Source organism: Rhopalosiphum padi, chromosome 3, assembly GCF_020882245.1.
Source record: "Rhopalosiphum padi isolate XX-2018 chromosome 3, ASM2088224v1, whole genome shotgun sequence".
NCBI lineage: Eukaryota > Metazoa > Arthropoda > Insecta > Hemiptera > Aphididae > Rhopalosiphum > Rhopalosiphum padi.
This window is the reverse complement of record NC_083599.1, coordinates 40906802-40977941: the sequence shown is the minus strand read 5'-3', so window position 1 is coordinate 40977941 and position 71140 is coordinate 40906802. Positions and strand designations below refer to the sequence as shown.

General features: G+C 26.8%; 2 protein-coding genes and 3 non-coding genes across 10 annotated transcripts; 1 reads left to right on the top strand and 4 right to left on the bottom strand.

Moving 5' to 3' along the window:
- Positions 1-4888: 4888 nt before the first annotated feature.
- Positions 4889-12355, bottom strand: LOC132927666 (cytochrome P450 4C1-like). Of its 2 annotated transcripts, none has more exons than XM_060992248.1 (13): positions 12141-12355; positions 10824-11022; positions 10617-10726; positions 10403-10493; positions 9938-10126; positions 9759-9825; positions 9551-9674; positions 8721-8805; positions 8528-8637; positions 8074-8142; positions 7837-8005; positions 6564-6743; positions 4889-5227 (listed from the first exon to the last, which is right to left on the bottom strand). In XM_060992248.1, the coding sequence occupies exons 1-13, from the start codon at positions 12162-12164 to the stop codon at positions 5043-5045; spliced, it is 1602 nt and encodes a 533-aa protein (XP_060848231.1). In that variant the 5' UTR covers positions 12165-12355; the 3' UTR covers positions 4889-5042. The 2 variants fall into 2 exon arrangements, with proteins under 2 accessions (XP_060848231.1, XP_060848230.1); XM_060992247.1 differs by having other exon boundaries at positions 8718-8805; positions 12141-12354.
- Positions 12356-23921: 11566 nt separating this feature from the next.
- Positions 23922-23994, bottom strand: Trnak-uuu (transfer RNA lysine (anticodon UUU)). Its single transcript has one exon. It is a non-coding gene; the product is annotated as a tRNA-Lys (tRNA).
- Positions 23995-29784: 5790 nt separating this feature from the next.
- On the bottom strand, positions 29785-29857 carry Trnak-uuu (transfer RNA lysine (anticodon UUU)). Its single transcript has one exon. It is a non-coding gene; the product is annotated as a tRNA-Lys (tRNA).
- Positions 29858-39923: 10066 nt separating this feature from the next.
- Positions 39924-39996, top strand: Trnak-uuu (transfer RNA lysine (anticodon UUU)). The gene has a single exon. It is a non-coding gene; the product is annotated as a tRNA-Lys (tRNA).
- Positions 39997-42266: 2270 nt separating this feature from the next.
- On the bottom strand, positions 42267-69595 carry LOC132923861 (patronin). Of its 5 annotated transcripts, none has more exons than XM_060987837.1 (26): positions 68535-69465; positions 56350-56445; positions 56045-56251; positions 55644-55853; positions 55325-55572; positions 55145-55254; positions 53937-54047; positions 52687-52768; positions 52430-52622; positions 52146-52329; positions 51868-52086; positions 51616-51788; positions 51431-51550; positions 51251-51360; positions 50537-51163; positions 50260-50471; positions 49917-50191; positions 49614-49844; positions 49302-49538; positions 49004-49202; positions 48762-48854; positions 48592-48663; positions 47973-48062; positions 46058-46238; positions 45166-45441; positions 42267-44540 (listed from the first exon to the last, which is right to left on the bottom strand). In XM_060987837.1, the coding sequence occupies exons 1-26, from the start codon at positions 68589-68591 to the stop codon at positions 44396-44398; spliced, it is 4758 nt and encodes a 1585-aa protein (XP_060843820.1). In that variant the 5' UTR covers positions 68592-69465; the 3' UTR covers positions 42267-44395. The 5 variants fall into 5 exon arrangements, with proteins under 5 accessions (XP_060843820.1, XP_060843821.1, XP_060843822.1 ...); XM_060987838.1 differs by lacking the exon at positions 68535-69465 and adding an exon at positions 68126-68258; XM_060987839.1 differs by lacking the exon at positions 47973-48062 and having other exon boundaries at positions 68535-69463.
- Between the last annotated feature and the right edge of the window lie 1545 nt (positions 69596-71140).

Genomic DNA, 71140 nt, shown 5'->3' with positions numbered 1-71140 from the left:
GAATAAAAATTATAAAACTTTTCGGAAAAATGTGTATTTGACCTTATAGAACAATATGTTACTCCGTATTATGTATATGTATTATGTATGATCTTATAATAATATTATCATCTCCCACGCCTACAAATAACCTCTAATCGGAATATATTAATGATACAGATTAAATTATGTGAACATTCGTAGGAAACATCACGACGACAAATATATCGTATTATTATTATATTATGTAATATGTTAGGTAGCTGTAATAATTGTTATATTTTGTTTGAATTCCGAGTAAAACCTGTCTAATGGATTTTGGTTAGCTGGTCCACTGTTTTTATTTTTAAGTCTGTGTGGAAATTCGGAAATTAGTTGGTTACGTACCAGAAGGCTCTGAGGCTGTTTGGCGAAGAGTGATGGACTGAAAGGCTTGGATTATGCGGGTTTGAGTAGGTTTGGTGGGTCCCCAAATTTGCATACCATAAGCCCAAATGGGTCTCAGCAGAGATTTGTATAGTGTGAATTCTGTGGGAATTGATAATATTTTAATTTAAATATAGCCATACAGGACAAAGCAGACGGAAGTGGTTATTAAGCATTTTTTTGTTTGGACTTTAGGTAAGAACCTCAAATTAATCGTTTGTCCTGTATAATTCCCAAATATTTAATCTGAGTCAGTTAATTGTTGTAGTTATAATTATAATGTTGAGATCGGCGACACGCCTACGTATTTACGTCTTGGAAAAAGAGCATTTGGCCTTACCGCCTTTTTTATATATATATACTATACATTCAATTCTGTTTGTTTAAGTTTTATGTAAGATGGAGAGCACAATTTTTATGAGATCAAACTATCGTTTAATAATAATGTCGTATACGATAGAAAATCGTTCATTATGAAATCATGTAAGTACTATAATATTATTTCTGCGTGGGGCACATTTGCTAATGTACTTTGGATTTGGCTATTAATCATACTCATTAAACCTAAACCGCAGCTTGTGACGAACGATTACAATAAATAATCAACCGTATTTATTTATATTTTAGTACTCACATTTATTTCAATTCGGTACCTACTTATTATTGTTATCACAAGCGTAAATAATAACCGTAATTTTGGAATGAGTGGAAATCTCCCATCATATTGTCAACAGGGTGACAAACGGATCATGCCATCCACCCCACAATATACCGCAAATTCTAAGTAAAATTTGCTAAAACAAAGTCTCCCAGAAATACAAGAATAATAGAACATATTAATTATAATCAAAATATTCATAATGATACTATTAAAAACCTAGTTGAATCGATTAACTTGATGAGTGAAAATGTAATCAACTGCGAGAACTAATTACTACAATTAAAAATATCAAGTATAAAAATAAAAGTTTGAAAAAAGAATGTTGCAAACTAAAAAATGAAATTTCTTCATTGAATAAACGTATAAATGTTTTCGAACAAAAAGCGATCGAGAATGTGAGTTGTGGGTTTCCAGAAACCGAAAAAAAAGACTGTGTAAAAACAGTTAAATCAATTTCTGCATCTGTATAAGTAAATATTTCCGTTGTAAAAGCATTCCGCTTCAATCAAAAATTGTTAACAGACCTAAAAAAAAAATAGTGACTGATTGCTGTCACTTCAAATCGAGTGATCCATGATTAAAAAGTGTTAAAAAATCAAATTTGACCGGTAAAACTGTAAATTTAAATTAAAGTGGTAAAAAATTGTATATCAACGATCATCTAACTCATTTTAATAAAAATATATTTCTCAAAACTAAAGCTTATGCTCGTGGTTCACGATACGAACATATATGGTTTAAGGGCTCTAAAATGTTTATATTTAAAAAAAATGAAAATACTAAAGCAATAAAATACAAAGCATTTATTAATTATTAATAATGAGTACGCTTTATCTAAGTTAAAATTATTTATTTACCTATCTTTAAATATTTTTATGTGTATTTATTCCTATATATTATAAACGGAAAATTGTTTTACCTAAGTATTACTGGATTTCAGATTTCTTAGCTATAAAAAAAATTACTAGGCATCTTTTTGATCAATTTTAAAAGCAATTTTTTAATGCATTTTTAAAAAAAAAATCTGTTATGAGTAGATTTTTTTGTTTTTTTAAAGCATTTAAATCCGTTCTCTAGATATTAGTAACTCAATCAATACTTTAAGTAAAGTTACACAGGAAAATAAAATACATTATAACTATATACTGTTCAGTGTTCTTATTGGAGACATAAACATAAACATAATTTGGGACATTAAGTAATAATTATTTAGATTTATTATTGGAAGTTCATTAATTATTAATTTTTACTATATATCTCTAACACAACCTTTTAGCTTAAAATATATATAATATAAACATGTTAACTAGAATATTGTAATTTTGTATTTAGTAATTTTATGGCGATTTCATAAAAAAAAAAAAAAAACATTAGTCTATGTACTTAATTGAAATTTGGCTGAATTAAGTCCTCAACGCCTTCCTCTGCCATACCCATATTTTCTTTCACCAATGATTGCTATCAGTTAGGTACTAGTTATTTAATAGGGCGTAACAGAAATAGCTGACAAATTTAATTAACTTAATATGCAATTACTTTTGTTTTAACAATATTTAGTGTTTAATTTTGGTAGGTATATATCGTATAATATCAAAATTTAAAATGATTAGAATGAAAGTTATACATAAGTAGTTCGTTTATTATGTTAGCTGTTTTTGTTACACTCTGTATTACGTTTGAGCATAATGTTTTAAATCGCAAACAAACCGTAGTCTTATCGGCATTTGCACACTATAATAGAGTCATCTAGATCGATACGTATCATTATGTGGTGATACTATAACGCGACGTTATAATATAAATATATAACTATTGAAACGTGATGTAAGTATACGATACGCTGTGAAATTGTTTAGTATAATAATAATTTCAACTTTAAATCAATCAAATATTTTATATCTAATAAGCCATATAATAATAATAATGACCACAGATCGTTGTTAAAAAAATAAAATATTATCATATAAGTTAATACTAGAATATATATCGTAAAACGAGATCAGTTTATTTACAACTATTATAACGTCGTATTATATTATTATTACATCAGTAGCCCTTAATAAATACGCACGTCGCACACAACGTTTATCGAATATACCGAATAATCCATTTAACGTAAGACACTCGTTATTTCAAAAACAATTAACGTTTTTTGAAAAATATTTATTTTACATCACTTTTTTCCAGTCGAATTTTACGATAATTGTTGACAGTCAGTTTATGAATTATAAAACATACGTATTTAAAGTTTAGATAAGCAAAGTGAAGTGGTATGGGGATATGAAGGATACCCCGCAAAATGTTGATCCATTACTCTGCTCGTCTATAATTTAAATAGTTAGGTATAGACAATAAACTATTTGTTAAATTTTTATTTTATTTTTATAGATTGAAATACTCCAAAACAGAATATCTCCGGAATATGAAATTAAAAATGTTTAATACTTAAAATAAAATAATAACTATAAGAAACATTGTTTTTTTATAAAAGAAACGTTTTTCAAAACGTTAGTGTTTTCCGAAATAATGTATGTCTTATGTTAAATGGATCACCCCATATGTTCTTAATACTGTGATTTATTGTACAAAAAGTTCCAAGTTTCGATATAAAAGTATATTATCTGAAAATCAAATTATTTTAAACAACTCGAATAGTTTTTTTCGCGGTAACCTGCAATAGTTATTTAAGATTCACTGATTTTATATTCTAAACAGAGCAATGAATGTATTGATTTTACAATGTTGTGTTTTGTGTGTGTGTGTGTGTGTGTGTGTGTATGTTTTGACTAAATTAGTTGTTTTATCTTTTTTTAATTCAAAAACTAATAACTACAGAAACTTGATCCATTTCCACTAAGTCCTTATATTATCATTTTCCGTAAATGAAATAATGGTTTAATTGTTATAAATTGAATATATACCTATAATATAAAGACAATTATTTTTCATAAATATTCTAAGTTTAAATTTGAACGAAATTGCTTATGTAAACAATAAATAACAATGATAATTATTTTGTTTAAATGTAAAAACATTCAATGGAACTTAAAACTTTTACGTATATTATATATGAATTTTACTATACGCAATGATATTTTTGATTTATTTTAAGATAATATGTATTTACACTGTTTTGCGGTATTTATAAAAAGCTTTTATTAAATTTTAATTTATATAAGTTGATGTGGTGTGGTATAAATACGAGTACATATTATTATGTAATAATTAAATACTAATAAAATAATAAATGCAATTTTTTCGGAAAAAATATATCAATAAATGTACTTAGTAGATATATTGATAGACCTTCTCCGCTTAGAACTGTTTTTCATATACAGTGATATATCATTAAATTCAAATTTAACACACTCATAATAGTGACCCACTCAGCACTCGACACCTAATACACAGCAAAGCGATATCCACTTATTGTCCACCTTTTTTTTATATAGACATAATACATGAAAAACTTTATAAACAAATGTATTTTGTTGACGACGTGTTTACAGATTAGGACACTATAATGCCCTTAACATGAAATATCTTAATTTATTAGAATTTGGACTTACAGAGTTGCATTTTTCTTTTGGACTAACTCGGTGTGCGTTGAGGTGCCTTCATTTATTTTTCAGTGTCTCGTTATCATGATAATATGCTCGATGTGATGGTAGAAAAAAAACTATTGGAAACCCGTTGACAATTAAACGTGCTGAATAATATATTTTCAACTCAAACGACCACACGAAGGCGCTTCAAAACGAGGAGAAATTAATTATATTCTATCAACTCTAATAATAATTTTGATCGTACACTCAGACACAATGCCATACAAATGTTGTAATTACATATTACAAGAAACGATAATAATTAATAGGTAATACAAATTGACGTGTTTTTTTCTTGATTTTTTTTCTTTATATTTTTTTTTAGTGAAAACTATAATAGTAATATTACATTTGTATGGTGGTTTTTTTTTTCAATCAATAGTCCGGTCTTGCGTTCTCTCTCTAGGCCGGATTGTGATCGGGTAGCCATTGGCTTTTTTCGCCAGCAAATCGATCTGCATTTCGATCTCCGACATTTTACACTCCGTGTGTACGCTGTAACGGCGCAAGACCGCCACCATCATTAACTTCATGGAGATCATAGCGTACTTGACACCTGCGGGGAGAGCGATCGACAATTATAAAACCCGTACTTGCGCAATATAACAGAATAAAATATCATACGGGTCGATAAACGTCTTGCCGTCGGACACATAACTTTTTTTCCTAATTCGGTTTCCACTTTAATAATATGTTTACCTATCTATTATGATGGACATGGCAGCAGTTGTTCACTTTTTATTATTTTATTTAATCTCCCGCAACAAACCGTAATTTATCTCAGCTGTGCTAGAAATTTGGTCCTGTCCGTCTGTGATCAATTTGTAATAATTCATTCATGAATATATTATTGATTAATGTAAATGGATTTAAATTTCACTATGAAGCCACTTTTTGGAAGATCTTAAATGTATAGTACTAATTTAATGCCGGTATATATTTTAAGATTCGAAATTTTAAAAAAATGTCTATAAATATTTTGAGAAAATTAGATTTAAAAATAAAAACAGACCCAAAAATGTTGATTTGTTTTTTACAATTAATTATTCATGAATCTGAAGTTTGTTAAAAATATAATATTTAGTAAAACTGGTCGAAATTAGCTATTTTATGGAGACAGACGCAACAAGATAAATAATTGTTTCTGATTATTGAAATACTCTTTCAAGGCTTGGCACCCCAATCGTTTTTATTTTATTTTAAACAACTAAATAAAATATTTCAAGAAACGTTTCGGTACTCGTATAACTGTTACTAAATTAGGGTTAATACGAGCGTTGAGTAGTTCAAAATGAAACTTGATTTAAAAACTACCTTGCCCTAACATTTTTTTAATTACTTAAAGGATACTTATTAGAATATTGTCTTGTAAAATATTATTGATAGACGATACTTCTGAATGAATGAACACCACTAAGACGTGTAATGCAAAAATATTAAAATTATTGACAGCTAATACCAATTAATTGTAAGACTATTGACTAGCTAAATACAGAACCAAACTAACCTCGAAAAATACTTACAAAATAACATAATATTATAACATGAAATTTGTAAAATAAAAAATTATTCGGTTTGGGATAACCGGGATAATTTGTATTCTGGGTTCGGTGTTACTTCGGTTGTTTTGAAAAAAATAATCATTCGATTTTCATATGGTTTTGGGTATTGAAGTTTTTTTTTACGGTTTTAGGGATGATATGGGTTCCAAGTGTTCCAACCCGAATAGGGTGTAAGCTCCTACAAAGGTTTATTAAATAATATATTATATTGTATTTATTGTCGTCGGAATGCGCGACGTTTGTTTTTAAGATAGGCCTTTGGAGTGAATGGGGGATACCAACAACGAACGCGCCGACAATTCGATTAATACTCATTTGGCACAACTTTACCTAGACAACCCCTAGGACCGCCGCTGAACGCCAAAAAACTGAACTTGTGCCGATTCGCTTCGTTCTCGGGACTGAAGTTTTCCGGATTGAACGTGTCGGGATCGGGATACAGCTGTGGGCAACGGTGTGTGACGTACGGTGACACGAACACATTGGAGCCCTTCGGCAGTTCGAAGTTCGCTGTTAAAAAAAGAAATGAATTAAAATCAACAAAAAAAATACATTTACGGCATTCGCACTATTACGTAAACATCGTTTTATCGCTCGTGTTTTATATTACACAGTAACAACAATGCGATAAAACTTTTATCGACTTTATCTAAAAAAAAACTAACACGGAATTCGTAATGAAATCCTATTAGACTTAAAGCGGAGCGATGAATGTATTGATTTTATATTGATTTGTTTTTATTTTTGGCTGTCAACTTTTAAAGTAGTTTTACCTACTTCAATTTGAAACTTTTTGGTAAATTTGAAACTTTTTTATAAGTTGAAATTTTGGGGGAGACAAAAAGAAAAAATACTTTTCTTAATAATCGAAAAAAATAAAATAAAGGAAAACGAAAATTTTTAATAAATATTAGATATTCGTTAAGTCTAAATTCTTAAAAATACATTCAAGATCCCACATAAATTGTTCTTATATATATGTATAAAATAATTAAAATACGTAAATAAAATTTCAATTTTTTATATACATTTGAAATTTAAATTTTTACAAAATTCGTAAAAATTATAAAAATTTTCAAATTACCTATTTATGTATATATATATTTTGTGAAAAAAAAATTATAATCTTCAATTTGTATGTCTAAGGCTTATACAATATTATTTAGAAGTAGTTAATATGAGAACTAAAAAAATATATAAGCATAATTATTTTTTTTAGACATTTGAAATTAAAATTTGGATCAAATTATACATATTTAAATGACGAATAACGCTTTTCATAATTGTATTATAATTTAAAACATTATTAGTGGAAACTTACAACTTCTACAAATATTATAAATTTTCTTTTAGCAATAGCATTTTAAAAATATTATGTAAATTAATTTTAACTTTTAAGCTATTAAATACCTATATTTATCAACGAAACTATCCACACTATAATATCGTATAAATTATATACTTAATAGATCGTTAAACTTTTAAATTACAATTTATCTAAATTACGATTATAATAATACGCGTCGAATTTTTTTATCATATAAATGATTTTACGTTTCAAGTAGGTAAATAATTAGGTATACTTTTAATTAATAACACTTACTGAGCTTTACGTTCTCGTTAATTTTTCTAGAAAAAATTGCTCCGGGAGGAAACAGCCTGAGGCTTTCTTTTAATACCATTTCCAAATATTTAAATCTAAATATATCTTCAGGAACAACTTCGCGATCACTGTCTCCTACGACACTGTAAATCTCGTCGTAAACTTTATCCTGTGAAAATATTTTACATGCGTAAGGGTAATAAAAAAAAAATCGAAATATTGATAAAAAATGTGTACCTGGATATCTTGATGCATAGCTAGTAACAGAATGCAAAAGCATTCACTGATGGCACTGGTATCGCTGCCCTAAAATTATAAAATATTAAAAAATCTAGATACCTATTACGTTAATCTCTTATAAATGTTCGTCAAGCATAATATACACACCGCGATTTTTATCGTAATATCAATGTAAAATTTATTTTCCGCAAATTACAAATATCATTAATAGATTTCTTATTTTTACATCTCTTAAACAATGCTGTTTAAAAATACTGTGAAAATATTTGATTTTAAGATATTTATATGGAAAACAATTTTTCTTGGATTTAGCAAGTAGAAAATCATGTATTTATTATTATTATTATTATTTTTTTATTAAATTTTTACTCATTCTTTAGAATGTTAATGCTAAATTAAATGACTCGCTATGGCCTTTTATAAGCATAACGCGTATAATTGTGTCTCTTACCGCGACTGTCATTGTTATAACCTCATCCTTGAGATCTTCGTCTGTAAAATCAGCACCTTCGTCATTCAACTTAAGTAACTTATCTAAGAACACTTTTGTCGAATTCTTATCTGTATAATAGCATTTACATAAAATATATCTACATATTATACACGACCGTAAATTGTGGAATTATCTAAATATTGCATACTACTTTCTTCCGGAACGACTTCGTGAGATTTTCCCGTAGATTGTTGCGATTTTGTTGATTTGAATTCTAGTTTCTTATCCCTTATTATCTAAACAAATCCGTAATACTTGAAATTAATAAAAACTCTATACATATTTATTAATGAATATAAATTCGTAAGCAGAGTCGTCTTAAGACATAGACCCGGGGTCCCATCTCCCCAACTTTTAAGGGCCTCGATTTTGTTTTTAATAGTTATTATTTTGCTTCTATACTAATATTAAGTAAATATAAAATGTAGAAAATCAAAATTATGAATAAAACTCACAAATATAATTGGACACCAAATGTCTGAGTGAGTTGTGCGAATATCGTGCTTCCATTATTGTTATTATCATTATTATTAATATTTTTAACTACGTAATATAATAGTTTAAAATGTATAAAATATTTAATAATACTTCAGTTTTACTTTCTTCGCAAGCAATCACAATCCAATACTGTATAATATTAACCACGTATAAGTACTTAGATACGTTGTAAAGATATATATTTAAAAATTATGGGCTCTTACATTAAATTTAACGACAATTTTTTATAAAATAAATTACCCAGTTATACTAAAAGTATTATGTTAGTTTTATAATTAATTACTTTTTTTTGTGTTTAAAACTTTCTAACCAATTATGTATCACCGCGTCAATATGTATGTTTACGCATATATATTAATGTCAAAAAAGTATAAATATTTGGTGACCGACAAAATGTGTTAGGCCCCGGAGCCCTGCATAATTCTGAGACGACTCTGTTTGTAAGTCGCTATTATATTATTTTTTATGCCGACAACCACTGACTTGTAACGAGACCCTGTTCAATTGACTCATATACACGTTTAAACCAGTCAAGTACGTGTGAACCGCGAAAATCTGATCGATGTACAACCATGGCTTCACAATGCATTTGCTCAGTTCTGAAACTCTAAAAACGTGTGGTTCGTTTTCCGTAAACAATTTTGATATCACCTTAGACTTAGTGAGTACATAATAATATCTGTTAATTTACTTCTTCATGGCGAAGACGAATTCCGATAAGGTCCGTTGATCGTTGAGGTTGTAGCCCATCGCGGCTTCTATATATTATAATATAACTAAGTTGACACGTTATTTAAAATGTATACACACGACGATTGACAAACGATTGTTTTACTGTCGATCGCCTGTAGATGCTGTTGTGAAACTTACGGCTTACGTTATTGAGATTACAGGATATTATGTAATCCCAAATGTCGAACGGCTGTGTCTCGCCCACGTGTTTGGAAATTTTTTCAACTAGCTTTTTGTTGTTCTCGTTAAATATCGGGTACAGTTGATCTAAAAACTTTGAGCTGAATATCGAGGCTATAACACGACGGTGCTTTTTCCATTTGCCCACTGAAAAATCACGACTACAATTTTAGATAATGTTATAACGTCACGGTCATAGGCTTGTGTATAATATGTATCTGACCATTCTATAGCCCGTCTAATGGTCACGAAATAAAACTACGAAAATTGCAACTCAATAGATTTAAAATATTATTATTTTAATAGTGTAGCCTTACAACCGACGACGAGCGATAGAGTTTTTGATTTATACAGATATATTGTGCGTTCGCGAGAATCTGAATTTAGTTAATAAAATATATTATATAGAAAAATAATACTCACTCGGAGCAGTAAATACACCTTCGCCCACCGCATGTCTTATGATGTGGTAAATAATGCCTTTTTCTAAGGCTTTAGAACTGTTTAAAACTATCTGCAATCAAACAAAAAAACAAAAAGTTTTTTATTACCGTCATCGTTGCAGCTAAGCTCAACCCCTCAAGTTCGCACGTAAAATTATATTACGTAAAAAACAAAAAAAAAAACAATAACTTACTTGCACATCTTCTGGCTTATAAACGCCGACAAAAAGAAATGGGCCTACCCACAATTTTACCGGTTCGTAGTTGTATTTTTCGGCCGATTCTTTAAAATTGTACATAATCTCTACGGAGGAAAAAAAACAATTAAATACCATAAATATAGGGACGGACAATCTCGTGAAACAGAAACTGCAGTGGGTTTTACATTGCCGTGTTCTCACTTTCGGGGGTAGTGCGCAGATCGTAAATCGATCCTTTTAACGGGTACGTTGGCGGGCCCTTAATCTTATCGGCCAGCCGATAAAATTGTCTGTACTGCCATCGCATGCGGCACCACAACACGACGAAAAACACGATAGAAGCGTAAACGTACAGTTCGCTTTTCGTCGTCGTCGGCAAGGCGTGCGCTGCGTTGTGTATCTTCAAACAACAAATATAATAATAAACAAAACGGTTTTTTTCTTTTTTTTTTTTTATAAATATGTTATTCTCGGGAAAAGAAAATACAAAATTAAAAACAAATATTCGTTTGTTTAAAATCCGTTTGAGCTGGGCCGTAATAAATACGATATGAAAATGTATTATTTTTGTTTCAAAGACAAACAGCGAGCCTATACGATATATTTAAAATCGCTTCGCACTAAATTATTTAATATTCCTCACAAATGAAACATAAAGAAATGTATAAAATATCCCGTTCAAAGAATATCGCAGATATCTCGAGCCGGAGATAATTCGAGATAATACCGATCGGTAATAATATTAGATATTACATACTTGACGACACCGATCGCAATATTGTTATAACATATACATTATACACTTACATAGAGCCAATAACCAGTAGTCTTCTAAAGCCACCCACGTACACGAAGTCAAACAATATAATTAATATATTATCACTTGCCTTTCCCCACTGCAGAAACGTTGAAGTCGGCATCACTAGACGACTATAATAAAAATAGGCCACACATACACGAATTTCACATAGCTTATTCTCAAAAGCCCAAAATCGACGCCCCAAATACGCACTGCTTATACGAGAAACCGTATTTATGTCGAACATTTACTTCACCGAATGTACCTTGTGTACCTGTACTACTGTACTAGGTATAATATTCGCCAGGGCCAAGGTAAGAAGACCTACCGACCAGCTCTATTTCTATACTTCAATCGAATATTCGTCGTCGCCGCCAATCCACTCGACAACATAATATTATAACTCTAACCGACATCAGACCATCGGATCTTCTAGTGTTTAAGTATATTCTTCTTATTTTCATCGTTTGTGAATCGTTATACCTACTTCGAATATAATCTCATAACACACGCCGGCCGAGTATAGTACCTACCTACCTACCTAACAATATTAGGTATAGGTACGCGCGATAATCGAAAACGGATGCGCAACAATAATAATATGATGATAATATTTAGATCAGCCGTATCCGTGTAGTGCATAATATATGAAATTATAATAGCCACCGGATACACCCACACGAGATTGTTGTTACGACGAAGTGGTAAATCATACTTACGGCCATGCTCATTTGCGCAAACATCGTGTGCGGATAGGTAGCGACGACGACGACGGGAACGATGCGATGCAAAGCGTCGCGAACTAAAAACCAAAGATATGTTTTATCGTTCTTATACAATGTTACCAATGTACCAAGGGCGAATAGTCTGATGTATATTATTGCATTCGCGTCACATGTATATTGGGCAGGCGCACGTCGAATTCGACGCGTATTTCACCGCATTCGATACGTTAATTAATATAATACTGTAGTAAAACTATTTTTATTATCGTCAAATATTGTGTGTGACGCGTTTTGACGCCACTCCTCACGATACGACGTACCTATCTATTGTAAATCACTGTGAAAGTGTCAATAGTCTATGATTGCCGTTTTTGATCGATCAATAAAAATGCAATACAATTTTAATCATAAACAGACGCTCCTCAATAAAATAAAACTGTTTATTTTTATGGCCTGTGCCACTTAAGATTTTGTCGGCAGTCAGAGTTGTTGAAGAGATATAATAATTATGTCTATTGTCTACCTATTTATCCTATATCACACTATTGACACTGCTATAATGTGGTGATTTTCATTGTTATAGATGCCTAATCGTTGATTGTCTTTGTTTATGCGCACTCCATTTTTTGTACTTTTATTTGTGACAATTTTATTTTATTTATGTAAGCTTGACAACTATTTGTGACCACAATAATAATCCAATAAACGAACATTAAAATTCTAATACATATGTATAAAATAATCACGATACAAAATATTAATCAACACGATTTGAAATAACATACTTCATTTGGAAAATTTTCTAATGTAAATATCGATATGGGACAAATCCGTTACGCAATATAATATGAATATTAATTACAAATTATTGTAGTTATTGTACTATACAATTTTACCCATCACTTATCAGTTGTTCGCACTGTTACAAAATTTAATCTAAAAAACAAATGTGTAATTGTTTGAATATTAGTCTAAATGATTAAGTATTTGTTGGGATAAAATTATTACGCCTAACAAATTCCACGTAATAATTTAAAAAAAAAAACTAAAATAATGATTTTCAAAGCATAATTATATATTTTACCTTTTTTTTAATAGGTTATGCTGCAGATATTCAAATGCTGATTTTTGAAAATTTAAATAAACTTAATTCACACTATACTTTCAACAAGGTACTTGGTTTATTTTTGTGTAAATGAATAAGAATTATCCTCCTTTTTTAATATCATATCCACCCTTCTTTACTGCAAATTATTGTGTGATTTTTTTTTATGTTGATGTATATAATTTAAAATCTGAACTATTTATTGTTTCTGAGTTATTAAACTTTATGTACTAAGGATTAAAGCCTATGATAATGCGGATTGACAAATAGATTATAGAGGCTATGATGTTTTGAAAATAATAGTAATTTATGTTAATTTGTGATTTTAAGAGCTGCCAGAGTCTATATAGTACTAACCAGAATATTACACCTATATTTTATTCTTGATTTAAAACCATTATTAATATTATTATCTTCAGTACATAGTATAGTTTAATAAATCAGAAACTCTTCATTCGAATATTTTTATTTAAATGTGTCAATTCATTTTCAAAAAATAATTTGTTTAACAATTTACAGTAAAAAAAAAAGGTTGGTTTCGTCTCACCACTCCTTCAACAGTTAAATATAATAAAACATTTAAGTATGTAATAATATGGTTTTTAAGAACCTATAATTCAAAACTAAAAATCATAATGGAATAAATATATGGATAAAAGGGAAATTAGCGTGTTTAATGAATCACTCAATCCTACCATATAATTATTTGGTACCTATAAATATTTACAATTTTCCATTAAAAAAGACTTATTTGTTTATTTTTAATATTTTATTTCTTTTTATTATTTATTGAGATGGAATATTAAAATTTTATATTTTAAATGTTGATTTACATCAAAAATAATGATATTTATTGAGTATAACAAATTTTAATTAATTAAATGTTTTTAATCGTGACATTTGAATTATAAATAGTGACTAACAAAAATTAATAAACGGTCACCGGCACAAATTAATGTTTATAAATTACAATTAATACTTGAAAAATCAGGGAACTCAATACGCTGTATAGTAGATAGATATCCAATATTATTTCCTATTATGTTTCTCGTTGAGTAGGTCACTGTAATAGACGTGTTCAATTTGAATTCAATGATAAATGATTACATAGGTACTGATAAAAAACGATAACGAACGTTCTGTCAGCCTATATTACTAAGTATATTTTATTATATATTCATATTGCCATTAGCAGTATGGATAGTTCGAATTAAATTTGACCGAAAAAATCGAATTTATCATACTATAAATATTTATATCATATATTATTATTATTAATGTTTGGGACGAAACCGACTTACCTACAATTTAACAGTTTGATAAGTTCGTGGTATAAATAAACTACAGCTTAAAGTTAATCTGAATATTTTTAAAAGGCCAATCCGCAGAGGAAAATATTATGATACACGCAAATATTACCACGAATAATGTTTTTGAATTAAAACAAAATAACTGATTATTCTTTGTTTAAATGTATAATTTCGTAATTTCATTAAATTAAAAAAAAAAAATAATGTATTTATAAAATATAATTTTAATAGTTTTTTCCTTGCTATAAGAACAACTTTTGTCGATCTGTGAATCAAGCTTTTCGCCTGAATCTCAAAATATCTTATCAAAATTTAAAAAAAAAATCAAACATTTCAATGCCTATAAACAACCAAAAATGTCTAAATATTTTGGTTTTTTAATTATACATAGAAAATAATAATTTAAGTACTTACCTAATAGTAAAATATTTCTTATTTAAGTTTTAGTGATCAATATTTTTTTTAATAATAACTAAATACCTAACAAAAATTGAGAGAGTATAAATCGTTACAATACCTTTGAATATCCAATATCGTCAAAATTTGAAGAACAGTCGCTCATAATTAATAATAGATATACATATGTAGTTTTTAAAACTTTCCTTTTAGCTTCCAATAACAAAAACTTATGAGAAGTATTATATTAATTTTCAAACGTTAAATGCTAAAATTAAAAATGTAATGCATTTTATATTACAAAATAATTTTCAAATATCCGTGATTTTGATGGATTATGTAAACATTTAAACTTTAAACACTGATAAATAATTGAGACTTTAAATTTTCGATATACTTTTTATTTCTCTAATAAAAATATATGAAGAAACTTCTAGAAACATTTTCAAGCGCTTATACCTGAAAACAAAAATTGTATCAATCATACGTCAAATAAAAAACTAAAATTTCAATATTATCTATAATTTATAAAATAAGTAGTACAAAAAAGAAAAATATATTTTGAAATTTATTGTATCATATTTCGATAAGTATTGGGTATTTTTACTTGTATTCCCTTTAAGTACCTACTAGATTTACTAATAGAAACCATCTTTAAAATATGTAATTTAAACATTTTTACTGCTCAAAATAGTGATAATAGAGACAAAAAATAATAAAAACTAGTAATTGGTAGTTAGTACCTATTACTTTCTTCACTAAAGCCAGTATCTAAAACACACACCATTGTAAAATCAATATTATGTTCTTTGTTCTGCTCAAAATATAAAATATAAAATATTTTTTACTCGTTAAAATTGACTTCAAATAATTGTCGTTTGTTTCTGTCCGCAATTACTTCAATTAAATCACTTATAGACATACCTAATTATTGAAAAACACATAATTTTCATCACGAAATTATTTACAAAGTAACTCAACACGGTAAATTATTAATAAAGGGTATAACCAAAATCGAAGCGAAACACAACGGCTAATGATCTCTGTTTATCTACTGAATGTACCTATATAGACTATAACGTGAAGAAATCAATCAACGTCTTAATTAAAACTTGTCGATTAAGTGGAAACTAGCTCCGCACAATATTCGATTCCTATAATAATAATCTACGATCATCTTACTTTAGTAAAGTAATAAATTATGCACACTATGCATTTTGTGCTTATATCACTGCAGTGGCGTATTTGAGATGCCGGCAAGGAAAACTCGCCTCCCAAAAAAGTATTTACAAATCATATATTATGTAGTTTCATTAAGAAGAAATAGAATAAACTCCGTGCCTCATTGTACAATATTTTAAATTTTAATTACTACTGTAACAATAATCTGCAAATAGGTACCTACCAACTTTCCTAGTATCTAACTACACAATATTATATTTACCCAAAATTATTAAAATTATTTTATTTTTTACTAATAATTAACCCAATGGGCTTAAACAAACAGGGTAAATGCTCATCCCCCTCCCCCCTGAACGAAGCCACTGCAGATTGACAGCTTTAATATTACATTGAAAGTGACCTTATAATACAATTTAAAAGTAATACGCATTGTCTGTGTTTGTAAGTCAGTTTTTAAAAATATTTTGATTTTTAAGCGAGTTATGATAATTTTTAAATTGCGATGGTAGATAAATGTGCATAAAAATACAAAATGTGTTCTGCAGAATGAAAACTTACTATGTTGTACAATGTTGTCAATGTACATTATTTGTAGGACGGTGAGTGGTGACAATACGCATAATAATTTTTTTAGATCGTAAGGTTTATCTTTGAATTATAAGACGCAAAATAATAATAAAAAAATACTTAATAACATAATAATATTGATTAGTTGCCTAAATTGCAGAAATTAAATACTTTTCATTTATGACACGTTTTTACGTCCAACGAACACATAATATTATTATTTGTCTACAATATATAAAATACACTGTAATGTGGAATTTTGTTAACTTATTAGATACAATATAAATATATTATATTTATATGGTCGTTACAACTTACAATACTTTAATATTACACTACAATATTATTGCAACACACGATATTATACATATATATATATACTACGACCTAGAGTTGAATCCTCTAGCCCCTAATAGCTTCAACAGCTCGATCATATAATGTATATATGTATACCAACACTTTATGTACTTATGGTGGACTTTAAACCAGATAAATCTTCGAGAGTACCTACAGTATATATAATATTGGACCTTGGAATGGAGTTAGGACCGAACTATATATAGAAACGTATTGGTCAACGTTTCCAAATATAAATACGAATTACATGAATTTATGTCCACTAGACAAAACGCCGTAAAAGTACCATTATTTAGATTTACTATCCTTTATATTATATATGTAATGCCTCGTAGATTCCAACATCGTAGTCTTTCACAATAATTGTCATATATTATATAAACTCGCTGGACAAAATGGATGTTGTGGACGTTGTGGTTCGAGTTAAGTGAGGTAAACTTCTATATAGTTTGGTAGAAATTATTACGAAAAGACAAGTAACAACTTACATATTATTATTATGTGAACCATAGTACAATAATGCAGAATGGCGGAGTGAAAGTTCCAAACGTGACATTTGTTTTGAGTCGTTAACATTTATATTATACACATATAAGTGCTAAAAAATGCTATTCATATCGTACATACATTTTAAGTCTAAACGTTTTTCCTTCCAGAATATAATAAACATTTTTGAAAATCTTTTCATGGACATCATTATTATATCGTCTTATATCATATATATATATATAAATATGGTGTACAATGCCTGCTGTCGAGGTGCAAAATGTAAATCTCAAACTAAAATATCATCGTAAACTTGACGTTTCAATAATAATAATTAGGTAAGGTAATAACTGAGGCTTCGAAACGTTTAAAAACATATACACACAACATATATATATATATATATATATATATAGAGAGAGAGAGAGAGAGAGAATTTACAATTAAAATAAATGACAACAGTTTTCAGATTGTATATAGGTATAAAAAAAAAGAAAAATCAAAAATTAAATTTGAGTGAATTAAAAAATAGCAGTATTTATTAATCTTACAATGATTTTTACTCTTAATCACCTTTTGGGATGGTAAAGAAGCTTCAAATCTCCACGTTTAAGGTGGTTGTTAGTGCAAAATACGATCTAGTTGGTACTTTGTGGGGTTCAATAATAATAAAATTCAACAACTTTTCAATAAAACTCGAAAATCAAAAACAAATTAAAACAGAATAAATTCCATTATATGCTAATTTTCAAAATATTTAAACCTTTTTGAACTATAAATAAACCATTAACATTTTTGATTTTGTTAAAATTTCGATAAAAATGTCATTTATCTGGTTAAAAAAATTTTTTAAAAAAACCTTAACAACATAAAATAAAGTTGTTCATAAATCGTTCATATGCCAATTAATAAATATCGAAAATATATTATTACAATGTTTTTTTCATAATCGTTTATTACAAAATAATTTATAAAAAATTTAATATTCACACTTAAGATTTAAAAAATTATATTATTATGATACCTCAAAAGAGTTTATTTCTTAACATTTAAAAAGAAAAAAGTTGAATTCTATAAATATTTAGCTTAATTAGCTTCTAAAATTTAAATTTCGACAAAATAGGATATTTACAAGGAAAATAATGATTTTAGTAAATTTGTTATAATTCAAAAATATTATTAATGGGTTTCATTTGAAACCTTTAATGTATACTACGTATTATAATAATTTATACATCACACAATGACACTTTCAAATGCAATGTTCGCAGAAAATAATAATGCAACCTACTAACTGACAATTGAGTATTTACAATCGGCAAATCGCAAATGGTACTACAGCCATAAGTGTGTCGTACTGTAGTAATTTGTCGGGAGCACGGGGAAGATAAAAAAATAAATAATGATCAACAAGTTAACAGTTGATTTGACGAAAAAACCACTACATTTATTTTAGTCAACTGCAGAATACAAATAGTTGGAAATCAATCGGTGTTAGTTTCCATAGCGACTAGTACGGTAGGTATGTATTATAGGTACATGAATACATGATATTGACGATATTGTACTTTATACATATTATCATTGATTAACATTGTAATTATATAACAATATATTATGTATCAAGATCTATATAAAAGGAGATCTTCTTTATAGATCTTGATTATGTATATTGTATACTATTCTATAATCAATGATATTATAATACCAATACGTATATTATTATAGCCTCCTATATCATAAAATCTTAAGTAAAGCACGAGTTTCAAACATTTGCCGTTAGAGCGCGCCGGGGTTATGGATGGGACTAAATAGTGGTATTATTCGTAAAGGCCGTAATCCGAACGTCATCCGGACTTCAGTCCGTTAATTTCTAAAATATGAAATCGCGAAATGGCTTTTCCTTTTTCCATTATGTTAAATCGCGCTTTCTTTTATTTCCAAAAAAAAAATTCTCACCTGATGTGAACACAACTGTCCCAGTCAAGGCTATTCAGAGCAAGGCATGGGCCAGGCCCGGCCAGGGGCGCAAATTTCAATAGCATAGTTATGTTATAATTTTTCACGTGGTATTTAAAAAATGTATAATAATTTTAACAACTTACTACAGTAGAGTTTCGCTCTATTTTTATTGTATACAAATTATTTATGTTAAGATTGTTGGAGCACAAAATTCGAAATATTGAAAATTCATTGTACATGGAATATAATGAATAAATATTAATGTCTAAAAATTATACGTATAATTGATATGTATGGTAATATTCTCGTAAAATACTAAAATATGTAGGCAATAGGCATGTATGTGTTGTATTGGGGCGCTACCAAACCTCAGTACGGTCCTGGGATCAGTATTTCATAAGATCTAAGCCCCGCAATCAAGTGATCAAGTACACTGCAAGTGCTGAGCAATTGCAATAGTCGACGTCATATCAGCGTGCGACTGGACGTCTTCTTATCCTATGGTTATATGAAGGGGGCTTGGGGGGGCTAAGCCTTCCCTCCCCAAATCAATCATAGCCCCTCAAAATGATTTTTATATATCCCCTTCCAGCTTAATATATATCAAGGAACATACACACAGTACATACATACAAATTATAATAGACCCCCCCCCCAAAAAAATAAAACTCAAATTGCGCCTATGGATAACGCCTATTGTAAGACCCTTACAATTGGTAATCGTTTTTTTTTTTTGCGTCATCCATCACACTACAAGTTTTATTGGTTTTTTTTCTGTCTTCCTATACTATAGGTACCTCCTCTTAGAACAAAGATATAAAATAAAAAGCTAGATGTATAATATACACTGTATATACCTAACGATGATTAGTAGAATACTTATTTATCATATTTTCCAATGCATAATTATATCGGTTAAAAAATCCGCATATTAAATTAATTGTGAACCATAGATTTGTTTTTTACATGAATATTTAAATGGACTAATGCGCAGTTATAAGTGGTGTGAGTATACTCGTACATATATATAGTAATAGGTATGAATTTCAATAGTAAATATACAGTAAGTACACAATGAAAATAATAAAATATAATTTATTCATAAAATCTCGTAATATAGATATTTATAAAAGGACTAAAATGATGTAAAACGTAAAATTAGCTAATCTCGTAGTACTATTTTCAGGTGCTACCAGAGCATAATTTATTTTTTCTATGTTGAAGTATAAAAAGTTTTAGCAGACCGGTAAAACACGACAGAGCATAGAATATTTTATGTGACGTTGCCACTTTCGTATTGCTTACATTTTGTAATTTATTATATTCATGTATGTATTATTACACCAATATTATTATGATCCCAAACTTATACGCGGCACGAGCCGTGAGCCGAACCCAGCTTTATTGACAATGTTATATATTATAATATATTTAAATTAAATTAAACATAAAAGCTTTTTGGTAACTAATATTCAAAGTTTAATAATACTAAATCTCTACTAGTCTACTACCTACTATATTTAAGTCAAATTGGAAACAGATACCAAGGTATATCAATTTAATGTATTATTATTATCAAAAATTCTAACTTCACGATTAAATTTGATTTTTTTATTATGATTATTATTATTTAACGGGTAAATTAAAATATTAAAAATACGTTACATATTATGACCATAAAATCGTGTTGTTTTTAACTGGTACCATATATTTTGTATTACTGTAATTATTTAAATTAATACATTTTTATAATATAGGTAGTTCAAAATTGCAGATGGCAATATGGCAACATGGCAGAGTTTTTTATGCTCAATATTGCAGGTTTTCTTTTGTTCTTCTATGTCCTATAATAAGCCAACAAATTTTTTCAATCGTGTGTCGTAAAAAAGGTATTTTATATTAAACCGTGGCATAGCCGAGTAGAATTACTAGATCGTCGATGAAGGACAAAAAATAAAACAATTTAATATTTTTGGACAAAATAATATATTTATATATATTCAATTATAATGTATTCGCCGACCAATTTATACAAGAAATGAGTCCGTAGGCCATACTGAAGGTTTCCCAGGGTCCCCCTCCCCGCACCCAGGAATGCTAGAAACAGTTCGGCAGAACTGTGATGCGTGGACGTTCGGGACTTGTATTATTATAGGTATTCCTAATGGAAATAAAAAATAAACACTACGGCGGTCTATACGAACAGCTTTCTGCACACGTTACGCAAACATTATAGCGGCATCCGACCTTGTCATGCGTTTAGCGTTTACCATTCGTGACGTCGGTGTTGGCCTTCGGTCGAAATAAAAATATAATAATTTTGTATTTTTGTACATATATATGTGTGTGAATTCGCACGAACCCGGCAATATTTTAAGTGTCATTACTCATTTATAAACATCAAAAGTTAACAATTCAAGATTTATTTAAGTTGAAATTGTACAACGACTTTTCTATACTGTTGTCATCCATAAATTTAGTAATATATTTATACACGTATAGTTGTGGTAATGTGTACACTGCAGTGCAACTAGTGTATATTTTATTATATCAGAGTATAAACGTTATTCAACGGTCATTAATGGTATTTGTCTACAAGGCTATAATAATAAAGAGTTACAGCAGTTACACATATTCACAGTAAAGGCGTACCAGTTTTTACAAAAAAAAAATTTGAAAATTATAATTTTTTCCAATATGGAAAAATTCTGGTTTTATATTAACATATAATTATTTGTTATCAAATTTTTAATTTATTGTATTGAAAACATGGAAATATATAAGTCCGAAAATTGTTAGATCTTAAGTGATAATATTATTTTGCAATATGTAATATAATTACTGACAATTTAAAAAAAACACATTTTCAATTATATGGCAGAAGTGCGTTTCTAATAAAATCTATATAATAATTATTATAATTATATGAATATTAAATTTGAGCAATTTAAGCAAACGCACGTTAGGTAGGTAATAATAATGGTGTTTCTTCAACAGCTATAGGCTATATTGTGGACAATAGTGTGTTTTGAAAAAATTAAGAGATACGTATGTGTTTAGATATGCATAGCTATATACGAGTATATAATATGATATAATATAACCCATTTTTAAATATTATGACAATAATTCGTTTTGAAATATCACTTCACAAATGGTAAAATTAGTTATGAATTATATAAACAAATTTAAAAAAATTGTGAATCATTATTATTTGACTAAGTGTCTCAAGTCTGAATATAAAATAATATTTAACTACTATTATTTTTATCTAATAGTATTGTTCTAAATGTTTAAAAAAATTCTTATAACAAACATGCTGAAATAGAACCAGCTGTAGTTACCGAGTTTAACTATATATTATGGTAGAATTAAGTATTAAACTGAATTGTTCTAACCCGTTTTGAGTTAATAAAATTTCTAAGATTCGATAATCCAGTACTTAACCCATCTAGTACTGTTTATACATCATATATATTATATATATATTTTAAAATCGTATAAGTCGTTGTACTGTATTAGTAATGGGTGTCGAATGACACGACCTACATCGTAATTTAGTGTATGTTACTGAAAAGTCTGTAATGGATAATATATTAAATTGAAATTCAAAAATAACACGGTGTACCTATATACGATGAAAAAGGATGACTTAATACTTCAGAAACGATCTGTGATTCTACATTTCTAAGGATTTTAGTACAATATTCATATTGCTATTAGTAATTTATTTTTCTATTAAAAACGTATTGTACAGTAGACTATAATAATATGATATATGCCATATATATCATATGAATATAATATATAATATATACCTAACCTAACATGTTCTATATATACTGTGTAGGTGTGATTCGTATTGTATTTATATTAGTTTTAGATGATAACATAATAAATAAAATACCACTAAAATAATTATTTTTCATCAAAATATTATTCAATTTCGTCGAAATTTTAACTTAAAATGTTAAATATATTTTTAATATTTGTAAATTCTAATAAAAACAACCTTATAGAGTTATATAGAACCTTATACAGATTTTTGACAAAAGCCTAAACATTTTTACCAACACTTTAAGGAAATATATGGACAATTGGACAAATATTAATTTTATTGTGAATCAAAAATAATAATTTAATTTTAATAGAATACTTTAAGTTTCAATTTTCTACAGTTAATTATATTATAAAATCGTAAGAAGATATAAATCGTTATTGACGTTATTATACCAATAAAAATTAAAAATTTTCTACACAAAAATATAAGTGACTACGCAAAACTTTTTTTTTAATTTCCGGCAAATAAAAAATAAAAAAAAACATATTTTGATCGAAATATATGACAATAACGGATACCGTTAAAATATATTAAAAAAATTTGCCCGAAAAAAATGCAAAAAGGAATTTCGCCCGGACAGGGACTCGAACCCTGGACCCTTAGGTTAAAAGCCTAATGCTCTACCGACTGAGCTATCCGGGCTGGTGATGATTTCATAGAAAATAAACATATGTTACTAGTTCACTAACACCATATTTTTATAATATGTATAAAATTTGTTATTCTTTGAATAAATAAAAAATATAAAATTACACAAAAATGAAATACACATCTTTTTGAATTATACTTTTTTGATTTAAAAATGATCATTAAATCTTAATTAAAAAATTTACGTTTGCAACATTATGCGCAAACAACTAGCTATGACGTAAAATATTTATTCAAAGTACGTATGTCGTGTTATTATTTATTAAATCATTTAATTTTTTTATTAATTATAAATTATAATAGAACATCCGACATAGTATCTATTCATATTAGAATGTGCATAAACTGAGGGAAACCGACACGAAGTTTTATAGCATCATTTTCATTACAAATAAAATATACATCATTTGTAAATTATTTATAACAAAAAATCAATATACATTTGTAGAAATTTTTATTGAGAGAAGTTTATTTTATACGATTAAGTATAAAAAAAATATCACACTTAATATTTATGGAATTTTTTTTTTTCAAACGAGAATAAATCTTTTCATGGCCCTAATTGTTAAGCTCATTAGTTTTTGAAAATGTTGATAAATTGAAACTCAAACAAGTAGTTTTTGAGTTATTTAACTTAGTGTTAAATAATAGATCCATCATTATACTTAATTTCTAATAAGTTTAAGATAATAGTATAAGATTATATTAATTAAAACCCATCGAAAATGAATACACATCGACTTGAGTTAAAACGTTTAGAGTAATTATTAAAAATGTGTATGTGCGTAATACGTCATATGACTTTGTTCTCAGTCATAATTTATAATATATATTTGTACATTATACATTGTCTTACTCTGTTATATGACTATATAGTGTATATAATATATATATATATATATATATATATATATATATATATATATATATATATAGGTATATAATATATATTATCAGTGGCGTGTCCAGCACAAAATAATTGAGTATTATAGCCATTAGGCCAGTTTTGTTTTGTAGTGTGTAAGTGTGTTCATAACTATAAGGAAAGATTTGTCCTATCACGTGGAATATGGGTATGCTAATAATATTCAATAATAAATATTACTTATATTATTAATAGGTAGGTAACATTTTTATTTTTAATAAAAAAAAAACCAAACAGTCAAATAAAAATTGGGTAGGCCCGGGCTTAATCTCCTTCCCTGTAAACACGCCACTGTATATTATGTATAGCTGAGAACATAATATTTTAATAGGTATTTATTTTTCTCAATATACATTATGGTACAATATTTTTTAGAAAATGGGTCTTATTTTTTGGATGCAAAGTTGCGCCAATGGTAAAAAGTTCATACTGAAACCAAATAATCTAAAAAATATTTAAGCAGAATTTCTTCATAGATATCTTAAGTTCAAATTTGAACGAAATTATATATTTTTAAACTATTTGATGAACAATATTCATTATTTTGTTATTATACGAGTTGAGATCTTATATCGTAATAATACGCGACCTGGACACCAATTACTTCTGCACTCCACTAATACCTAGGTATTAAATTTATACAAAAGTAATTGGGTATGCAATGAAGTGATAGGCTTGTAAAACAGTGGTCGAAGTCGCCGGACAGATATTGACAAGCTACTGGTACATAAAATGTGTGAGCTTAGAACTATGAAAACATTTTAACAAATGTTTGGTATATTATAATATTATTTTGTTAATGATTAACGATTAACGAAATTACATATAACATTAAAAATAAATCATAACAACTTTTAGCTATTATGTAATAATAGAGGACCTTTGACTCAAATAATAATAATATGCAATCTATGGCCCAACAACTAAAAATAACAAAAATAAAATAACAAAAACTTCAATTATGTAACAATTACTAAACCAGATTTTGATTAAATTGATTTCTTTATTTTGTTAAAATTTAAAAAAGAATAATAACTACAAAAATGTGATCCTTTTTCACCAAATATTTATATTATCATTTTCAATATACCTAAGGTATAATTTTCAAAATATTTTGACTTATTTGAACTATTTATAAAATTATAAACAATTGAATATTTGAATTTTTTTCATAAATATTAATAAACAATTATTTAAGAATGGGTAAAAATGCTTGAACATTTAATGCGAATTTCTTTATAAATAGTTTATTTCTCAATTAAAAAATATCAAAATTTAAAGTGAAAATATTTTTTATAAGTATTTGAATTTAGAATCTTGACCAAATTCATGAAAATCTCAAAAAATACAAGTTATTTTGTACTTAAAAATACATAAAAAAATGTTCTGTTTGTAAGATTTAAAAATTTTAATATAAGATTTTTTATAAGTTTTTCAGCATATTTATAAAAATTCTACCTGAAAGCCAAGTTATTTTTTTTAAATGTTTACAATATTAGATATACACCCGTAACTATTTGTTTCCAAACAACTTTCATTTTTTTTTGTAATTCCAAAACCGAAAACCGTATAGATACTTACAATTTTCACGATGTTAATATTATCATTTTCATTATATGATATAATTTTCAAAATATTTTTTATTTTATTTTTTGAGCTATTAGTATATAGATAGGTACATAAAAATTTTCAAATTTTTCAGTTTTTTCCTAAAAATGTCGAAAAAAAATTATTCAATGGATCAAAATTCATGAAAATTTAATAAAAAATCCAACATAGATTGTTTTTAAATTTGTATAAAAATATAAAAAATACATAGGAACTTTTTTTTACATGTGCAATTGAAGGTTTTTTCAATTGCATTTGACGAAATCAATCAAAAATGCTAATTATTTTGTAATTAGAAAATAGAAATTCATAAAAACTTGTGTTTTTATATCTAAGTTTCGAAAATTTAATATAAGATTCCTCGTAAATATTTCATACTAAAACCATAAAACAAAAAGAAAAAAAATTTTTTATAGATATTTCAAATCGAAATATAAACAAAATTACTCATTAAACTATAAATAACAATGTTAATTTGTTTGTTATAATTTTAAAACATTATTCGTAGGAACTTTAAGTTTTATGTATGTTATTACATGATTATGAAATTTACTATACGCAATGACATTTTTGATTTATATATATGTTATTAAATATTGAGTTTATAATAAATGGACATAATACGGTATAAATAAATATTAGGTACTATTATAATTAAATAGTAAATAATAATAATATTATAATAAATATAATACTTTTAAGAAAATCATTAATATTCTACTGTAATACACTAATACTAAAAGCAGAGTTAGGCATAATTCGAATAACATTTTATTTTGATGATTATTTAGATAATAATTTAAAAACAATATTATTCGAAAAATTTTCAGTAATTTTATCTAAATTAACATATAGTTGGTATTTTGGTAATTAAAACATTTACATATTTAAAAACAATAGTTAGCATTATGTTTTAAATTCACGATTGTAAATCTTCTTTTATTTGAAATAAATAGATAAATGAAACAGATATAGAACTATCTAAAGAAGAAACTAGACAACTATAGAGAGTAAAGAATTTGAATATATTTGGTTTTTGTATAAGCATTATGTTTGAAAAATTACATTTTTAAAAAGAATAATTATAAAAAAAAAATCATTCCAATAATTATTATCTAGATAATATTTTGCCCAACTCTGACTAAAAGTAGAATAAATGACTATAGTAGCTATTATATATAAAAAAAAAACATATCATCAAATAAAAATACTTAATGATATAGGCCGATAAATCTTCTCAACTCAGAATATTTTTTCGTGTTTAATGTTATGTAATTGAATTCAAATATAACATAACCATAACAATAATTAACAGTGACCCACTGGACACCTAATTTATGCCAGAACATAACCCACTTGCTTATCATATTAGATTCTGAACGGAGTGATGAATGTATTGATTTTACAATGATGTGTGTTTTTTTTTATTTTTTATTTTTGTGTCTGTCATCACGTTTTGGAGTAGTAATAATGCTTCGATTTTTGACTTTAGTCCCTCTTTGAATAGGAAAAGTCATCTAGTTGGTACTTTGAGGGGTCAAAAGTAAAAAATTTCCAATAGTTTTCAAAAGCGTCGGAAAAAACCCTGAAAAAATAACGGAAAACGGGAATTTTTACGCATTACCACTTTTTGACAAAATCGATTTTTTGATTTTGCTGTAACTCAAAAACGAATCATTTTAATACTTGAAATTTTCACCAAATGTTTATATTATGGTTATCTATTTACGATTAAATTTTCAAAATATTTTAACCTTTTTTAAGCTACTTATAGACAATTTAAATTTTCGACTTTTCTAAGTATTTTTTCTTAAAATACCGATTAAAAAAATTTGGCTATCCAAAAAATCTTTAAAATTTAATACAAGGTTTATTAAAAGTTTTAATTATCGTAGTAAAAAAAAAAAATCAAAAATCGTCAGTCACAAATTTTGTTTATAAGCATTTAAAGTTCAAATGGTTACGAAATATATCAAAATCACGAAAATTTGCAAAGAATTTTGATGTTGAAAATTCATAAAATTTTTGTGTTTATACTTAAGGTTCAAAAATCCAATACAAGGTTATCCATAAGTTTTCCTTCAAGTAACTGTAAAAAAAAATTCCAGCGTCAATATAGAAAACATTTTATGAGCGTATGAAATTTAATTTTTTACGAAATCGCGTAAAATAACGATATATTACAATTTAAATATAGGTAATAATATAATACATACAAGTATCCAACTAATTATCATTGACTGACAAATCATCTCCGTTCAGAATCGTTTTTCGTATACAATGATACCCGTCATTGCATTCAAATTTAACATATCCATTATATAGTGACCTACTCTCCATCTCTACTATACAGCAGAGCGATACCCACTTGCCCAATTTTTTTTTATGCAATTGTATTTTTACATAATTCATGAAAATCATGAACATTTACAAGCTATAAGTATGTTGTAGTAAAAGTTTAATAAAATTTTCAATTTTAATATCTAATATTTAAAAATGTCTATACAATAATCCTGATAAGCAGTACATACCTACTGGAAATAAAAAAAAATCTAAAAACTACCTATACTTATATAAAAATAATTATTTTTTTATAAAATTATTATTTTTTTTTTTTGAAATTCAAATTTTGACAAAATTACATACATTATGAATTTAAATTAATGTACCTACTAACTTTTTCATAATTTGTAAATTTATTTTAAGCTATTACCTATTTATACCACGAATCTATTTAGACGGTTTTACGATACATCATACATAGTATTAATACAAAAGTAAATAACTGCAAATTGCAATAATATAAATAAAATAAATGTATATGATTACATTTTGTAACTCATTAATACCCAATTTTAGGTTAATTTGTCATACTACATCACTGAATTCGCATCTATATAAAGTATATTTAGGTCATGTGTGCTTATTTTAAATTCTAAGTGAAGAACGATAAATGTAATTTATTTGCGTGAAAAATGTCATAATGTCCGGAACCATTTCTATCAAACTCATGAAAATCTTTAAAGTAATGCACGAAATACGAATCACAATCAATATTTTAATAATCGCTATAGGAGATAAATAATTTAATACCTACGCTCTGTAAAAAAAAATTCAATATTGTTATTATTTAAGCTGTCTAATGTGATAATGATTCATTTAAAAATGTACATAAACAATTAAACAGTATTCTACTGCGTATAAAAAATGAAATATAATAAAAATCAAGAAAAATCGCAAAAAAGAAATTTCGCCCGGACAGGGACTCGAACCCTGGACCCTTAGGTTAAAAGCCTAATGCTCTACCGACTGAGCTATCCGGGCTCATGCTCGATTGAGTGTTATACGAGTATATACATCTTATACACACACACTACCTATACATAATAATTCGTATAATGAACTAATACCTAACTACAAAGTATAGAAATATTACCGACATGTTATTGTACAAAATATTGATAAATGATAAGTATATAGTATATTATAATAAAACAGTTTTTGTACACATGTTATAGTGTTTTATGTTTTATGTATTAGTTTGATACTGTACAGGTATATTAAGTATCAAGTATATGAATTAAGATTATATTATATTTTGTTCTATTTTAACTTCCGTGCGGAGAGATGAATGTATTGAATTTAAGATGATGTATATATGTTTTTATTTGTAACATACTTATACATAATTTATAGTAGATATAACATATAAGAGGCTTCTGCAGTCTTCAATCTCAAGAATTGTGAATTATGTCTAGTATATAACATTATATAAAATTTGATCTAGTTGGTACTTGTGGAATGTAAAAATTCTCCAGTGCCTACTCTTTAAAATAATCCGGAAAATTAAGAAAAACAATATTTAACTAGGTAAATCGATTTAATTAATTTTTTATAATTTTTAAAAAAAAATACTACCACATAGACTTGAAATTTTCACCAAATATTTATATTAGTACTCGTATTTTACTAGACACCACATAAATCAAAAAAATTGAGCTTTTTTGTACTGTGTATAGATAATTGAAACTTTTAAGTTTCCTTTATTGTATTTTGGATTTATGTATGATAAAAAATTGATTTTGATAAGTAATGGTTTTATAATAAGTTATATATTATACAATATATGGACAATTTATTATATTACAGATATTTTCAAATTTTGAAGATATTAGGCAAATATTTAAATGAAGATTATCCATTTATTTATTTATTTTGTTGTAATTCGAATTTAAGATCTTTCGCGTCCATTAAAGACGCGATTTTCAAACGAGGTTCCGCGAGTATTCATTAAATATGCTACAATAGCTTCAAATAGATTTATATTTCATACTTACATACATAGCAGATAGCTTAAATTGTATACTTGCATATTGCATATATTATGAGTATTATGAGTTATGACAATAGCACACTAATAGATGCGTTCAACTGTTCAAGAGTAATGTATTTTTAATAAATTTTATAAGACAATCTGTAGAAAGAAAACGATAAGAATATGATAATATCTTAGAATTTTTATAGATTATCTTAGATCACTATTCTAGTTAATTTACATTTATGAATTGGTTATTTATTATAGTATTCAAAATAATTAAAAACGTCTGAATAAAAATTCTAAGTTCAAAATATAATTATTCAACGTACTATCACTACTATATGAGAGTTGATAACTAACCACGTGACGTCATAAATCCGATAAATGATCAGCCAGCCATAGTATATGTTTTACGTGTAAAAATTGCTTGATTTTTACAATAATTTTAATAAATAACGACAGTATTTTAGAATTTTTTTTTTTTACCTCTTACAAAAAAATATAAATCTCATAAAACTATAGATTTGCGACACACGCATCACGAAAACAAATAAAATCTTACTATCTTATTTTTAGATTGGCAACAATTAGTAATAATATGGAAATTTGGAGGTGGCTCTATGGCTGTTTATAATAAAACTAAAATAATCCACAGTTTTTAAAAACTTAGCATATCCCATTGACTATGTTGACTATGAATAGTACATTATTAAACCCGGTTTTTCTTAACTTATGTTAAACCTTAGTTTTTGACAATGACTATATGAATAACACTGTAATAGTTTTAAATACTTATAGAAAACTAGAAATTATAAAATAAGCCTATCAGTACCTATCATAAACATATAAATACACTTCAGATTATATATAAACAAAAATATATATTTTCTTCGGCGATTGAAATCTTTGTATTAATTTATACGTTTACACGTAAAATATATACTCCGCAATTCTGACTTCGGCTCTTAGACGCTAAACACGTCATATTTCCAAATGCCTATGCCTATACATCTCTTTGAACAGTTAGACGATTGGTGTGAGATCCACACTACATTTCTTAGATTATAATATATTTTAAATATAAGAAAACTTGTTTTTAGTCTTATGATGTAATTTAATATTATTCATCAGTTAGGTAGGTAATGACATATTGACATATAATGTAAGTATACCTATAGGTATATGCCTGTATTAATGTATTATAACTAATCGTCCAAAAATTAAAAATAATTATAACGTCCATCAAACATAAATTGTTCATTAAATGTAGGTATATATAGGTATATATTTATTCTTAAGTCTAATATAAATAGATAAAAAAATTTTTATAAATATAATATGTACGTATAAATCATTAAATAATGACCAAAAAAAAAGGATCTCCTTTGAAGAAAAAGTCGTTTATGATCGATATACGCCGTGAAAATTGCAGCGTGAAGAGCACAGTGCACTTAAAACAAATTGAAAACCACTGTATTACAGGAATTTACTCAATGACGAGGTCCAGCAAAGCGATAATTTATACTTACACAATTTTTTTAATATACTTGTAAAACAGTAGTCAGTAAAATTATAAGATTTTTTACAAACAGTTTTAAAAGGTTTTAATTAAATATGGTGTATAAAGAAATACCAATCTCTTCCATTTTCAAAAATAACGTAGGTACCCACAAAAATACATTAATCGTCTAATAATACTCGAATATACTTCGTTGCTTTTTAGACGCCGCAATTATAAGGACCTTGTTATGTTGTTTTTGATTCCAAACTTTTATTTACGCCCCAAATTATTATTCAATTAAAAATAAAGCTTTTTCAATTCCCTACGTTTCATATAGCAATTAGCTCGTATAATATTTAAATGACCCTTTTATCGCATTGAATACCTATAGGTAAATCGTACAACGCTCGAATATATATGTATAATAAGGGTCATAGCTATACTCGTTTTAGTTAGAATAAAATAATAAACACACGATATATTAAAAAGTATACATACAAAGTTTTACACACGAGTGTAATATGTATAAAATAAAATTGTACGGCTCCTACTACCTATAATACAATAAGTAAATGAAATACCGTGTTTTAGTTGTTTCATCAGTGATGACGCAATATTGTGAAATTGTACTTTAATATTATGTACCTGTTATACGTATACAACGTAACCGAGATGATGTGAAAAATATTCCAAACGACGCGCTACGACAACGTTTGTACTCACGTCCCCACCGCGTGACTGTACGAATAGACGGTAGCCGGTGATGGGAACTTTTTAATCATCGGCGATCCGTTTTTAAGAAACGCAGCCACCGTTATCGGTATTATAAGTGATTATTCGTGATCTTTTCATTCATAAAAATTATCACATTTTGCTTCTCAACTCCGCGATTCCGCATAAGCAAAGTTTTCATATTATATTAACATAACATTAACGAAGTCGGTACTTTCTGCGCAACATTGCCGATATATACATGCGAATACAATATATATTATGTTGAATGTTGATGTATATTTTAAATAAATTTGTTTTGGTGGTTCGTAAATCGTAAGTGAGTTGGTTAATTAACTGCGTACGAGACAACGGAATTTACACGGTTTAATTGGGAAAAATCGACTTCCACATTAATCATATCATTTTAGATTCTGAACGAAGTGAGGAATGTATTGATTTTACAAGTAAAATATTGCCAGTAGTTTTCAAAAGCATTAGAAAAAACGGGAATTTTTACGCATAATAAGTTTTTGTCAAAATCATTTTTTTATTTTGCTATAACTCAAAAACGAATCATTGTAAATACTTGAAATTTCCACCAAATGTTTAGCTATTATTGATTAAATTTTCAAAATATTTTGACTTTTTTAAGCTATTTATAGACAATGAAATTTTCGATTTTTTTAAGTTTTTTTTTTTGAAATGCCAATAAAATATTTGGCAATTCAAAAAATCTTTAAAATTTAACACAAGGTTATCCATAAGTTTTCATTCAAGTAACTGTAAAATAAAGTTCTAGCGTCAATATAGAAAAAATTGTATGAGCGTATGAAATTTAATTTTTTACGAAATCACTTAAAATAATGATATATTACAATTTAAATATAGCTAATAAATAATAATATAATATATCCTACCAATTATCCTAGATTGACAAATCATCATTTTTTTTCTATTCAATTACATTAAATAATTTTTTAAAAATATAAAGAAGCAGGTACCGCTCTGCTGTACATTAGGTGTTGAATAGTTGAAGACTTGATTTAGTTCACTAATTTACTAGATGTGTTGAATTTGAATTCAGTGATAATTCATTGTATACATACGAAAAACGATTCTGAGCAGAAACAATAATATCAGCAGCTATATCACCAAATGTTATGTGTTTTTGATATAGCTATTAGGAAGCCATTTATTTTACTTTTAAATTTTAATATTACTATAGTAGGTTGATATAATTATTTCCGAAAATATTGCATTTATTATAATATTATTATTTATTAGTATTTAATTATTATAATAATATATATTATATACATAGGCGTGTTTACTGGAGGGACCGACCGAGTGTATACTGACCAAGGGAGTATTTGAGTTTAGACCATGGGAGGGGGGTGTGAAATTAATTTTTTTAGATTAAAAATAATTTACAGTTGACTACCCAAATAGGCATAAAATTCTTATTATGTTTGGTATGATATCATTGATATCATTACGATTTACAATCTTTATCAAACGGAACATTTTTTAAATAAATTTTTATTAATGTATTATATAGAAAAACTACGAGCGACAGCGGGGTGAATGCCCCTTCACTCCCCCCCCGAATACGCCCTTGCCACTGGCTCCTCCGGCGAATTGTGCCTCCAACAAAATCATACCCAAAAAAAAAGTCATGCGGTGTGTACCTCGTACCTATAAATTTTAATTATTTGTTTTATATTTTGTAATTTTTTTTATCTTGTTACATAAAAAATAAATGTTACTTCGAGTCTAAAAAAAAATAAGAATCACGATTTAAACATTTGTTGTGACCCCTCGGCCACTGAACACGCCTATGTATATATATTTAAATATTTCTACCACAATAAATTTACTTACAAGTTTACAAAACAAAATTTAATAACGTTTTTCTGTGGATACCGTAAATACCTACCGTAAAACAGTAGAAATATATTTATAGGTACTACCTATATAAATAAATAATATTTTAAAATAAATCAAAAATGATAATTATTATTAGGTACGTGTAGAAAAATTTATAATAATATAAAAAGTTTAAGTTCCCACGAATATTGTTTTTAAACAAAATAATTAACATATCGTTATTTTAGTTGTAAAATAATAATTTTCTTTTTACATTTTTTGGATTTTATGGTTCCATTCCAATATAAAACATAAATTACTTATGATGGGGAATCGTTTATATTTTCAATACTTAGTCACTTAGATACAAAAGATATATGAATTATTAACTACAAAATAGATCACAATTTTTTGTGATTCGTCAAATGGATATATAAAAAAATCGTGCCTGTATATTTTTAATATTTTTATACAGATATAAGAATAACATTTACTTTTGTCGAATCTTGTTTTAAATTTTCAAGAATTTTGACTAGGTGAATAATTTTTATTGACATTTATAGAAAAACAACTGAACATTTATCATGCCTATTAATAACTCAAAATAGTTTAAACAATTGAAAATATTATATTATTACGAAAATGATAATTTAAACATTTGTAGAAAAATTCAAATATCTATCTATTGTTATTATTATTTTTTTTTAAATCTAATAAAATATGAATATCAAAAATTATTTGACAAGAAATAATTATTTTACAGGTAAATATTGAATGTAGTAAACATTTGAACTTGAAATTCTAGTAAAAAATTATTTTTCCTACAAATTTTTTTTTTTGTCACTTAAGTTGAAAAACTAATGTACCTTGTACTAAATTTTTAAAACTCTTAAGTACAGAAATTTTTACAAATTTCTCACTACAAAATAATTTGCTAATTGTCTATTTAGTAACAAAATGTTATCGTAAATAAACAATAATACAACAGTCAAAAATGTAGTAATAAATTGATATAACTACGGTAATTTGTTTTTGAGGTCAAAAAAAAAATCAATATTGTTGAAAATTGGATTGGCGTAAAAATTCTAGGTTTACCTTAATTTTTTGTTTGTTTTATTTCTCTAAAGTATACAAACTAAATAAAATTTTATATTCAAAATTACCCTCATTTTTTAAAATAAGAACATTTTATTGACAACTTATTGTGTATCTACAGAAAAAAAAACATTGTGATCAATGCATCGCATATATTTTATATTTTTATATTATATATAGTATATACCTATTACGAATTTTTCAGAAATATAATTGTACACACAATATGAAATAGATTTTTAAAAACAATTAGGTATTAGTGAATATCTAAACCATTGCGTATAGTAATGCGTTAATGCGTATATATATTTACGATACCACAATAATATAGCTATAGGTGTTCGCTTTAAATGGCTTGGTATAATATATTCAACAAAAAATTTAAATGCCTTTATAAATAAAACAGATAATTCATTTTAGTCATACAAAACGATAAAATCGGTTGTTAAATGATCAATAAAATTTAATGTAAAATATGATAGTAGTATAAAAAGAGCGGTTCTGGTGCTTACTGCTTACTCACTACTCGCTAACCGGCTAACCTAATCGCGCGCCTGCTATCACGTACGTGTACGAGCATGTTCCCTCCTCCCCATCCATCCTTTCCTATAACTTGTGATTAGAAGCGTTTAATTAAAATTCAAAATATCTATATTGTCGAATACAGAGTTATAAATTATAGGTACTTTGAAAACACGTTTAAAATACTTGTCTTATCGAATAGGTATACTATTTACTATTTAGTATGTTGACTAATACATTTAACATTCAAATACTTTTCACATATCTAGGGACTAGGATAAGTATTTAAAACACTTTTAATTCAAATTTTAGTAAATATATTAAATAGTACAAAATATTTAACTAAACTAAATTTATTATTACTTAAAATTAATAGTTTATTTAACAGTGTTAATTAATTTAATATATAAAATCTAAATACATATTATGTAACTTATTTCGTATATTTTAGGAAAAAAAGCTTTCCTAAAAGTATGATCATCCAGAATAAATAAATACAGAAAAGAAATACATGGTATACCTTTACCTCTCGAACCTATTATTACAAAGCGGGAAACATGGTTAAAAGCTGCACTTGTCTATGCAAATAATTTTAAAATTTTTTTAATTGTTATTAAAAGTTTAAAAAACTATATTAATCCCTAAAAGTGTAGAAAAGCTGAAACAATTTGTACAAAATAATGCAGTCAAATTTTTTTTATAGCATTCATAAAATTACACTTATCTGAGTTATCCATTAATCTTACAAACTTGGAAGAATCAAATAGTGAGCTACTTACTTATGAATATGTTAAATGTTTAGAAAAATTGAAGATATTTTAACAAATATTCCTATTTCCTGGTCCAAATGGAAAAAAAAACTAAAGATAAATTTATGTATATAATTGAAAAAAAAATATAAGATATAAAACTATTAAATCTTACTATGAAGTAAAGCAGATATATTTATTTTTATATAACACTATATTATATTGTTGAATTTTTTTAAACATGCACCTGCAATAACTAGTATAGAAGTAGGACGTGTTTTTTCTTCGTACAAACATATTTTATGTAATAAGAGATTTAATTTTAATGAACATAATTTTGAAATATATTTAATTATTAATTGTAATTCAAAAAAGTAATACATTCATATATATATTTTTTTAATTAATTTAATTATAATTAAGAATTTAAAGTTTTTTTTATATTACTTTTGCATTTTTACAGTGCAATTTATTCTGCAATTTTTATGTATTTTTTGTTATAATTAGACAATTTTAATACTTATACAATTTTTGAGTGTTTTTAATGCAATTAAATCCGGTCTTTTCTTATAACATATATCACTTCCATCAAAAATTTCTAGGCACGCCACTTCATCTAGCTCTAGTATATTACAGTCATACAGATATAAGAGCTCTATGAATGTCGAACTGCAGATGTTTTTTATAGAACTTTTATATATTAATGTACACTGTATATACCCTTTTACTTTTACTTTACTATTTTTTATTAATTTAAACTATACAAAATTATGTTATCAAGAAAAGAACAGAAATGTTTGTGTTATTATAGTATTAGCTTATTTTAATTTTATAGGTATTAATATAGTAATATTTACGTATAAACGAAAAATTTCGCCCTCTGCTAAATGGGCCCTTCAGCCATTACCCGATTGAGCTTCTAAAATATATTGTTTTAAATGTTCATAAACAATTTAGTTTGTAGATATTATTTAAAATTGTGGTAGGTAGTCGTATTGTGTTATTTTAAAAATAATAAATATCGTGTGATAAAATACTATATATATCAGGGGTGGCCAACCAGTCGATCGCGACTCCCTTTCGTATTTTCTTGAATTTTTGAATTTTTTCTGTAAATTTGTATATTTTTATATCAACGAATATATAAATTATACTTAGAAATGCAATAAATAACTATGAAAAACGAGATTATACACAGATATCGAATAAAAAAAGTGTAACACGCATGTACATATTATATAATATACATATTTTTTTTTATTGACAACCTAGAAAATCTCGGAGGTCAATCGCAAGTCTATTAAAGTTGGCCACCCCTGATATATATAATAAAATAAACCGATAAACAACGGATAAACCGGGAGATGGTATTTTGCGTCAATTTTATTACCTGTAATTTGCACCAAAATATAACATGTATTTTGCGCCACATCTAAAAATTAATTTCAGTAATTTGCGTCACGACAGAAAACGAAATAGAATATATAATTTGCGCCACACTTTTAACTTCAATTATTGGAATTTAAGTGTACCTATATACATTTATTTATAACTATTATATGGCTGAATTGTATACATTGGAATTATACTTATTTAATATTTTTTTAAATAATTTTCAAGAAATGTATAACTATTAAAATTAACTTGATTGATAAATGATTAAAAATACAATAATAATATGTTATTTTGAAAAAAAAAATGTTTAGTTATTTAAAAGTGGCGCAAATTACAATTTTTGAAAGTACAAAATGGTGCAGATTATATAATGTCCTTTCATTTAGTTTTATGTGGCACAAATTATATACGCCAGTAAGATAAATTAGGTATCTTTAAAAATTTAAAACTGTAAAAAGGCCCATAGCTATTTGCTATTGGTCTCATTGGTTAGGGGGCCCTTTTAAATTCCAGCCGAACAAAAATAAAATAATGAACCCAGGCCGCCACTGGTTCACTGTAGACTGTAGTGGAGTAGTGCTCTACAACTGTTATTACCTATATAGTCTGTTACAGCACGGCAACACTTATTTGTAATAGTTCATAGTTATTAGTTGTATACCATATAGGTACGATATACAGTTAATATTATTTTGATGTGTAGTGATAAGTGATGACCGCGAACATTCATTCTAAACGCGATACGGAGAACCAAATCTGTAAAAGATTTTATTCGATAATCGATACAATATTTTAATAAACATTATACACACTAACTCAATAATTATTAGGTATTTACTATTATTTGTAATTTCTTAAATTATCGTGTTTTATTTATACACATTTGATAACGTGAATAATAGTATTTAAAAAATAGTTATTTATAACTAATCGGGAATTTAGGTGGTTGTAACCTGGATATGCCACTGGGATGAGGGGCTAAGTAGTATGTGTGTGAATATACTAAGTATGTATTTAGTAGAAACCTAATTGAACTAATAAGTATATCTTATTAAACCAATTTTTATGGTATAAAAAGTGTACAATAATTACTAAATTACCTATATAATATTATAATCAACGTTCAATGTCTAATGTCTATAACAATAATGATAATGAGATAAGTATCTATTAAAAAATATAATAAATAAAACATTATTAAAACGATTAATATTACACTTCAAAACATATGCCCGGATAGCTCAGTCGGTAGAGCATTAGGCTTTTAACCTAAGGGTCCAGGGTTCGAGTCCCTGTCCGGGCGACATTTCTTTTTGCATTTTTTTTCCTTATATTATTGTTAGTTTTCGTTTTTATTCACTGCATTTTTTTTTTGCTCGACTGCTCATGTACTTGAATGTCTCAAATATTGTACTTTGAACTGTTGTGTAAGTATTTGAGATAACAAAGAAGTTAGATAGATATTGATAATTGATTTTTAAAAATATTACTTATACCTACGAATAAATAACACATACGATGGAAACGTATTTTTAAAGAAAATAGTAGACATTTTAAATTAAATCAATTTTTATTTTCGAAAACATCGTACTAGATTGGGTAATTATTTATTTCAACAAAAAAGTTATTGTTACTTTACAGCCATGCAGGTATAATAAGCATTTTTAGACAGTTTTATTTTACTTCAACAATTTGTAACTAATATACCTACTAAAGTGTGTAAACACCCAAAGTACCTCTAGGTACACATAGAAATATATTTGTAATTGTACCTATAGATTACAGGCTACAACACACAATAATATATTATATAATATTTTACCTACATAAAAATAGTTTTCAGTTTATAGATACATTAATGATACATTAATCTATTTACGAATATCGGAATATACAGGTATCGGATAGGTATAAATGGTATAATGTATAAATAGGGTGTGCTACATGAATTATGCATTTATGCCTATATTATATTTTATATACATAATAAGTATTTCAAAAATACTTTTGTCGTTTTATCGTTTACATCATATCAAAAAATGTATATTATTTAATTAAATATAAGTCTCAATAGATAACTTCTTATAATATTGTATAATATCTATCCTTTGATTTCTTAGCTGAAATTACTGATTACTAATTATCATCTTTAACTAGCTAACCATTTACATAGAAAAATAGGTAGTTGGACAAATAATTAATTCATTATTACTTATTATATAGTTATACTTATTACTTTAATAAATTAGTAATGTATTTAATATCCTCAAATGTTTTTATTTGTTTGATTTATAAAATTTAAATATTTAAAAAAAAATATAATAAATATATTAAATATTTCCAATTCATACAGCACATATATGACAGATATGTATAGACAGCATTTGGCAGACCACACACTCACTACATATATACAATATAATATTAAATTGTAATGTAAAATCAAATAAATATATAATAATATTAATTAATATAATCAATGCTAAGAGATGCAAAATAGTCAATTATTTTGGTTAAACTGTGCGTATAAACAGTTAGCTAGGTACCTAACTGTAAAAGTAGAATCCTACTACTAAGTAGTAACCTAGGTTTCAAGGTAAATACATAAGTATATAACTAGCTACTAACAAATTACATGAATATATAACACTAATATCACATTAACACAACATAGACTAAATTCAAACAGTTATAATACGATTGTAACGATTCATTAATTACAACTTATGAGTTTATAATAAATATCTGTCATGAATACATAACTATAAAAAATTTTTTTTAATATTTAATGTAGTTTTATGGAGTGTTACAACATAAGAGTACTATTGCAGGGTTATATGGCAATGGGTTACAAGTACCTATTTATTGGCCAAATCTGATTTATACATATTCTTGTAAAAGATACTTTACTAATTACTTTTCAAAATAATTATTTTACTTAATAAATTATTTAAAGTATTCAAGTACAGATACTTATTTTAGAAAATATTTAAAAATATGAATTTGGATACTTAGTTTTAAAAAAAGTTCATAAGTACATACTACACATAGTATACTGACAATTAACATTTTATGCAAAAAAATTTGTCTTGTTACATGGTATTTTTGTGTTACATATTTTGTTTATTTCTTTTTAACAATATTTTGATTAGAATTAAATGTTTCATTGTTTGGTGGTAATTAATAAATTAACCTATCAATAACCTTATTCAAGAGGTAAGTCGAGTATGTCACATTTACACAGACACACACACACAAATATTTCAAAGAGCATTAAAAGTATTTATTTCTATAAAGGTATTTGTTGGGATTTAATGCTGATGTTTATGGCTCTAAAAATAACTTTCTGTAATCTATGTATATAAACCAAAATAAAGCTTCAAGCAAATTTTAAACAGAAGACATTTTAGTGAGTGTTTATAAAGTATTTGCACAGTAAATTATTTACTTAAATAATAGGCATTGCTCAATGGTAAAAAACTAAAGCATAAATATGCCAACAAACCACTAATTATATTTAACTGTTATTATACTATTATATAATTAAACTGGTGATATAGAGAAAATGATTGATTACGAAAAAGAAAAAAAGCTTAGTATATTATCACAATTTAATCGTAAGTTAACAACACAACATATATAATATAATATAGTATTTTATATTCATTGGGTGTAACGCTGTTAATTAAAGGTTTTTAGTGAACATAAACAATGTATTAAAATAATAATTATTACTATTAATATTATTATTATTATTATTATTATTACAAATATTAAAATGTACCTGTTGTAAACAATAAACAATCATTTTTTTTTAATCGGCATTTTTGTCAGTTTCTCTAAGACTATGGCTAAAAATTAATAAATATACATATATAGACATATTATTTATAATATATATATGTATAATAATAATAAAAAAATAATAAATAATAAAAAAAATTAAATAAAAAAATAAAACTGAACAGAACAATTACAAACCGCACCATTCTGATAGCTTGACATAATAATATACATCGTTTAGAGATGAAACAATATTTAACATGTAGAAATAATAATCAATGATTTGTGTATGTTAAATACACATTAATTCCAAGAAAATATATAATGAAATAGTAGTAATAATATAGCAGTAAATAGTTGTAGTTGTAGTTGTAGTTGTAACAATAGTAAATGACAAGAAAAATAGTAAAAATACTTAAGAAAAAAAAAAAAGGGAAAAAGGAAAAACATAAAAAAAATACTAATGTTTACAAATTGGCACAAATTGTTAACAAAACAGATCTTAGAGTATAAACTTAAAATGAATAAAAAATAAACTATTATACTAAATAAATAAATCAATTTTAGTTGGTTACTAATATTATAAATGAAGACATTATACATTTTTTTTTTTTTGGTATTAATCATTTGGGAATAATATAATTTAATAATATTAATTAATAATAATGGTGTTTTAACAATTTTTTTTTCATTTATTTGTTATTCTATTTTTTTTTCATTAATTTTGATTAAAAATTATTATTGTGTGATCTTTAATGTATACGACTGACTGTTATAAAATATTATATCTCAATAATAATAATAACATAGTATAATATATACTCCGATGCAAATATAAAGGTGAAATTACGAGTGTAATGTTTAAACCTATACTTATGTTCAATGTTTTAATTAAGTAAAAAAAAACAAAACACATTTACAAAGAAGCTCGTGAATACGCGCATTTTCACATATTTTGTACGAAGCAACGATAGTTCGATATGCGCTAAAATCGTTTCTTATATAGATAATAAGATAAGACATAAGTAGATGTACACGTTAATAAACGGTTTAAAATAACATTGATATAAATGATCAAAACTAGTTTGTTCTTCAGAAAAAATAAATTATATCGAAAAAAAAATTATCTATCGAATATTATTACAGCGCCATTGCCTAATATTATGAACTGTACAAAAATCGTAGGTTTAGCGATTTTATTTACCACAAAGTGTCAAAAGTATATAAATGTAAATATTTAAAAGAAAAAAAAATTATTAAATTTTTTAAATTTTCTTAAAAATGCTTACACAAAAATACTACTGCAACACACTCACACAATATGTATATATAAATATATAGGTAAACCAGAACGCACGCAACATGTGGTTTGAGTAAAAAATATCCATATGTTAGTTAATATTCTTAATAATACAATTTTAATAAATCACAACGGACGTACAGATTATAAAAAAAAAAAATTCTTAATAAGACAACAATTAATACAAATAGGGGCTGTAAATGTATACAAAATAATATTTTTCAACAATACATATTTTTTATCTCCGCGAGGATTAAAATTAAAATTATTATAGTATTATTAATTATATATTAATATTTAAATAAATATATATTATATTTAAAGGTAGGTAGGTAGGTAGGTAGGTAGTAGTTATTATTCGGCTATAATTACTTTTTATTTAAATATTAATAACTATTATGCTAGACGACAGCCGAAATAATTAAGACTTGTGTTAAACGAAAATTGTTAAGAAATCACTGGCGCTTGGCGTGTAGTAAGCGGCGGGATAACAACATAATATCGTATACCGTACAAGTTATACGGCGGGTATTTATATTTTATCCTAAATAATAATAATAATACAAAATTAAACAAACAAACGACAACGATTGCCCGGGCCGGCGGCTTCGGTGTTGCATCAAACGACTAGCGTCATGTCTTTTTTGTTGGGATAATTTACTTTTTTACCCTGCCACAAGCTGTTGTGTATGGTGAACGCGTCGATGGTGACAGTCAAATGCTTGGTGTGCACTTGTGAGAAACACTTGCCGCCCGAATTATACCTGTAAAAACCACGGGACAACGTTAATTCAGCGTCATAATATAATTAATAACAACGTTGTGTTTTCCGGGCTAATACGATTGATTTCCGGGTGACTATTTTTATTATTATTAATTTGAATTGGCATATTTTTGTCTAAGAAAATAATGCACGCATAAATATAATAAAAAAGAATTTATATTTTATATCGATTATATTATTATATAGATTTAAAATTGCAAATGATCAATCGTACATTCGTACGTCGTGGGCGAATAGTTGCGGAAATCCAATATACTCGTATATTTAAAACACACATTTCTCTGCTATATACGTACATATTTTTCTTACATACATTTGTTGTTGTCTATTTAAACATAAATATGTTTACGAAATGTTGTGAAATACTTTATTTTCAATAGTTTGAAGTAATATTGTAAATAGAAATTATAATAGAGTAAATTTATTTATTTGAGATTCATTATTGATCTCAGGAAGTGATTTTATAAAAATGATTTTTCGTAAATAAATAAAATATTTTTTACAATTTTGAGCGTCTCTAGTTAACAACTATTCGCAGACAACTCTTCTAAACAAATAATAATAATAATTTGTTATTAATTTCATTTATAGTTGATTTGACTCACTTGAAAAACCTGTCAAACATACGATCAGTGACAATCCTCGGACCGGTACCGTAGAGTTTTGCCACCTCTTCAGTCTCTGGGTAGTAAAGATATAGCGCGCGGAATTGGCAGCCCGTGTCCCGGAACAGCACTAGGAAGTGCCTGGCCTCAGATCGGTTGATTTCCTCAAGTACCCGCTTTTTGGCTTCCCGGTTCACTACGCCCGGGAACACACAATACTCTACCGCATTCAGTATTATACCACGGTTGGACTTGGTCACTGGTTGTTTGTAGAGCCTGCAAAGAAAACGGAGCATAACTGTTAGACTAAATTTAGACAAGAATTGAATTTTTCCCCAAAAATTGAGTTAAGATATATTAGGTTATACATCTTTTATCAAAACAAAAAAAATATATATGTATAACGCATTTTTATAGAATCATTTTCGATGTGAATCTTATTAGCTCAGTTTAAAACGATTTATTTTAGTTATTTATATAACGTTGCTTGTTGAGTTCATGGGAAGTACAACAACAAGATTACACGCTAATTAAGATATTGTGCAATATCAAAAATGTTTTCTCTCGCCAAAAACAATAATATAACAGGGTCAGAACGATATAATATTAGGTACCTACCTATGTATTAATAATATATATTACAATATATTTTTATTGGAGGGTTTAGAGAAGAAATGTGTTAAGAAAATGAAAATCGTTAACATTTTATGGACGAGGGCTATATTATAAATACAGATTATTATAAATATATTATAATTCTATAATACTGCAAGTACATCGTCATGGATAAAGTGTAAACATTTAGAAAAGGGGCACTATCGCCACTATCATCAACTTATCAGTCAATATCTAAAAACGGACGGTGTTGATGTAGGCCATCGTTCACACTTACCTCGGACCGCTGTAATCACTACCACCGCTCTCACTTGCAGCGTCATCGAACTTTCGTCGGACGGGTAGCGATCCTGGACCAGACGGCGATGCGGCCCTCCTTGGTGGCGTAGCCCGTCCTAGACCCGAGTCCGTGTCACCGCACCGGTACAGCATGCTGTCTTGGTCACAACTCGAACCCCCTAAAAATTAATATTTATATAAAATTATAATAGGTACACTCACCACAGACTAACCGCAAAATACATGGACGGTGAAAAGAAAATGCACGTCCAAGTGTGTATGTTAGGTACCGTCAATGATAAAATTAGGGAATTAACATTAATCAATAAACAATAATAATATTTCCAATCAAACAATATTGATTAGGAAATTAAGTTGATGTATTACACATTAGGGTGAATACTTTGTAATAGTTGTAAATATATTAACAAAATATTTGATTTTTACAGCATTGCCTATATTATTGTCTATTGACTGTCAATGCCTAGGCAGTAGACAAGGACCGTTAACTAATGTTTAGACATTAATGATATTATTTGATAGACATTTATGTTATATTACCTAAATTATACCATTGACGGTAACATAATTATTATAATAATATACTTTATTAAATAATATTACAAGTATGCACATTATTTAAAGTGAATTATACACCAAGTATTGTACATTATTATCCAGAACCATTATTATTAATCATTTTTTTTAAATCTGAAAAAAACATAAGCAGATAGGTGGTGGAGAGTATAATATGAAACAAAACTCTTTATTGTTGTGATTAAAATGCAGAAATTAGTTATTAAAGCTTGAATGTTATTGCAATCTAGAATTAAAAAATTATGCACTTAATTATTTTTAATTAAAATTAATAAATTATCATTCAGTAAGAATGTATAAAATATGGCATATAAATAACTACATAATATATTTTCATATCAATATTAGTTGAAATTATTAAAAAAAAAAAAACATAATTGTTAACATATTTAAGATAGATTTAACTGGCAACCAACATATTAATATTGAAAAATTGATTTGTTGTTGCATACAATAAAAAATATATAGCATACTTAGTAACAATTCGGAGCATTTAAAAAACAACATGCAAGTAAAATATCATGAAGGACCAATTTGTTAATGATGAAATAAATTGATCATTGATACACCAATTTTTTTTATATACTAACTAAATATTTAAATATATTATTTAATGACTTTTTTGTTATTAAAAACCTTAACTAATTTACACGCTGTAGGAACATATTAAAATTTACAAAACAATTCATAACATAAAACCAAATATAAATAAAGTAGTATAATATGTGTTACCTACTAAAAGATAAAAAGATCTGAAATATGCATTACAAAATGTATTTAGTTTCATAACATCTTAAAATAGCTCTCTCAGACTTATAAAAATATAATAACAATGATTTACCACTAATATTCATAACAATTATAACCAAAAAGTTACGAATTATAATCAAGAAAAACAAAGAAACATTACTGCAGAACCATATCTTATCATTTATAGTAGGTTTAAAATTTAGTAAGTACCACAGCACATTGTGTTTTCTATAACAGTAACAAACACTTATATAATTTATAAAATATAAATCATAAATGGATAATATATATATATATATTGATCTATATTCTATACTGATGTTGCCTACTACTATAGTACAGTACATAAACGTATTAAGAATATTATCTATACAATCATATCAAAAAAATGTTATTTAAATAATAATACTCAAAATTCTGAAAGTTATAAAAGCTACTTCAAAAATTTGAATCGAGATAACATAATTTAGATTTCCGCCACCATGACACATAATATTTGTATGTTTTAGCTACAAAACTATCATGCGTGATTGACCTTCACCATTTTTTTTTTACATTTAGCTTACCATACAAATTCATGAGAGAACTGGATTTACGAGGTGCACTATTGTAGTATCCAAAATTTGTTTTACGCTTTGTTCTGTCCAAAGAAGAATCTGTAAAAACGTTCGCCAAACATGCTACCAAAATTTTGTAAAACAAATACTACATCCTAAGAATTCAGTAAGGATATTTCTATACAGAGAAATTAATACAATTTTTAACTGAGGGTTCTTGAAATGTATCAGAACTCTAGATTTTAGCACATAATTATATTAATTATTACTTTAAAAAATAAAACTACATTTAATAAATTGTTTTTCTTAATTAAGACAAATTGTATTTTTAATCCAAAAATATTAATTTAATTGCAATGAATTATGTTGTGCTTCTTGCGCTATATTTATAACATTTTAATTTTAATTTGAAGAACCTAACTCTAAATGATCCTGATATTAACAATTAGAATACTTATGATACAATATGCTTAAAGAAGCATAATGCTACACATACACACATATCTTGTAATTAACATTGCTATACGAGCAAAATATACAATTAGCAAGCAAACTAAAAACGACTAAGAAATATATATAAAAAACAAATTTGTCTACACACATCGGGCAACATTAAAAAAATACTAACCTCTAGAATTTTTGTAAGATCCATGACGGTCCAAATTTCTTGGAGTATTAAGTTTCCCTTCATCAGTCAAGTCTAAACAACAAATAAGAATTGGGGAAAATACTAATAGGCATCGCACAGATGCAATATCAATTATAATTTTGGATCAGGAATATTAGAAACCAACATACCTGAGTAAAGAGAGGAAGTTGATGTTCGCCGTGTTTCGGCTAAGCAGTCTTGTGATCCCCGGTAATAATCTCGTCTAATTTGTGAGTTCAATGCTACGTGCACAAAATAACATTTTTAGTTTAGTAGTGTTCAACACAAAAACCAAATAAAGATTAAACAAAAAAATTTCAAACATCAAGCGTGAATATACAGTGAGTATTGTAACAAAGAGTTATAAAAAAACAATAATATTGATACTCACTAGCAAGATTTGTGATTGAACCTTTTTTGCCTCGAGAAGGTGTCATTGTTCCATCAGGAGTATCGCTCCGATCAACATGTATAGTTTTAGGTCGGGGCCGTCCACTCTGCATTTTACTCCGTAACCTTGGAGGGCCACCCATAGTATGATTGTTATTGATTTTCAACGAGTTCAAAAGTTCTTTATCAATAGTTTTCCCCTTGAATATTAAAATCGATTATAAGTAAAATTATGTAAAAAAAAATAAAAAGTATTTATATTAATAAATATTACAACTGCATTTTTTCTTGCTACTTACTTCTCTTTCGGCTTCTTCAATTGTCTTTTTAATCCTATATTGTTCTAATATTACTGCCCTTCTCTGTTTTTCTTCTTCTTTCTTGCGCAGTTTCATTTCTTCTTTTTCTTTCTCTTTTTCTTTACGTTTCTGTGCTTCGATTTCTTTTTTGTTCTTAATTTCTTCTTGTTGCTGTCTCCGTTGTAAGGACAATAAAAGAATTCTTTCTTTTTTCTTTTCCATCTCGTCAATAGCCACCTTAATATGACATCAATTTACATAATTAGAAACATTATACAAAACAAAGAACAATTTTTAAAAGTATACACATACAGGATCTGGATTTTGGTTTTCAATAATGAGCTCAACTCCAGTTGAAGTTGGAGTTTTGGAACGATTAATTTTGCTATTGGAGTTCTGCAATACTGCAGATTCAGAGGCAGATTTAACTGGAGTAGATAATTCTTTGGACTTGGCAATTGTTGAAGAATTAAAATGTCTAGGAGAAATATCCAAGTTGTTTAGAGACACAGAATTGTTTAATACTTGAGTCAAATTCCTTTCCTGTACATCAAATACATTTATAAAACAAATTTAATTAATTTTTTATATTACAAAAGTAAAATAATTACATACTTTTGACACAATTTTTTTCATTCTCAGTGGGGGTTTGGGTCGTTTAGGTGCATCTTCATCTTCAAATGAGACATAAAAACCTTTATCCGATGTATTTGCTGATGTATCTTGACTAGTATTGGATATAGAGGTATTATTATCATTGAAGGAATTTCGATTAATTGGCATATGTGTCCTTGTAGGAGATGGTATCCTATACGTCCTATGTCCAGATGTTATTTGAATTCTATTCAGGCTTTCGGAAAGATCAAGATCTGATTTATTTGCATCGTTGCCTAAAATCAAATGTAAATTCAAACAATATAGTTTTGTTGTATACATGATATTTATATCATAAACTTACCAATGAATGAAATACTTTGAGGTTGCATATCGTCAATGGATGGAGTTGGCATTTGAGAGTGGCTAACAACATGATTGGAATTACGACGAGGAGGAGGAACTGGTGATGAAGGACTAGTTTTAACACCAGATCTATTTAACAGAGCAAATTCAGACTTTTGACGTGGCGACCCACTCAATGACGATGGTTGTGAAGATTTTGGTATTGTGCGACTAAAAAAAAATTAAATCATGATTCAAATAGCTTAAAAATATTAACTAGCTTGTAAAATATTTACCTCCCATTCCAAACGTTTTGAGATTCTTGAGCAAAAGTATGTGTCTGTGGTGATGAAGAAATGTCCCAACTTTTTCTGAATTTTTGTTGCTGCTGTTGCTGTTGTGGTTGTTGTTGATTGTTGTGTAAGAAAAACTGTTGGGATTGTGTTTCCTTATTAGGTGGCATTATTTGCTCATATGGGTCTTGTGGCAAATAATGGTTGTCTGCTGGAGAATATACATTGGGATTTGGTAGTGTATTAGAAGAAACTGGTCTTTGGTTGACATAACCTTGCTGATTTTGGTATTGTGTGTGCTGTGGTTGATTATAATTATTAAATGCTGGCATAGGTGGTTGATTGTGATTCATAAGACTGTGCCATTGTTGATTATTATCAGTGTTATTATGTTCCATGTGTTGAATCATTTGTCCATTAGGCATTACACAATTATTACTTTGTTGGCGGTTGATTAAATAATTTTGAGGTTGGTGAATGGAATGAGTGTTTTGATAAACTTGTTGTAGTGACTGGATACCTGGATAATGTTGAATCATTTCTGACTGTAAACTATTATGTTGCATTTGATTTTGTTGATTAGCTAAACATTGTAGATCTGCTTGAATCTCTTGATAATTTGAATGCATTCTGAATTATTTAAACAAATTATAAATACAAATAATTAAAAATAAACCTTTATGAGACTATGAACAATAAATAAGTAATAATAATAACTTGGAAAGGGTATTATAATCTTCTGTATTAATGTGATCTAAATCGGGTGTCTTGCGATCATCCGTGTATTGACTCATTCGATCAGACCATTTACTTTCCATCCCATTATCCTATAAAATAAATAATTTATCAGTATTCATAATACTTAAATATTAAAATAACAATATTTTATACAAATACCTGAAATGAAAAAGACTGCTGTGCATTTTTAATAGAAGATGGTGAAATATTACCGTCATTAAACATCATTCTGCTATAGTTTGAATCGGGACTTTGTAAATTCCTACCACCATTTTTACTCTAAAAACCAAACATATTACATTTTAATATTGTAACCCCAAAATGAGTTAACATTTAAAAATTACTCTTGTAACAGCTTGGAAAAATGCAGCTTTTCCTACTTGCTGTCTTTGTCTATTCATAAGAGATTCCATTTTACGTTTATCGTTTTCAATCTGTCGTCTTTTTTCTTCTAATTTTAATTTTATATTGAGCAATTGGGAACTCATAACAGAACCATCACTTTCAGAATCATCTCCTATAAAAGTTAATTATAATAAATTTAAATATCAAATATGTATGAATGACAATAAGTCTAAATTGTTTAGCAGCATTACCGTGATCACTGTGAGCAGCAGAGGAAGAACTTTGTTGTAACCACGTAGTAGTACTGGATGGATTCATGGGTTGTGTAGTAGTATCAACATAAGACAAACTGCGCTTAAGAGTAGGCATAACTGGTTGAACAACAGATTCTACATCATCAAAACTATCATACAACATCCGTTGAAGTCCTTGACTATTGTTTGATGCATCACTGGAAACCCTCGACATTGCTAAAATGTATAATATTTTAGAATTATTTCACTAACCTAGTTAATTAATTCGAAAGTACCTGGACTAGTATTGGAGTGTTGTAATAGATTATGAACACCAGAACTATCATTTTCCTGAGAGTGAGAATTAGTTACTTTGCTAATGCTATCTTTTCTTCCAACGTGAATCGCCGGTTCTTTGTCAGGATTTCGGCCAAGAAAATGTAAATTATCTTGTGATCCACCAAAATTTTCAACCGTTAACTAATTTAAATAAAAAACAAATGTAAGTTTTAGTTTAATAGTTATAGTTAGTTAATTATTAAAAAAATTTCAATATATAGTGAATACTGGCAGAACATACTTGTGAATCTTCAGAAAATGAATTTCTTCTTGAGCGTCGACCAGCATAAGATTGTTTTCTTGTATCTTCCCAATGAGTTGGTTTACCTGCTGCTACATCATTATTAGCATCACCATTACTAGGATTTAACATTGAATTTAGTGTAAGAACAGAGCGATTACGATGAACAACAAATTGTTCTTCACCATTACATCTAGAAACACAATAATAATAAAATAAATTATATAACATTTATTTTTTCAAAATTCGTTAAATACCGGCTAGTCTTTTTTCCTTCTTGTGGTTGTTGAGGTGTTATTGTATTTGAAACTTTTTTCACAGAATTGTTATGTGCCATGCCTACAGACAAAATACTACGTAAATAGTTGCAACTAAATTATTTAAGTGTCATAATTAAATAAGAAAACAACAAAGTGTATTCATATAACTTCACAACATTTAACTACATAAAGATTATAATAATATAAGTACAATAGTACATCATAAATACAATAATATAACTTTCAAATAATTTTAAAAATTGACTTATATAATTGCACAATTACTTTGATAACATTTTTATATTTAATAAATTAAAAAACTAAATTATTTTATCCATATCTATAAAAATATTTTCAATATTTTAAGTGCTAAATTTCTTATTTTCTTTTCTTATTTTATTCTAATGTTTAATTTTCCCAAAGAGAAAATAATTATTCATATTACTTCACTTAGGCAATATAAAGAAGTACATAAACTAATTGACTTAAATATTGAAAGATATAGATATATCTAGATATGGATTAGATTAAAAAAATTGTTTTTATTAAAAATGTAATTAACTATTTGTGCTCAAAAATTGAAATTCTATAAAACATATACTTTTAAAAATAAACTGTATTATTTAAAAGTGAATACTTTTAAAAGAAAATTTTTTTTAAGACTTCTTTTAATCAATACAATTTATAACTTTATAAGCAAGTAAAGACAGGTATTGACAAATATTTGTTTGATTTTCTAACTTAACTAAATTTAAAAAATGATATAAATATTTAATAATTATAAAATCTTTTCTATGTAATTAATAAAAATAAATAAAATGTATAAAAAATTTTTTAAATATATTATAAATATGACTTCACCGATATATTTATTTAATAGACATTCACCAAAAATCATAATACTATACATAAACATCACAGGGTAACATGCATAAAATATAAAAATAATTTTAACCTTCAAATAAATACTATTTTTAATATTAATTAGTCTGTAAACACATTAATTATTGCAAACATTAGCAAACAGTTAATAATTAATACACATTGACAATGTTGAAAATTGTATTGAGGTATTAATATTATCCAAATTTGATCTTAAAAAAAGATCTAAAATTCTATAATAAAAATAAAGGTGTAAAAAACACAAACAAAGCTATGCGGTGATAATTGAATTTAGAGGCAGATATTGATAAAAAAACACACAAACAAAAATAAACTCATAACCAACTCGAATATTATTCAGATACCTGTAAACCCTGTTGAATGTGAATCCAAATTACTGCGGAGATCCGGTATAACAGAAATTGCTTGAGGTAACAAACGTTTATGCGCTACTCCGTGGCTATTCCTCGGATATGCTATCACCACAAGCAAAAAAAATTCTATAATGGTTTGAATCTTTTTTTATCAAACTTCTTTATGCAACCCTCTTTTGTGTATTATTTCATTTATAATAGTTATATAATGTATTATATTTGGTTAAATAGTTAAAAATGTTAAAATAATATCCATTCATTCATTCATAATTTTAAAGTTAGAATGACAATCGTGCAAAAATCAAAATATTTTAAATATATATACATAATCTATCTCAAAAACATTTGCATGTAAATTTGATTGTACGAACAATAAAAAAAAAAATTTAACTTATTGGGACTGATAATTTTATTTTATTATTGTAGAATATTTTATTTTAAAATAATAAATAATTTTCAATATTATAAAAAAAATTTTTTAGTTAAATAACTGTAATAAAAATGTTAAGTTTAACTAAAAATCACATTAAATATACTGGTTTATGCATAAAAGAATATATAAACTTACTGTGGACGTGTAATTAAATTTAATAATGTTTTCTTAATATTAATATTGATTGTAAAAATATATTTCGTAAAACTTAACTATTGCTTGAATTTTTTTTTTCTTTTTAATATAATTTTAACTACAAAAGACTGATTTTTTATGGTTACTGAAATATAACGTATAGTTATTAACTAAAATATAAAAATTTAAAAAATACTAACTTTAAAATAGTTTTTATTGATAGAATTAGTCACTATATATATATATATTTATTTATATTTATTTTAATACTGTTTATTAAAATTAAAAAAAAAAAAATTATTCATCTTAAAATGTGAATAGCAAATACTTAGTTTCATTTTTGAAGTTATCTCAAATTGAATTAAATTATACTTCTAGTACTCAGCATAATATGCTATATAGATAAGCAAAAAAATATTAAATATTTTAGAAAAATACAAAATAAATTATGAAAAAATGCTGCTGGTGTTTGAAATGAAAATGTGTATGAAATGGTTTTTAAAAAATTATCTGATTTATTATGTTCACACTTCAGCCATTCATAAGCATAACAAATTATTAGAAGATAGTATTCTAATTCCACGTCCACAAAATAAAGATTTGCACAAATAAAACTAAAAATTTAAATTACCGTCTGCCAAATCATTTCTACCCTGATTGAAACTGACACATTTAGCTGGATGTATTTCCAAAACATTGAACAAATCAGCAAAAAATGCAATTAAATTTGTTTTCATAGATCTATAAAATATAAAGGCTTTTAAAATAAGTATAAATAATAAAATTAATAAAATTATAATCATATTAGTACCCTCTAATATAATATACATCTTGTGGCCTCATATGAAATATGCTAAAAGGCAAACTATGATCGCAAAAATCATTTATAACACTGAAATTTTTTATACAGTCTGTAGATGTTGGTGCTTTAGATACAGTAATATACTGCCAAGGCAATTCATCGGGACAATAAAAAGATATCAATGCTGCTATAGCTGCACCATCACTCATTTCATGGAAATCATTCACAGGAGCAATGTCGGGTACAGACGAATTCTCCTAGGTTTATATACCAAAATTCAGTAAATTTAAAACAAATAATATTGAAAAAATATTTAAAATATACCAACCGTTTGTGAACTAGATATTCGATGTTTTAAAGCCTCAACAGTACGATTAACCCATAATAAAATAGCTCTTTCATTATCCTCAGGCATTACAATAGTGGTTCTGTGAGGAACATGATTCAGTCTTTGTATAGCAGCCATCACGCGGTTAGGTGTTGCTACTTCTTTCGCATACAATGTCATAACAGCTTCCATTATTGCCATATGAGCACTCTATACAAATTAATAACATTAAAATATATTATTATTCACTTAAATTAAGAATAACCATAGTTATTAAATATAGTTAAATTAATTTCATGAAACTACCAAAACATCACTCAAAATTGTATAATCATAAAAAAAAAATAAGTGTGTCAGCATTGAATTTTAACAATATTTTAATAATTATAACAAAAACTTACAAGTTTTAAAGGTGTTGTTTGAATTAAAACAGTCTCTGTTACTGATGGATCATTTACAGTAACACCCTTTTTATTCAAAGCTTGAATAACTCCCCAGTGGTTAAGATTATGATAATTTGGATCAGAATATATATTTCCTAGTGCCAGACAATAAAGTTCAGCATTAGCTAAAGAATGGACCAAAGGTGGTTTTAGATGTTCTTGATTCTAAAAAAAAAATATAAACATACATGCATATTAAATTTATATTAACATTAAAGTATATAAATTAAAATATCTATAACTTAAGAATATTTTATACTTACATCATGGTCTTTATAAAATGGCTCAATAACATTTTCTGGAATTCTATTATTGTATGCCTTAGACAGAAGCCATTTTATTGTAGCTCTTTGTTTAGCCTACAAAAATAAAAATAATAATGATATATCATTATACAAATAATAAAAAAAAACAATAATCATCACTTCAATTTAAAATACCTATTCAAATACATTAAAATACAATTCTACATTATTTCTGTCTAATACAATATAATCAATTAACTATGAACAAATTTAGGTACCTTTACTAATTAACTGCATATTATTCTTATTTTATACATAATATAAAATACATTTTTACCTATCTATCATAACAATTATAAATATTTAAAGTAGTTTTTTTATAGTTTTGGGTGCATACAAATTGCTTACCAAGTTAGGTAAATGCACCTTTTTGAATGAACAGCGTCCAGAACGTAATTTGTATTTGTGTTACTTTTTAATTTAGTTAATATTAATAAGTAATTCATAAAGTGATATTACAAAAAAAAATTTACATTTAACAATTTGCTTAATATACAGTAAAATCTCTATTTAACGAAACTCTATGTATAACAAAATATTTTATAGAATCATAAAATTTTCATTCGAAAACATTTCTATTTAACAAATTAATGTTGTGTCCATTAATTTTACAAAAAATTTAAAAACTAATTGTTACATATTTATTAAGTACACACTTGTTAACCAAATATAATATGAGAGTACATACACAATCAAGCACAATCATACTTCATTAAATTGTATTAATTTATTACCTTAGATTATAGTTATTGATGTTGTATGTAAGAGATGATCTACTAACAACAAAATCAATTGTCACCAGTTTGTCAGGACAGGAGATATTATTAATGAAGAAATACCATTAGATAAACTTTTTTAAGTTACAGTCAATTACAATTTATAAAATAATTACTGACAATAACCTGTACCTAATCTAATGTATTATCTGTGTATTTATATTCATAAAAAAAGCTCCAACATTATTATTTATACACTACCATTTGAATAATTTTAATTATTAAAACATTAAATAAACTTATTCAATTTTAATGTATGCAATAAATAACAATGTTAATAAACCTAATAACTGATTACGATTGGCAAAATGATATACAAAATATTGGGGTTAATTGTGGTTTTAACATGTTATCTGTTTGAAAAATAGATTGTATTAAACTTAAATCATGGTCCACCTAATCATTGTGGTGTAAGCATATACGAACGTTAAACCCCTAAACCCCACTCCTAAATATTTTATAAGACTCAAATTTTTGTTAAATATGTTAGCCATTTCATCTAAAATTATAACGGATTTCCGTCTTCATTGAACATCCAAACTATTAAAAACTATAAATAATTATAATATTTAATTAACTTTAAAATATTAATGTTGTAATACTAAGTACTTTTTTAAAAATAAAAGTGTATTTATTAAATTGAAAATCAGTTTGAAAACCATTAATAAAAATATATTTAATAATTTAATTTGGGACGCAACTTGTGTTACTTTAATTGTAAGATAAGAGTTGGACGATAAAATTCGTAAAACTATTACTCAATTTGTGTGCACTTATAATTTTTACTGGGGTTTTAATCCCAGTTTTTACCTTTACAATTTTTCTTTGAGTAGTTCCTAGGGTATTCAAAAGTTAATCTATTTTTATATCAATGATTGAATTAGCAAAAAAAAATCATAATAGTTTAACTTTATGATTTTACGAGTAATAAATAATAATTACTAAGTTTCTACATGGACGTATTGTCTCCATCTAACAAATATACAACATAACACAATTACGTTCAAAAGAATCCATTTTGTGCTGTTGATTTCAATAATATACCAGGTATAAAAGTAAAAATATTATCTCGGGGATTTATTAGACTAATTTATATTTTAATTTCAAAGAGTTGAAACTACGTAAAATTGAAAAGTATTCATCATTCACTTTAAGCGGATTCGGTACTAGTTTTCAAGGATTTTAATACATAGAAAATTGTCCAAGTGTGTAAGTACGGGTCGTATAAATGTGCGTAGCAAGTGATCATTAGTGTGTGTAAAATAAAAGGTAGTACGCTCCCGCAAATGTATGCACATGTTAATAATGCAATACACGAATATTAAATCATATTTTAATTTTGTTTTTTGTTAAAAGTATCAATCTTTAATAATTACAGTATAATTTTTTATCATTTACAATAGGCACCTAAAAACATTTAAATAATTGATGACATTTTCTTAAAAACGACATTTATTTATAGTTTAATATATTTTTTTTTACTTCAATATTATAAAATTTTAAGTAAACATCTTAACAAATTTATACGTTTTCAGTCGGTAAAATTGTTTTAAGATTTTGGTAGAAAATGCGGGAATGACCTTAAAATTAAAATAATAAATAATAAATTTTACGAGGTATCTTAGATAATATTTTTACCTTGAAATCTAATGATAATTTAATTTACTCTTCGATTAATATTAACGACAGAAAATATAGGTAGGTATCCCACAATTTTCTTTATTGCAAGTTAGTTTCAAAACAACATATGTTGTCAAATTTAGATGTCAGTTTTTTTAATATTGAATCCCTTTTATACGTATTTAAATGTTTTAAACCAATATGTTCTTATATAAAAAGTTAAAGTATTTTTTATTATTATTAATATAATTAATGCTGTTTAATACTATTACTATGGGCATGCTTTCATTATTTAGGAGGTACCTACTATAAATTATAATTATATATAGGTAAACATAATTAAGATATAGAGGCCCGGTATTAGGCACTCATCTAGCTAAACACACATCCGCGCAAGATAGCTAGTGGGTGCATTATTATTTTTAATTTTTACGCAATAATTGTATTGCATTCTAAAAACAATTCCTAGTAAAGCTCAGTTTATTGTTTCCCTATAAAATATCAAAATATTTCAGTTATATGGTATTATCGTGTATATTACATCCAGTTTTCTGCTGTTAGAAAAATTCAATAAATATAATTTCTTTGTTCCATGATCAATTCATTTACGTTTTATAAAAAGTCGATGAAAACTTCTACAACTTTGGATGCTAATAAAAAATTGCAATAAATTCATAGAACAGCTTTTTCCATATTTTTAGTTTAAATTTAAAAAAATTATTAATCACAATCACATTACGAAATTAATATTATTAATCCTGATTTCTGTTTGCATCAAAAATTATAATGCAATATTGATCACTCATTCTCGATTCATTTAATTCCTGTCATTTTCGGTGAATTAAATTACTGATTTAGATATCATGTTTAATTATTATAAAAATTGTCAAGCTTATTTGGATACAATTTTGTTGTAATGCATTAAAAATTGTAGGTTTTATAAAAAGAATTTGTAAATCTTTTAATTTAATGACTTTTATGATAGATTTTAATAAAATATTTATATTGTATCTTTATGAGGTATATTTTAAAGTATGAAGCCGTTGTATAATATATCCAGTTACTTCTTGTGATATGATAATCAAGTTCAAGTAGAACGCGTTTTTTAACTTATTAGTGTTTACATTAAAAATTGATTGCTGACCCCATGCCGATTTGCCGCCAGTTATGCTGCGGATTAGCTTGAATAGGTACTTTAGCTATCAGAAGGCTTGAAACTAATTTATTATTTTTTAAATTCAATCAATTATGTCTGATTATTTAAAACTAATTTATATTTCCAAACTAAACAAAATGAAAAGATCTATTATTAGAGTTAAAATGCATTTCATTTTTTTTATATATATACAATCTACATCGTAGCGTTTAAGCAAATATAATAAGTGAATGGTTAAATAATGAATATTTAAACTTTGAAGTTAAACATTTTTTTAATATTAAGTATATGTTCTTTTAACTAGATACTTTAACTAATGTGCGTATTATCTCAGAAATGAGTCATGCGCTCGTATAGCTTGTACAGCAAACATTTATAGTAAGTACCTCCTCGTTATAAATTATGACGCTTATTGCGTATGATGCACCATGGTAGTAATAATATAAAATGAAAAATTTTTTTACACATTTTGTTATTTTAATTTAAAATTTTCCGCGATATTAAAACTAAAGAAAAATTTAGTAATGACACCTAACTTTGACTTAAAATATTAACACTCCAAACTTAAAAACTAGAATCGAATTTTGAACTCTGAAGAGCTGCTACACTAAATCTTATTTCACGAGATGACGTATTAATTATTAATTATTATTAACATTACTAACGCGTGTTCTTGAATACGATAATTAATAATTGAAAATTAAATTATTATAAACGATATCTAAATATAGGTTAACTCAAAACGTCAAAAAAATATTGAAAAATTGAATATTTAATAATAAAATTTAGTTAAACCAAAATCATAGTTTTAAGGTTTTTTAATAATTTTACACTGAATTGAAATATTTTATATTAACATGTAATATAGAATTAATCCAGTCTTTAAAAACAATATAATACGAACAACCGAATACCGATACATCGTTATTAGTTTATTACTAACCTAGACTTAGTAAATTGAAAGCTAAACATTCATTGAATGTATTACTAAATTAAAGGTATGATAAATATTTATTTTCGAATATACCTAACACACTCATAAGTACATTACTAATAAATTAATAAGATAATTATTATAATCCATAATTTTACATTATAATCTGTTATAGCATAGATTAAATATACTAGATTATATTTAATCTATGGTTATAGTTTGTTAATTTTAGAAAAGCTCAAGATATTTTCAGAATTCTTACGTAATCATATTACCATTTGCAGCTCGATAACATTTTATTTTTCGAAACATTCTTACGTAAACGCTAAGATATATTTTGAAAACAGAAACTAAATTATCGATAAAAAAAACGATTTTTTCTTTTTCATTAAGAAACAAATAAAATATATTGGAATGTATTGGAATTTAATACATCCGAATACATTCTATTAAATAAATTATGAACTATTTTAATAAACATAGCAATATAATATGAAAAAAAATACCTCAAATAAACTACTCGTAATAAATATGTAATTATAAGACCAAAATTAATTGATACAACTCACGTTTAAGCTTAGTATTAAGTATACATAGTATATGATAAATATTAATATGTACGAGAAAATTTAAAAATGAAATACAAAAACCAATATTTTTGTTTAATGTCATGTACTCATGTCAAAAAAAATTATCTGTAGACGATTTTAAAATCAATAATACGGTTTAACACTTTTTTAATAATTTTCCAATTGCTTTTTACTGATAAACGTCCGCCTTAAAATAACTATATAAATCTAATGTCTCAAATTGGCATACCTATTCATTGGCCTTATTACCTAATAATAATTCGTAGACGTGAAAACAAATCATCCTACTCTTTGACCTCAATGAGAACATTGAGAACAAGTACATAATATAATAAATACAATCTCAAAACAAAAATTATCTAAATAATATATTTTAAAATGGGTATAAATGTTAATATAAATAATATTTATTATAACAAAAATCGTCGAAAAATGAATATAAATTGGGAATACATTTGTGCCGATTTAATAACAATGACATATGGTAACATCTGCTATATTATTTTCTATTGACCTTAGTACGTATATGGTTGATATGTCCTTAAACGAAAAGCAGTTAATTGTTATTCTAAAAATGTGTCTACCCCTATTGTACATCGCCTGATGTTCACTATTTAACACTGCTGATGGAGAAATACAATTAGGTATGAAAATACATCGATATATGTATTTTAAATCTGTGAGTGAAAAAAAATGTCTTTACACTATTATAAATTCCTTGTGATTAATTTGATACATCCTAAGACCATAATATAATATCAATGGACAGACAGGTGTGGTGGACCGCATGGGCCCCCACAAAACGACTTCCATTGCCAACGCCTTCTTCTGACTACGAGAGTAGGTATACTCCTACTTGTTTATTTAATAACATTAATGTAACATAAATCTATGTTATGCAAGACAAAATAAACTCAAAAAACGCTTATGGCTTTAAAAAGTAGTTCGTATTTTTTTCAGACCTACAGATGTTTGGATATATATACCTAATTTAAAGTACTTAATATAATAATGTGTTCAAACAATGATGAAGCCAAAATTGTACAGAAATATTAAAGTACTGTTAAGATAGGTATATAATATGTAGTTTATTTACAGTGTAGTATAGTTAAATTGGAAGATAGTTGGTTGAAAACAAATTATTATTATCAATTTGTTAACAACAAAAAAAACAACACACTATTAATAGTATTAAAATGTTCTAGAAGTTAATTACTAATTTAAAAGGTAAATAAATGCTATAAAATTTAGAGTTCGTTGACATCTCAACTAAATGTTTAAAAATATCTTGACAATTAAAATAATTTAACGTTTTGTCCACTGATAAGTGATAACATATAATCATTTCTGTTTCGTAAACCTAGATCGGAACCTAGATATTAAACGAACTTCTAAACAAAATCAAAGAATACGGCAATACCATAAAAGGAATTGAAAAATAATTATGTTTCATTTAAAGCACATTACGACAATATTATGTCAAAAATTATATTAGGTAACTGGAAGTCGTAACAATTCATGAACATGAATATAATATGTTATACATTTCTAAATATAAAGTATATACGACTCTAAAATGTATTGCCGATAACTTCGTAAAAAAATATTTAAATAATAATCAATCTTGTATATGTTTTTGAATGTTTGTACAGTATATTTTTCTAAATAAATGATATAATATTCTAGGTATATTATTAGGCAATTTGTATTATGAAATGTTCCTAACGTTTTTCTCTAAATAAATATTATATAAAGAACCGAAAATACACATTGATAATATTATGAATAGTGATTAATAATGTTTTTATCATACTTTATTCGTCTAATACTCTCATCAAATATAAATTGTATTATTTTTTTTTTTTTTTTAAACAAAAAAAATTATAAATCATACTATTTAAAAAGTGACTATTACTAGATCTATATTGTGACGTTTTTACATTTTTATGTGATCATTCCTCACAGGAATATTTTGAGTCATGCTTTTTGTTTAATATTAATTATATTATTTATTTATTTATAATGATTACACATTAAAAAAAAAATACCTAAAAATTAGGTCATTTTGAAATTTATCAATATACTAATAAAATGTATACATAAAAGAAAATTTTTAATTTCTTGACAAATTTTCAATTTTTAAAACATTAAATTACCAACCACATTTTATCAAAATAAAATGAAGTTTCAAAATGTTAAATTTAACAGACCCAGGTTTACAAAAATTAAATTGTTATATTGTCAACATTTAGCAGCCCTAAATAGAGCCTGCAATGATACTTCACATAATTATATTGTTAACACATTAAAAACTATTTTTGGAAATATTTATTAATATTTATTGTTTTGATCAAAATATCAATAACAAGTCCAATATTAAATTTTTTCACCTGTGATAGAGATTAAACAATTTGTATGAATATTCTTGTATAAATTAATAGATAGGATAAAATGTACTAATATTAATTTTAGACTAGGTTGCAGTTTTTTTTAGGTTTCTATTTCTAGAATATAGGGTATAAAACTTCATTGATTTAATATTACCTGTGTAACCTTAAGAATTTATTAAAAAACTGTCTCTTGATAAGATCAAATATACATTAATAATTGTAGTTACAGGTTAGGTTAACAATTATCAAATAAATGGAATGGTGCAAAAATTGATAATGTACAGTATAGAAATTACACGATTCTAATAATGAAGATATATTCATTTTAGATTTTAAGCACTTTTTTTTAAAACTATTTCTCTACATTTGTTTAAATAACTAAATTTAAATTGTATCCCGGATTTAGATTTACGGACTAGTATCCTAAGTTGGTTCATGAACTTGGCCTCAAATTTCTTTTAATCAATTCCTAACAAAATATGTAATAATTAAATGAGCAATACTCATAAATAATTAAGTAAATAAATAAATAATCAAGGTTAGGTAATGGAAATTTCACACCCTTAACTAGATTTTCTGAAACAAAAAAAGATAATTCATTTTAAGACTAATAAGTACCTAATAAAACTATTATTACTATGTTTTTTCTGCCAAACGCCAATGAACATGCAACCAAAGTAAAAACTATGTTTATTGAAAAAATTATATTTTATGAAATTTATGAAAGTAATACATAGTATTAAATATTAAAAATATAAGAACTAATAATGACCTATATTTTTTGTCATAGATCAGGCAATTCAAACGTCAAAAAAATTATTTACCTATTAAATTATAATTACAATTGATTAAAACATATATTAAATAATTTAAATCTATGAAAATTGTTTAATTTAAATAAATAATTATAATAGGTACCTATGTACAATTTTGGCTTTGTTCTATATGAGGTTCTATGTTAGTTAATTACAAATCTAAGATTACAACAAACATCAAACTATAAAACCTAATTATAAAAACCCTATTCTTTTGGTACTTGTATAAAAATAATAACATCTACTTACATAAACATTTAACCATTATTACATTTTATAACAAATTTCTATTTTGGAATAAACCAAATAATATTGGCAAAGAACTATAACACATATACTTATTTTGTTTATTTTAATTTTATTTTTACATGTATAAATGGAAGTATATTTTCAGATATATTTTGATTCTAAATTATAGATAGTAGATACTTGGTACATTAAATTTAAAATTTAATGAAATTAATAAAAATTGCTATTGATTAAATATCAAGTATAAAATGTATATGTTTTTATGTTTCAAACTACTAACTAAGTAAGATATTTCTTAGAATACTAAGAAAAATAAATAAATAAATAAATTTAATTTTGATATTTTTAATATGTTTAGATAAGTGATAATTGAAATAAATATTTGATATATCGATGGTGACACGGCAAAAGGGTCTAAGCAACATGACTATTAGATGGAAAAATATATATTACATCCATTGCACGTGCACAAAAACAGCTATGACCATTATAATGATGACAACATAATTTTAAGTTTGTGGTCAGTGCTTCTGAAACTGGGGGCCATGGATATATGACTGATGGGTAATAAAATATATAATATACAACTAACCTAATCCTGATAGGTTGTACAATAATTAATGATTTTGATTAAAGGGGCCTTGACATTTTCACATTATTTAGGGGGACCCATCACAAAAAAATTTGATAAGCACTGGTCAAAGCAACACTTTTATATTTTGTTTTCTCTAATAAAAGGTCTAAATGATAAAAATAGGGAATAAACGACATTAACACAATATTTTAGGGGACAAGCAACATCTATGTGCGACTTGCTCGTACCCAAATTTTTCATATGACTATATAGTATGAAAAATATATTGTGATAGGAATGATAAGATTGTAGTACAACCGACATCAATAAGTATAAATGCCAAAATTATTGAAAAAACTTATTCAAATTGCCATATACAAGTAAATTATAATCAAAAGCTAATTAAAAATATGAATACACATGCACATATCAAAAAAAAAAAATATTCTATGAAATGAAAAATGCTCTATTTTACTGTAAAAAGTTATTGCTTATCAAAAAAAAATAAATATTTAAAAAAATAGTTTTTTGGCTTTCATGAAAACTATAAATTATGTCATTTGGACCCTTTTGCCGTGTCACCATCGATATGTTATGTAATACAAGATAATAAAAAACAGGTACCTGATATGTATACTTTTTATTACATGAAAACTTAATTAGTTACTTAATAATCTAGGGTGATATAAAATAATAGATTTAATATAAAAACACACATCATTGTAAAATCAATACATTTATGATTTATCTCTGCATTTATCTGTCTAATCAGAATCTACAATTTGGTTACAGAATATATAATATTTTAAGTTTGAATATCTACAATAATTTTTACTGTGTTTATTTGTTGGATGTTTCATACTAATTACTAATTTCACTATGAGTTCTAAAAGCAATACTCTCTCAAAGCATTATTTTTAGATAAAAATTATCAAAATAAAGAAAAAAAATAGTCTGTCAAAATATAAATAAATACATAATTAAAAATATATATTTATATTTACTTGTCTAATAAAATAGGTATATACTAAATATTAAAAATATATATAAACCCAAAACTAATAAGTAATATCCAAAGTATCTCTATACACTATACCTATGTTTTAGTTTATTGGTTAATTAATTTAAAATATGAATATATAAGCAACAGTTTGTTATAAGTATTATGTTGATATATTATATTTTTAGTTCTATATTATTTTATCTTGTTATACAATTAAAACATTTTAAATATAAATTGAAAATGTAATTACAAAATCAAAAAACAAACTTTTAGTTTTAATTGATAAGATTGCTGACATATTTCATTGACACAAAACAACCTTAAATTTAAGTAAATACCTGAGTAACCACTAAATGGGTAGTTCATAGTATTTAAAAAATAATAAACTGAAACTCACAGAAAATAAAACAATAATTACTTTAGTGGAGCATACCATCATGTAATTGATATTATGAGTAAGTAAAACAAATTCATAAACCATGAAGAAATTTAAATTTCATGAATTAGTCTATCATACTCGAAAAAAAATGTAGTCAAGTATTGTACAAAAATACTAAATTATAGAAGGATAGATACTAACTTAATTATATTTTATTTTAAAAATCTAGAATGATATTTACCTACTTAATAAATAATATAGGTATAGGTATTTTATATAACATAATTAAAAGTAATCTATCTACCTAACATTGAAGTTGAAATAAATTTTTTAATTATTGAATCAGATAGATCTAATATGTGTGCATATAATTTTATGTTATTTTGAAGAATAAATTTAATACCTACAACACTATTGTACTGATTGACATTAATATTTTATTGATTTGATACAAGTAAATCTAGATTTAATATTGGTACCTATTTATTATTATAAAATCCATAAAAAAGTGTTTTGAATTGATATACAAGCATTACCTATTTGATGTATGTACACTTTTTTATATGGTTAGTAAGGAAGTAAAACATTAGAAAAAACAAATTTTCAATTAAATAAATAAAGCAATTTTATGGGTAAGACACTTAGGTCCAGTGCTCGAATTAGAAGGAGGCGCAGGAGAACGGAGTCCGCTTTCATTTTTTTATAGATTTCAGCATCCCCTTTCATTTAATTAAGCAAGGAAAAATACTAGCTTTATAGTACTATCTTACTATATGTGCAGAGGGTGTGAGGGACGAAGTCTACAACGGGTTACTTTACAATTTATCTGCTATGGAACGGTGTTTTTTAAACTAAAACCAGCGTCCACCCTCAATTATTTTCCAATTCGAGCACTGCTTAAGTCGATAGGAATTTTTTAACTTCGAAATTGATGAATAATACTAATAAGGTAAATAATCCTAGCTAACCAAATATACACAATACATTGAGAAAAAATCTAATATTGTATCAATGAAGGTTATTCAAAACTTAGAACTTTATAAAACTAAGCATCATATCAATTGAATCAATCAATCTCAATCACGCTGTCATTTCCAAAATAGAGAAGTTGATAAATGGACAAATTATAAAAACCTTCTTGATAGAACAAAGATAGACTACCACCACCATATCGAAGAATGATGGCCGTTATCAGAGGGAATAGAATAAAGGATATTTGTCATACAAAGTTTGAATTAATAACCTTACCAGATCGCGAACCAGATAACCAGAGTCGTTCATGTCTTCTAGTGGTACGTTTGAACGGAAAAAAAAAACTATGAACAGTGAACACTGATCAAAAAATTTTCTATCTATTCTCGTACCGAAAGTCTACTCGGGCTATGTATGTTTGAGGCACTAAGCAAAACCAGGAAAAAGTCGGAATAGATATTTCATCACTGTCATTTACTGTCATATACGTGCCTAGGTCACGCGCATCGACCGCGATACCCGTTTGCCTACAGTACCTATAGTTCAAGGGAAACCTATGCAGGAACGACGTTTATGGTCGCTTTGAGAAACAGTTGCACAGTTGACAGATAAACGTCACGACCGCGCGCAGTCGTTATCTGGTCTCGTAAACACAACGAAATGAGAACGAAAACCGACGACTTACTTGCGAACAGATGTCCGGGTTGCCAGCGAAATTTCTCGATCCGTCGGCTCGGTCCATGGCTCGAGGCTTTTTTCGTACCTGCTCGACGACGATGACGACGACGATCACTGATCAACACGATCGCTACACCATAATAATACCGAAGATCCAACGACGGCGTTTCGTGGTCCACATCGATGATATTAAACTGCTAATATTTATTATTGTGATATTGCCGGACGACGATGATAACGATGATAAATTATTATAGTCGGTGCGTGCGCGTGTGTGCGGTCCGTGAGAATTAACCAATAATAATAATAATAATGGGTAAATGATAATCGGTGACGGGTGCGTGCCGAAAAAAAATAAAATTCGACGTTGTTCGGAGGGGGTCAAGGGGGCAAGTATTGGGGTTAAAATCGTAATCTAGGGGTGAAAACAAGCGATCCCCGGCGACCGATATCGATTGTACGGACGACGTGTGCAGAGTGCACGCGAGTACGCGACGACTGTCGGCCGTCGGCGGTCGGAAGGCGGAATCCAAAAATCCGATCGACAACGATCGCTCGCGTTACGGCGACGGTAGTACCCACGTACAATAATAATGTAACGTTTTGTGCGCGCGTGCGCTTGTGTGCGGTGCAACGCGCAACGGGTCGCGGGGCGAGGTGTGCGCGACGGTTGGGCGGCGGCGGCGGCGGTGATAGTGAGCTAGCGCGATGCCCCCCCGAGTGTGTCAACTCGTTGCCTACAGCCGGAACGCGTCGAGTGCGAGCCGACGTGCTGTCGGGCGCCTGGCGAGTGAGAGCTGCTGCTGCAGTGCCGAGCGCAGACGAGTGTACCGACTACCGAGTGCTGGACTGCGGTCGCGGTCGTCGTCTCGTCGAGTGCTGGAGCGCGTCAGACGACCAGCACCAGACATCAGACCGCCGGACCGATGTTGCACGAAACGGCGTGTCTGTACGTGCGTGCGCGTGTCTGCGCGTGTGTGTGTGTATTCGAGTTGTACGAAATGCGAATCGATGAGATAATAATATTATTATTATTTATTATTTACGTCTATTGTACACGGTATTATTTTATAAACAGTGGGAGAACGGCAAGTGAGAGCGATAAAGCGCGAACTGCCGAGTGATATCGCTGTATTGTACTTTTTTTTATGTTGCCGCCGCACATTGATGATACTATGATAGTACGACGGCGACAGCGAGAAAAGGAAAACAATCATATCCCACCAATTCCCACGTCTCGCCACAATATTCTCCCGCCGCCCGGGGGCGTTTTCGACGCAACAAAACGTTCCGGCACGGAAGAAACCGCGCGCTCCATCCCCACCCGCCGAGTACCGATCGACGACCGTCGCCGCCGCCGCCGACGACGTTGCGGGTTATTAGGTACTTACTACTTATTACCATTTGGCATTTATTACCGCATTGCCGTACCGGTCGTATAGCGAAGGCGGTCGGCGGCGCGCGTAGGTAAAAAATAAAAATATGCGTCCGTTCGTCCGTCGTTGCAGTCGGACCCAGTGGGCACGGTCTGATGATTTTACCAATATTTGAATATTACCGATTATACCCACCAAACTAATGACTATGTGCTCCAATGACGATATTATTATTGTTTAGTACCTACTTTTTTCGTTTCTATTTCACCGAAAAATTCGTATGCCGCTCACTACTTGATATGATTTCCAAGCACGTATTCAGGATCTATTTTCGAGCTTAAAATATTTTTAATACATGAAATATTGAACTGTAGCTGAAAATACTTATAATTATACATAAAGTTTGTGGTTAGTTTTTGTTTCTACTTTAAACATTTCGAAGGGGGTGAACACCTAATCACCCTCCCCTGTAACGTGCTTGATGGCTTATTGTAAATTTGTACTCATACATATTTTGTCCTATCAATAATTTTCTTAAAAATGATCCAAATGCAACACATGTTAGGTCTCAATAACGAGATCTCTAGTTTCATTTTTGAAACAATTTTAATGAGTAGATATTTTATACAAAACGGATACATTATATTAATATTAATTTACTCGCATGCGTTTGTTCAAACTAATAATTTGTATGGTTAATATAGCTGGCTAAGCGGTACCGAAGAAATAAATTAATGCAAATTCCGTATTTGGAGTTGGGCAGAAAATGCAATGGGTATTTTTATAACTTTTCAATGAGACACACGAGACTTAGATAATAGTGATCAGCCATCAACCTTGATCAAATTATACAATTTTTAGCCTTTTAGGTATATGTGAAACATGAACAACTGATAAAACTTTTATTATATTCAGATCACGTTGAGAACCATCCAAATAATAAAATATTCACACGTTTCAAATTTCAATGCAAACATAATATGATTGATGAAACTATTGCAGATTAATTTAAAAACTAGACAGTATTATTGTTTCGTGTGTATCGATGAATGGAAAAAAAATCGCATCTAAATCTAAAATAAGTGGCAATTACTAAAATCGAGCTAGGTATATGCTTTTTAAAAAGTTCTTGGTGAATGAGATATTTATCTCGGTAATATCATATCGTTGATTGATACTTATATTGCTTATTTGGTTGTATTTGTTTGAAAATGATTCCAGCATATTATTTTTACAT

Excerpts from the sequence above, each read along its gene's own strand:
- LOC132927666 (XM_060992247.1), bottom strand. The coding sequence starts at position 12,164 with ATGTTTGCGCAAATGAGCATGGCC. Across the intron at positions 10,494-10,616 it reads ATAAGCCAGAAGATGTGCAA|ATAGTTTTAAACAGTTCTAA; the intron begins GTAAGTTATTGT and ends GTTTGATTGCAG. Across the intron at positions 9,826-9,937 it reads TAATCTCAATAACGTAAGCC|AAGCCGCGATGGGCTACAAC; the intron begins GTAAGTTTCACA and ends TATAATATATAG.
- LOC132923861 (XM_060987837.1), bottom strand. The coding sequence starts at position 68,591 with ATGGACCGAGCCGACGGATCGAGAAATTTCGCTGGCAACCCGGACATC. Across the intron at positions 55,854-56,044 it reads AAACAACACCTTTAAAACTT|AGTGCTCATATGGCAATAAT; the intron begins GTAAGTTTTTGT and ends TAATTTGTATAG. Across the intron at positions 46,239-47,972 it reads TTCTCTCATGAATTTGTATG|GGGGTTCGAGTTGTGACCAA; the intron begins GTAAGCTAAATG and ends ATTAATTTTTAG.